This window comes from Talpa europaea (assembly GCF_964194135.1).
Source record: "Talpa europaea genome assembly, chromosome: 8".
Classification (NCBI taxonomy): domain Eukaryota; kingdom Metazoa; phylum Chordata; class Mammalia; order Eulipotyphla; family Talpidae; genus Talpa; species Talpa europaea.
In genome coordinates this window covers 122,344,481-122,413,212 of record NC_140075.1, presented here as the reverse complement: position 1 = coordinate 122,413,212, position 68,732 = coordinate 122,344,481, and the positions used below count along the sequence as shown (strand labels likewise).

General features: G+C 65.6%; 3 gene segments (V, D, J or C); all 3 read left to right on the top strand.

Annotated features, from left to right (window-relative positions):
- Nucleotides 1-4,808, top strand: part of LOC311175481 (Ig mu chain C region membrane-bound form-like) — a 17,057-nt gene extending 12,249 nt beyond the window's left edge. Inside the window, exons 6-11 of the C gene segment in view lie at nt 1,268-1,585; nt 1,670-2,017; nt 2,157-2,474; nt 2,569-2,901; nt 4,494-4,609; nt 4,698-4,808.
- An 8,522-nt stretch (nt 4,809-13,330) lies between these two features.
- LOC311175480 (immunoglobulin heavy constant gamma 2-like) lies at nt 13,331-34,184 on the top strand. The segment is given in 8 exons: nt 13,331-13,445; nt 14,660-14,785; nt 28,859-29,152; nt 29,308-29,340; nt 29,443-29,763; nt 29,847-30,167; nt 32,948-33,078; nt 33,448-34,184.
- Nucleotides 34,185-44,007: 9,823 nt separating this feature from the next.
- Nucleotides 44,008-55,450, top strand: LOC311175479 (immunoglobulin heavy constant alpha 2-like). The segment is given in 8 exons: nt 44,008-44,050; nt 44,330-44,463; nt 44,531-44,619; nt 45,780-45,934; nt 50,367-50,666; nt 50,765-51,097; nt 51,211-51,540; nt 55,254-55,450.
- The last annotated feature ends 13,282 nt before the right edge of the window (nt 55,451-68,732 follow it).

Sequence of the window (68,732 nt, the reverse complement as noted above, 5' to 3'; positions counted from 1 at the left end):
TGGGTGAGCTGAGCTGGGCTGAGTTGGGTGAGCTGAGCTGGGCTGAGCTGGGCTGAGCTGGGCTGAGCAGGGTGGGCTGAGCTGGGCTGAGCTGGGTGAGCTGAGCTGGGTGAGCTGAGCTCGGCTGAGCTAGGTGAGCTGAGCTGGGCTGAGCTGGGCTGAGCTGGGCTGAGTCGGTGAGCTGAGCTGGGTGAGCTGAGCTGGGTGAGCTGAGCTGGGTGAGCTGAGCTGGGCTGAGCTGGGTGAGCTGACCTGGGTGAGCTGAGCTGGGTGAGCTGAGCTGGGCTGAGCTGTGCTGAGCTGGGTGAGCTGAGCTGGGTGAGCTGAGCTGAGCTGGGCTTAGCTGGGTGAGCTGGGCTGAGCTGGGCTGAGGTGAGCTGAGCTGGGCTGAGCTGGGCTGAGCTGGGCTGAGCTGGCTGGGCTGAACTGGGTGGGCTGAGCTGGGCTGAGCTGGGCTGAGCTGGGCTGAGCTGGACTGAGCTGGGCTGAACTGGATCGGCTGAGCTTGGTGAGCTGAGCTGGGTGGGCTGAGCCTGGTCGGGTTGATCTGGGCTGAGCTGGGTGAGCTGGGCTTGGGCTGTGCTGGATGAACGGAGTAAGCTGAACTGGTTGGGTTTCGTTGGGTTGAGCTGGGTGAGCTTCTCTGCGTTCTAGGCCTGAGGGTTTCTTGGTGATCTGAGTTGGTACAGAGCGGAGTGGACTCACTGAGGTCCTGCTGCGGCTGTTGCTGACCTGCTTTGACAGCCCTCCTGGCCAGAGCCACTGTGGTCCCAGGGTACTAAGCTGGCAGCACTGGCCCTTCAGGGCCCACACAGGACTGACCTCTGGACCCGCGGGGCTGCACTGGCTGAGCTGAGGCTGCTGGTTCCTGCCCCTCCCTCCAGCCCCAGACACACAGCAGCTCTCATGGCCGAGAAGGTGGCCAGCACGGCTGCCCAAGGTCTTTTTCCCATGGTCGGCCTGTGGCCATCACTGCTCTCAGAGCCGAGCAGGTAACCAAGAGGCCCAGGTCTTGAGGGCCTGATCTGCCGCCTGAGGACCCTGAGCAGGACCAGGGCACAGGCTGGGGACGGGTGTGTGACGGCAGGAGCCCTGTGTCCCAGCTGCTGGGAGTGGGCCAGAGTGGGCAGCGCCTCCGTGGCCTCGCACACCCAGCAGTGTGTCCCGGCCCCGGCCTCCCCAGCCGCCCGCCGTGTGGCCCCTCACAGCCCCAAGCCCGCAGGGCGTGGACCCCTGCTCACACCCCTTCTTCTCTCCTGGCCCGCAGAGAAGGCTGCTGCCCCGAGTCTCTTCCCCCTGGTGTCCTGTGACGGCCTCGTGTCTGAGAACAGCCGGGTGGCCATGGGCTGCTTGGCCCGCGACTTCATGCCCAGCTCCATCACCTTCTCCTGGAGCTTCAAGAACAGCTCCGCGGTGAGCAGCCAGGGCGTGAGGACCTACCCCACGCTGCAGAGCGGGAACAAGTACGTGGCCTCCTCCCAGCTGCTGCTGTCCTCCCAGGACCTGCTGCAGAGCAAGGACGACCATGTGGTGTGCCGGGCCAAGCACCCCAACGGCGACCGCAGCGTGAAGGTGGCCTACCCCGGTGAGCACCGCCTAGCGCGGGCGGACGGGCGGGGCCAGGGGGGGCGGGGGGGGCGGCTCCCAGCTGACCCGTGTCCTTGCCCAGAGCAAACAACACCGCAGAGCCCCAAAGTGGACGTCTACATCCCGCCCCGCGACGCCTTCTCCAGCAACGGCACCAGCCCACGCATGTCCCAGCTGGTCTGCCAGGCCGCGGGCTTCAGCCCCAAGAAGGTGGCCGTGTCCTGGCTGCGGGAGGGGAAGCAGCTGCAGTCCGGCTTCACCACCGGCCCAGTGGAGGCCGAGCACCAGGGCTCGAGGCCCGCCACCTTCAGCGTCACCAGCAAGCTGACCATCACAGAGAGCGACTGGCTCAACCTGGTCGTGTTCACCTGCCAGGTGGAGCACAACGGGCTGACCTTCCGCAAGAACGTGTCCTCCACGTGCACCACCGGTGAGTGTCCGGCGGCTGCCCCGTCCACACGGGCCGCCCCGGGCAGACAGGGGGACAGTGTCCCCGCCGGCAGGGCTGCGGGGGGGCTCATCAGGGCTCAGCCGAGTCCACCCGGTCACTCGGCTACTCTCTCCTCCAGAACCAGCCAACAACATTAGGGCCTTCCCCATCGGCCCCTCCTTCGCCAGCATCTTCCTCACCAAGTCTGCCAAGCTGACCTGCCTGGTCACAGACCTGCCCACCTATGACAGCCTGAGCATCAGCTGGACCCGCCAGAACGGCGAGATTCTGACGACCCGCATCAGCAACCCCACCAGCCACCCCAACGCCACCTTCACGGCCGAGGGAGAGGCCAGCGTGTGCGTGGAGGACTGGGAGTCGGGGGAGGAGTTCACGTGCACCGTGACCCACACGGACCTGCCCTCCCCGCTCAAGAAGGTCATCTTCAAGACCAAGGGTAGGCGCCCCCCCGCAGCCCCCCCCCCGCCCCCTGCGGCCGCGCCCCTCGCTTCGCGCCCCGGGCCCGCCCTGACCCCACCCTGTGCCCGCAGAGGTGGCCAAGCACCCGCCCGCCGTGTACGTGCTGCCGCCGGCCCGGGAGCAGCTGGCCCTGCGGGACTCGGCCTCCGTCACCTGCCTGGTGACCGGCTTCTCGCCCGCCGATGTGTTTGTGAGGTGGCAGCACCGTGGGCAGCCCGTGTCTCCCGACAAGTTCGTGACCAGCGCCCCGACGCCCGAGCCCCAGGCCCCCGGCTTCTACTTCGCCCACAGCGTGCTGACCGTGAGCGAGGAGGACTGGAGCGCGGGCGAGGTCTTCACCTGCGTGGTGGCCCACGAGGCGCTGCCGCTCTCGGTCACCGAGAAGGCTGTGGACAAGTCCACCGGTAAACCCACCCTGTACAACGTGTCCCTGGTCCTGTCCGACACGGCCGGCACCTGCTACTGAGCCCGCCCGGCCCCTCGCTGTCGCCGCCAAGCGGGGCCCGTTGTCCCTTTCCGCTAAAATGAGAAATAAAAAGATCCACCCCAAAGACGCTGGTCCTGACTGAGCCGCGCTGCCCCCGCCCGCCCGCCTGCCCCGCTCTGCCCCCGCTGCCACCCGCCGCCCCCGCTGCCCGCGCTCCCGGCGCAGCGCTGGACACAGCCCGCTCCACGCTGCCCCAGCTGCTGGCACGCGGGACATGGACACGCAGGCGGGCACACGCACACCCAGGACAGACGAGACGCACAGGCGCACACGCACACACACGCACAGGCACACGCACTGGTGTCACACACAGACACACACACAGCTGCATGAACTTGCATGCGCAGAGGCACACTCATGTGCATACATTCAGATACACAAGCACTCACATCCACATGCGCACACGCTTATAAACACGAGTGCACCCGTGTGTGCACATTTGCACTCACACATAGCCATGGGCACAAATGCACACACGCACAGATACACACACGGAACCAGATACACATGTGTGGGCAACGCACAGCACCAACCCGGCCCGTGTGGTCCTGGGCCCACGTGCACACTCACACAGGCACATGTGTGTGCACATGCTTACACATGCACATGTGCACACACAGGCATGCACGTACACAGGCACACTGGCACCTGCACACATGTGCACACATGCTCAAACATGGGCATGCACAGGCACGCACACATGTGGCTCCAGCCCTGGCACGTGGTCACTCCTGTCCCACACGCTGCGCCCGCCAGCAGGCTCCCTCCTGCGCTGTGCTGGCCTCAGGCTCCCTGCCCAGGCCTCCGCTTGTCCACCTGTCTCTGCTTGAAGGTGCGGCCGTGCGACACGGCCTGGCGGAGCCCACACAGGGCCTGGCTGGCTTCTGCTCCTCAGAGAAGCCCGGCCAGCAGGCCCAGCCGCCGCGCCGGGGCAGGTGGGCGAGTCAGCCTCCCAGAGGCCCCTCCCAGGAGCCCCACCTGCAGGGTTTTGCCCTGCGGGCCACCCCATATAGAGGTGCAAGACTCCACCCGGCGGGATCCCCCAGACCCGCCCTGCAGGCCCCACTGAGTGTCCCCAGTCTGTCCACCCTGCACCCCTGCTGGGCCCTGGCCCACCAGCCCCTCACCCTGGGGCCATAAGTCTGGGGGACCCCGCTGGAGACAGCATGTCCACCAAGGAAGCTGGGAGGGGCTTTCAGGCCCAGACACCCCAGTCTCCATGCCGGCCTGGGGCCCAGGGGCTCCGGCCGACCCACCCTCTCTGCAAGGCTCTCACAGGGGCCCCACCCCAGCCACCCCGCCTGTCGCGCCTCTGCCTCCCTGCCCCACACAGGGTGGCCCCGCCTGTTCCCTGGCCAGCCCGGCCTCCCGTACGGCGGCAGGGCTCAGCCCGCCCAGACCCCCGCACCCGGCCCAGCCCTCCACGGCGCAGCAGAGGGACACGGGCTCAGGCCAGGGCACTGGGGCCTACGGGGACCCGCTGAGCCGACCCTGTGCTCTGTCCCACAGAGGGGGAGGTGAGCGCCGAGGAGGAGGGCTTCGAGAACCTGTCGGCCATGGCGTCCACCTTCGTGGTCCTCTTCCTGCTGAGCCTGTTCTACAGCACCACCGTCACGCTGTTCAAGGTGGCCGGCGGCCGGGCGGGCGGGTGGCCGGGCGGGTGGGTGGGTGGGCAGGGCCTGCCCCCAACTCACGCATCTCTGCCGCCCGCAGGTGAAGTGACCAGGTGAAGAGTGTCGGCCCAGGGACAGAACCACAGGGGCCCCAGGCTGCCCGCCCGCCATCCACACCAGCGCCCCGCCCCGGAATAAACGTGTGTGCGCGAGCCAACTCGTGTGGTCTATCCCGCCGGCGTGCGCAGGCCACAGGGCCCCCGCATGTAGGGACGGGGTGCCAGGGTCTGGAGGCCGTCACAGCATGCGCGGTGGGTGGGCTGTGAGGACACAGCCTGACGGGCCGCACACACGGCGGCTCGGTCCTCCTGTCTGTCTGTCACCTGGAGAGGACAGGCTGCCGGGAGGGGAGTGGAGAGCAGGGTCTGGCCAGGCGCGGGGGGGCATGGCCGCGGACAGGTGCAGAGCAGGCGGGCGAGCACTGGACAGCCACAGACCCGGCTCCAGGGCCTCTGCCATGAGGGGCCACCCCAAGAGGGGCCTCTCAGAGTCTGGGCGATGGGCTCAGGGACGGGTCAGGGGTGCGCAGCAGTGGACACAGGTCCCAGTGGAGACCGTGGCCAGAATGTGGGTGCTGCGCCGGCTACAGCCTCGTGGGTCCCAGAAACCCATCCCCGTTCAGCTGCCCAGGTCAGGGGACCCAGGGAGGCGGCCAGGCCGGGGGGAGCCAGACGGCAGAGCAGTCGGGCAGGTGAGGGGCACCCAGACCCCCAAGCCTGCCGCTCTACGTGGGCGCCACCTTGTGCTGCCCAAGGCGGCAGAGCCCATCCGGGGAAGGATGAGCAGTTGGCAGGGGACAGAGAGAAGCAGCACCCGGCCCCACCCCCATGGGCAAGCGCGGTTGGACAGTTGGCCCAGAGCAGGACGGCCGAGGCCCGGCGCTGCCCACGGCCAGGGGCCACAGGACACGCAGGGTTGGGAGGACAGGAGCAAAATCATAATTGAGGCAGAGGCCACCACTGTCACTGCCCCACCCTCTTGCCCCGCCTGTCCCTTCCAAGTGTCCATCCGTGTGTCCCCTCCAAGCCCCGGGTCCCCCACGCGCCTCTGCTCCTGCCTCCCGCGGCCTCGCTGCTTCCCTCTGTCCGAGGCCTCTTCTGTCCCCGCCTCTCACTCAGCTCCGCCCCTGCCGGTGGGCACCAGGACCCCAGGGGCTACTGCAGAGACCCCCCAGGCCTGGGCCCCGCGACGCCTCCCCGAGCCTGCGCCACCCGCGGGAAACAGGACAAGGGCCACCCCACGCTCCGGCCGCAATGACCCGACCTCAGCCCCCAGCGCGTCCGAGGTCAGGGGTCAGCCCCTCGCCCGGCCCTCTCAACACCGGGCCTGGCAGAGTGCCAGCCGGCGGGTGCCCAGGCTGCAGGTGGGGCCTCCTAGCTGGACCAGGACCCGCGGTGTGGCCGAGGAGACCCCGGGGTCACAGGGGTGCCCGGCTGAGTGTGGGGAGCCCTGCTCCTCCCTGGGTGGTGGGGGTCTGCAGGGCTGGGGTGGGGGGTTGGGGTGGGGGAGGGGGTGCTAGGGGAGGGCGCCATGGGCCTGGAGGAGCAGGGGCAGCAGAGGTCAGCCAGCCTGTGGCCTGAGGGGACACCCAGGGGTGGCAGGAGGGAGGCCTGGCCTGGGCCAACGCCCACCTGGGATGGCAGCCACGAGTCCTGCCCTGGGCAGGGCCCTGCCCTCTGCCCTCCCCAAGGGAATTGTTTTCAACACGAGGGCCAAGGGGCCAGCACCCGGGCACATGGGCCCCTCCTGCTGGCAGTCACGGTCCTCCCAGCCTCATACCCCAAGCTGCAGGGACAGGTCTGGAGCCCGGTCCCCAGAGACAGACACAGCGGGACTGAGGGGCCTGCGGGGCCAGGCAGGACGCTGGTCTCCCTCCGAGGCTGCAGCGCCTCTGGCCAGTCCCTGCGCTGGGGCCACCTCCCAGTGCCAGCATGCAGCGTCCAGCCTCTGGCCCTCATGTCCTCCCCCACTCAGGAGGGGGTGCTGAGCACGCAAGGCCAGTGGGAACCAACGGGCAGCTGGGTGCAGAGGCTTGAGGCACAGGAGTTCCCAGTGGGCCCCCAGAGAGGCAGTTGCCTCTCCCTACTGACCCACCCATCCTCCCTGGTGACCACAGGCCCTGCTGCCGGGCCGGACCCTCCCCGCAGAGGCCACGGCCAGCTGTGCCTCCATCGGGACACAGGCCATGAGGACAGGGCCAGCCCTGGGGGCTGAGGCCCAGGGAGCTGCCCTGTCTGGGGGACAGAGGCATGGGCAGCTGAGGGGCCACCTGTTTGGCCTTAGCAAGGGGGATGCCAGGACCAGAGCTGGGGGCCCTGCAGGTGCCTGGGCACCCCCCCCCACCAAAAGGACAGGATGGCCGTCCGCCTGGACTCTCACAGCCCAAAGCCGCCATGCAGCCAGAGTCCAGGCCAGCCCAGCACCCAGCTGACTGGCCAGGCTCCCCTTTTACGCCCTCCGGATGGGCGTGAGGGAAACATGCCCCCGATTCCAGGCTTCCATTTGTCACAAGTGCAGCCAAGAACTGGGAGACGTGCAGAGAGCAGAGCCCGACCCCCAGCAGCAGCGGGAAGAGCCGGGTGAGGCCAGCCCGGCCAGGCGCCCCTCACACTCCTCCTGCTGGAAGGGAGCCTCCTGGCCTCGGGCGCGGGTGTCCAGCTGGAGCGGGGGACTGACCCGGGGTGTCAGGGTCCAGTGTAGGGTAAATGGTTCTCAGGTTTTCTGCCCTCCCGCCACAGGGCTGCCCCGCCCGGCGGGCACCTGCAGGAGTCACGCTGCGGGGCGCTGTGCTGCGCGCCTTGGGGGCCGCGCTCAGGGTGGACACAGTCGCCAAGAGAAGCAGAGGCGGAGAGAGACGGGAGAGATGGGGAGAGACGGGGAGAGGGAAGCCAGAGAAGCCCAGAGTGAAGACTTGCCGGGGCTGGGGGGCCTGCCGGCCTCCCCGCCCCCCCCCACGCCCGGCCGCCGCGCGCCTGCTCGCTGCACCGCGTGTAAAAGCGCGACGAAAGCCCGAGAAAGGCACAGAGGGCCCCGGGACCTCCTTCACCCGCCTGCACAGGGTCTTAGAGAACCTGCCCCGGGCCATCCCGCCACTACACCCGGTCCCCCGCCCCCTCACGCAGCACCTGCTCAGCTTGCCCGCTACACTGATGGCGCTGGGCACCTGCACCCCCCCACCCCACAGCCCACCTCCCCCATCCCACAGCCCCATGACCCTGCACCCACCATCTTGCAACTCACAATCCCTGCATCCCATGACCCCTGCACCCAGGGTCCAGGACAGGCTTCCCCAAGTCTCCGAGGCCAGAGCCACCTTTTTGGTTTTTTACATATTCTTTTTAATTTATTTATGTATGCTACAAGAACTGGGGCACAGGCCAGAGTTCTGGGGGGTGAGAGGACTCCCCAGAGACAGAGTGAGGAGTGGAGCAGGCGGATCCACTGAAACCCACTGCTGAGGGAGCAGCGGGGAGCCAGGAGAGATCTGCTGCGCCTGTGGGCAGCTCCCTGGCCGGGGATCGAACTTGCACAGCAGAGGCTGTGGATAGCTTCATTTTAACCCCTTGTGCCACCAGGGAGGCCCCGTATTTGTTTTAATGGTGCCCCAAGGTCTAGACTCCAAGCTCGCTGCCCACTTTCAGTCGACAACACTGCTGCACGCGCTCAGGGGCACGACCACCGCAGGGCCCCCTTCTTTAAATTTCCAAATCTCCAAGTCCTTAAGGTCAAAACCCCTTCAGGACACAGAGGAGGTGTCACCAGGAGGCCAGGCTGAGGGGCGGGCTTGGCACCCCCTGCAGCCTCACCCGGCCCCCCATGGCCTCACCCCGCCCTCTGACCCATGGGAGGTCCTGCCCACCCCAGGGGCCATCCCGCGCCCCCACCACCACACCCCCAGCCCAGCACTCCTGCCTGGGGCGCAGGAGGAGCCCCGAGTGGACGACTGTGAGGGTCGCAGGGCAGGGCCAGCAACTAGGGTCAGCACAGAGCAGCAAAGGCCTCGAGCATGAAGGGAGGCTCCAGAGAGCAGGGCAGCAGATTCCAGGGGGACTGACCAGACACCCCCAGACTGGGGCAGCGGACTTCCCGGACAAAGGAAGGGGCTGGGATAAGGGCTGTACACCTGCGCATGGCTCCTGGGGATGCCGAGGTGGAGGGGTGACCGCGCGGCGCCCCCCAGGTCTGAGGGGCCTGAGGAGCCAGGAGGGGCCTCTTTGTTCTTTCTCCTTCAGAACCATCTCCCATGTCTGTTCCTCTAACTAAATTTGCCTCCTCGCGCCTGCCAGGTGCTGCACGGTGGCCCCAGCCCGGGGCTCAGCTGCCCGCAGCCCGCAGACTCTGGCCGGGACTAGCCCTGACAAGCTGGGGTCCGGCCCCACCACCACTGCCCCCAGCCGGACATGGCCATGGCCTTGGCCCCTCCAACCTCCAGCCAGAGCCCCCTGCTTGGTTCTTGGGTGTGCCCTCTGGGCCCGGCTCTGGGGACAGTCGCAGGCCCTGCCCGGCTGAGGTGCTGCCCGCACCCGCCCGCGCCCCGGGTCAGGGCCTGTGGGCACCTGCCGCCTGCTGCCCCCTGCTCCTCAGGCTCCTCCCGCGACTGAGGGCTGGCCACTGAGCAGCCTCCCCGGCCGGGTACAAAGACCAGCTGTCGGGTCAGGTCCACACCCACGGGTGCTGGGCCACCTGACCCCAGGGCCCTGGCACCCAGCAAGGCTCTGGCAGGACAGGTGCACAGGGCGGGAGGGCGCTGATGGAGGGACAGGTCCTCAGAGGGGACTCCACTGCCCGTGAGAGGGGCAGGCGCAGGGCCGCAGGGTCACGCACACCAGCCCTCCCCGGCCAGCGCCCGCAGTGAGGACCGCGGGGGCCTCAGCCCTGCTCACACGAGGGTGCCCCGCCCCCCCCAATCCCAGGGGGAGCCCAGGCAGGGCTGCCCCCATAGCCCCTGGCCTGCCGCGGCCAGAAGCAGCTTTGCCGGCTCTGGTCCAGGTCTGCCCGGCCTTTGGGGCAGCCTCAGCGGAGCGTGCAGGCCCAGGCCAGGCATGTGGGGGCAGCAGGCACTGGCCGCCGAGGGGCCTGAGCAGGGCCCTCCTGGGCGGGAGCCTCGTCCCCGCGCACGGGCCCCGACACACGACCCACAGGAGAGCCTGGTGCTGCCCACATGGCCGCCTCAGGCTCGGATGGGACACCCCTCGGGGGACGGGGGGACAGAGGGGTGGGGGGACAGGGGGAACAGGGGGATGGGAGGACAGGGGTGATGGGGGAACAGGGGGACAGGGGTGCAAAGGGTACAGGGCACGGGAGCACAGGGGGCACGGGGGGCACAGGGGGCATGGGGGGCATAGGGGCAACAGGGGTCACAGGGGGCACGGGGGCACAGGGGTACAGGGCACGGGGGCACAGGGGCACAGGGGTACAGGGCACAGGGGCACGGGGGCACAGGGGGCATAGGGGGTACAGGGCATGGGGGTCCCTGCTGACAACACTGGGCGTCCACACATCAGGGACACAGAATCCGCGTTCCTGGTCATTTCCCTCGTGTCCACCTCAGGGCATGACAGCTGGCAGCGGCCCCACCGGGCCGGAGGCTGACTGTGCCCTGTAGGGCCCTGTGGCCCACCCACGGCCCCGGCCCCCCCGCATCTGTGGAGGCAGCAAACCTGGGACCGGCACCCCCAGGGGCCACCGGTCAGCCCTCGGGCCCTCGGCCCACTGCCGCGGCCCCGGCTCTGCCCGGCTCTGGATGGCAACCCCGGCACAGGGCCCGCTGCGTCCATGCCTGGAGCAGAGGTGGCCGTGGAGAGGCCAAGGCCACGAGGCTGAGCCCGCTGAGCCGCCCGCCCGGCAGCCGCCTGCCCTGTTCACCCATCAGCCCTGCCGCCCGGCTGACGCCGCTGCCCGGCACCAGCCCCTCCGAGCAGAAACCCACGGGCACCCCGAGCCACTTCCCCTTCCCACCCCCTGGCGCAGCGGACGGGGCCCTGCAGGGAGCCGTGCTGGAGGGGACACCCCGCCCCCCCACAGCCGCCCCCACCCGCTCCCTCCCCCTCGGCGCCTACCGCCCCCACCGCCCCGGCGCCCCTGCAGCCTCGGGCAGAAACATCTGCTTCCAGCCGCGTGGTAAACAGGACGCAGGGCCCTCACCCTAAATCAACGCTTGACAGCGGCCCCGCAGTGGGGGCACCGGCCAGCCCCGACCCCCGCTCCCGCCCCCCTTACACCCCCACCCCCGCCGTGCTGCCCAGCCAGCCTGCGCCTGAGGCCTCCCAAGTCCTGGGCGCAAGCCGGACAGTGCCGCCCAGCCAGGGCTCCTGTCCACTCCTGGCCATCAGGGGCCGAGGCTGGCAGGACACACCCACAAGGGGACCAGGGCCTCAAAGAGCTAGGATGGGGTGTCCCTGCTGGGACACAGGCAACCCCAGACCCCCACGTCCCCCCCAATTCAGGGCACTCTCAGAGCCACCCTTGCCGGGAGCCCAAAGGTGGACAGATCTGCCCAGGAGAGCCAGGAGAGCCAGGGAGACGCGGGGCGGCCGTGGGACGGCAGCCAGGAGGGGGGCGCAGACAGGAGGTGACGGGACAGAACAGGTGGGGAGGCCAGTAATAGACACAGAGAGACAGCCAGCCAAGGACAGGCAGGTGACAGGACGCCGGCCGCGTTGACCACGCCATCACGCCGGCCACCGCCTTCACTCTCCAAGGCCCCTGCGCACCGGGGCACCCCCTCATCAGGCCGAGCCGGGGCGGGGGCGCACGGCACACCCCACCTGCAGGGAAATTGCCAGGCCGCTTCCGGGAGGTGGGGACACTCACGGCCAGCAGACACACACCGTCGCCGTCTCCAGGGGTCAGGAGACCGACACGGGGTCGCTGCGCACAGGGTCAGAGAGCCAGAGCAAGGCCAGAGGGTGGGGCCCACGCCAGCCCTCGAAGGCTGACCAGGGGCACGGGGCAGGGAGGGGCAAGAGGGGATGGCAGGTGGTCAGGGAGTGGGGTGCCCTCTGAGGGCAGCGGCAGCACCAGCAAGGAGACCCCACGCCATGGAGGACGGAAAACAGCAGAGCTTTGTCCATGAGGGAGGGAGACCAACAGAGGCCCACAGGGAAGGGCCCCGCACACGCCCGGCACATGTCCAGGACACGCTCAGGACACGCTCAGGGCACATGCCCAGGACAGCTAAGTGAGCTGTGGACCCTGCTCGGGTGGAACAGGGGTTGGGGGGGCTGGGGGGTGCTGGGGGGAGCACTGAGTCGTGCTGGGTCCAGATTTGAAAGCCGGGAACAGAACAAAATGGCTGCAGAGAAGAAGGAGCAGCTCAGCACATAACCCCAAAATGCATGGTCACTTTTGGGGAGGCCAGGGCTGGCCGGGCAGGGAGTTCGGGTCCCGACGGGGGTAGCGCCGCGGAGAAACAGGGTCTGGGTGGTCATGGGCCCAGGCCCAAGGGGACACGGACCCTGGGCGTCCAGCCACGGTGCCCCCAGGCGCGTGCTGGTTCCACAGTCACCGCTGAGAGGCCGGCGGTGGCGCTGTGAGCCCGGGAGGGCGTGGGGCCGGAGCTGGGGAGCCATGTCCGGTCCAAGGCCCCGGCGGGCAGGCTCAGGATGGACCGTGGCAGCGGCAGGACCTGGACCCGGGGGCGTTCTGGCCAAAGCCGAGAAGGCCAGTGGGAGAGCAGCTGAGGGCCCCGCGGCTGGGGCGGGGTTGGGGGAGCCAGGGTCTCCTCCCCCAGGCTCCGAGCCACAGGGCGGGGCCCCCCCAGCAGGGCCCTCCCGCCACGAAGGTGACTGTCCTCTGCGCGGAGGCCAAGCGCAGGGCCATCCACGGTCCCGCCACCCAGGGCCACCTGCTCAGGCCTAGCCTCTCAACCACATCTGCAAAGCCCCTCTGCAGAGATGTCCACCCTCACCGGCTCCGGGCAGCCATGAAGGGGACAAGGGGACCCCCCTCAGCCACAGTGGACGTCTGCCCGGCAGGGGACCCACGCTCAGAGCCCCGCAGGGTGGGCGGGCCTCCTGCTGCCAGAAGCACGACCAGTGCCTCAGAACCCAGCGAGAGGGGGGCCTGGGTGGGTGGGAGTGGCGGCAGAGAGGGGTCTGGACACAGGGGGACGTGGAGGCCGACCCTCCGGGAGGAATGCAAGAGCCAAGGAGCGCTGTAGGCGGCAAGCTGGGGCGGGCCACGGGTGCCGGGACGGGCTCCCTTGAACCCACACTGGGCACAGACCCGGCCCCGCTACAGCCGGGGTGTGTGAGCGAGCGGGGGGTGGGGGGGGCGGCGCGGGGGCGCAGGGTGGGGGGCGCAGGCGCGCACCCAGGGACCCCAGCCTGCCCGCACCAGTCTCCCGCAGCAGCCGCGCCCACAGCGGCCGTGCCCACCAGCAGGACCCGGGCGCCTTGGAGCAGAGGCAGGTCCACTGCGGGCACAAGGACAGGCGTGCGGGGCCAGCTGGACGGGGCTCAGCAGCCCAACGAGGCTCACAGTAAGCCTCGGGGCGTGGCCACCAGCAGGGCCTGAGCGTGGAGCGGACGACAGCCGCCAGCCCCAGCCGGGCAGACACGCAAACCCCGAGCCAGCGGGGCGTGGAGGGCGCTGTCTCGAGGCACCCGCGGGAAGACGCCCTCGCAGGGGGCGCAGCCCGGCTTGGGCACCTTCCCCCAAGGCCGGGCGGGCATGGTCTGGTACGAGGATCGGCCGCAGCGAGCAAAGCCGGCGCTGCAGCCGACCCTGCAGTCTGGCCACAGAAACCAGACCAGCCCGAGTCCCACAGCCGCCGCGGCCTCCGCAGGCCCAGGGCAGAGGGGAGGGCCTGGGTTGCAGGCGGGGCCTCGGGCCAGGGCCCTCGCAGCCTAGGGGTGCGTCCACGGCGGTGTGCGCACCGTCCTGGCCCGAGGGGTGGTCTGTGGGGCGTCCCCTCAGGACGGGGTGTCGGCGCTGGCCTGGCAACTTCTCCGCAGGTTTGTATCCAAGAAGCTCGTTCCTGGAGGCGAAGAGAGGCTTGCAGAAATATGAGATGTGGGGCCTCCCCGGTGGCGCAGCGTTAGAGCGCTGGGTTGCGAAGCTGCCTGCGGCCTCTGCGGCGCCGGTTCAATCCCTGGCTGCTCCTCGGCCACCGGAGGAGGGTCCCACATGGTGCGCAGACCTCTCCTGCCGCCCGCTGCTCCCCTCAGCAGTGTACTTCGGTCCTTCTGCCTGCTCTGCTCCCCGCTCTGGCTCTGGTGAATTCTCTCACCCTCCCGCGCCTCTGACTGTACCCAGTGCATGTATAAACAAAACAAAAACAAACAAGCAAACAAATAAAGAAAAACATGCCTCTATTAAAAAAAAAAAAATCTTTAAAAAAAAAAAAAAAGAAATATGAGATGTGGTATGGGCGGCACACTTCACCCGCCCCAGCGGGACCTCAGGCAGGAGGAAATGGAGCCCAGGTGGAGCTGGCCAGGAGGCGGGGCTCAGCGTGGAAGAGCCGCAGGGTCAGGAAGCCGCGGACACCAAGGCATGAGCAGGCTACAGGCGCCCTGTGTGGGGCTGATGGCATCATCTGCAAAGATGACAGAATCAGTGAGTGTTCCCGGGGAGGAAGAGCAGCTGGGCCAAAGCTCCGTCCACAGGAAACTGGGGAGCTGAAGACCTGCGGACGGCATGGACTGGCACCCAGAATGCAGGGTTTGTACTCGACGTGAAGGGCTGGGGAGGCCCCAGGTGCTCTGCAGGCCCCAGGCACTCGTGCAGCGGCCAAGCCCACAAGATGGGCAAGAGCGGCTTTTCCAGAACTCTTGAACATAGTCAGAAGCGACAAGCAGCCAGGGGAGGGGACAGGGGAGCTGCTGGGCTTTGGCGGCGAGGACTGGTGTCTTGTGTGACCACACGCAGAACTTCACTTCCAGAAGCAGCCAGTGTCCATGGTGTGGCCCTCAGGTGCCACAGGCCTGGGCTGGGAGCGTGGCTGTGGGCCGGCCTGGTCCAGTCCCTGAAGGGTCGGCTGCCCCACGGCCCTCTCAGGATGCAGGGACCCCCAGGTGGTGGTTGTCAAAAGCATCCTGCAGGCTAGAAGGAGGACCACCAGACAAGAAATCAGTGCCAAAGGAGAACTAAACCCCAGCACCGCAGATGCGCGCCAGACGCACGGTAGGGTGAGATCCAGGGGACCATGCAGGGAGGGCAGCGCCTTACTTGTTCTCTGCCTAGTCTGGTAATTTTTGATGATTAGCCTAAAAGCAAGTATTATTGTATTTATGGCTTATAAATTTCAAATGTTGTTTTCCACATAACTTGAGACTAATGCATTCAGAAGAATTATCCGTCTGTGCCTTAGCATAAGATCTATAAATCTGTAATTTTGTGACATCAGCAACAAAAAGGGATGGAGATGCAGACATAGGAGCAGAGTAAGGACTGAGGAGCTGGGGTACATTTAAATTCCCATGTTATGATTTTAGGCCTTGATTACAATGCCCCTGGCAACCACAAAGAAAATAGCTACAAAACAATCACAAAAGAAATGAGAAAGGAAAAAAAACCAACTAATCACAAAATCTAATCACTAATCACTAATCACCACAAAAAATCAACTAAACACAAAACTAAACAGTAACGCAACAAATGTAAAAGTTATAGGGTATATAGAAAACAAACAGCACAAAGGCTGATGAAGGTCTCTTATCAGTACTTTAAAGATAAGTGGGTTAAACTGTGCAGTAAAAAGGCAGAGAATGATAGTGAGTGAAGCTACAAGGCCTGACTATATGCCTTTTTTTTAAGAGACTCACTTGAGATCCAAATAGAAAAGACATTCCATGCAAATCGTAACTAATAGAGAGCAGGGGTGTTTACACTTATATCATAGAAAATGGATTTTTAAAATTTTTTAATTTATTTATGCATACAAGAACTAGGGTGTAGGCCAGAGGTGCAGGGGTGGGTGTGAGAGGATTCACCAGAGAAAGGATTCACCAGATCTGCAGAACACGCGGATCCACTGAGATCCACTACTGAGGGGAGCAGCGGGGAGATGGGAGATGTCTGCTGCACCCTATGGGTCACTCCCTGGCTGGGGGTCAAACTTAGGCCACAGTGGCTGGTGATAAGTTGATAGCACTGAGACTTTACCCCCTGCACCACCACGGAGGCCCTAAAATGGATTTTAAATAAAACGAGTTTCTGAGACCCAGAAGGACATTGTACACTAATAAAAGATCCAGTATAGCATGAGGACATAGCAGCTACAAACACCTGCACGCCTAGTGGCAGAACAGAAAAATATATGATGAAAAAACTGGCAGAACTGAAGGGGGAAATGGACTGTCCTATAGTAATAGCTGAAGACATCACTCCCCTGCTCACAACAATGGAAAGAAAATCAGACAGGAGATAATCAAGGAAACACAGGACTTGAGCAACCGTGACCCAATTGCACACGCGCACAGCACTCTGCCCAACAAGGGCACACACATTCTTCTCAACTGCACACGGGACACGTTCCAGGATGGCCGTAGGGTAGGCGACAAGTTGATGGATGTTAAAAGATAGGTGTCATATACAGAACCTTCCCCAACCACGACGGGATGCAGTTACAAATCAATAACAGGGTAAATCTGGAAAATTCACAGATTTGTGAAACGTAACACATTCAACCAACCAATGGGTTGTAGCAGAATTTAGAAAAGACTTAGAGATGCATGAACACAAACACATCACACCCAATCAGCAAACACAGTCTAAAGAGGGAAATGTGATAGCCATAAATGCTATCGAAGCAAAAGATGTCAAATCAACAACCTAACTGTACAACAGAAGGAACTAGCAAAGAAGTAGAACCTAGGCCCAAAGCTAGGAGAAGAAAGGAGATAATAAGATTAGAGCAGAGCGAGGTGAAATAGAGGGGGGGAATAAAGTCCACGAAATTAAAAATTGGCTCTTCAAAAAAGATGAACAAAATTGACAAGGTTTTGGCCAGTGGTCTAAGAAAGGAAAGTGGGGCCATTATTACTGGTTTTACAGAAATAGGAAGGCTGGGGCCTCCCTGGTGGCGCTGCACTGTGAAGCTGCCCGCAGCCTCTGCAGCATGGGTTCAATCCCCGCCAGCTGGCGAGAATCCCACATGGCGCAGCAGACCTCTCCTGGCTAGCCCGCTGCTCCCCTCAGCAGTGTATTTCATCAGTCTGCCTGTTCTGCTCCCCGCTCTGGCTCTGGTGCACACTGTCACCCCCCGCATCTCTGGCCTGTACCCCAGCTCTTGTATAAATAAATAAATCTTTAAAAAAAAAAAGAAAAAGAAATAGGAAGGATTATGAGTGGCTATAACCAATATGTGTGCCAGCAAATCAGATAAACTAGATGAAATAGAAAAATTCCTAGAAACACAAAGTCTACCAGGCCTAATTGTGAAGAAGTACAAAATCTAAGCAGAGCCACAACAAGCAATTGGGTCAGTGGTCACAATCTGCCCAACAGAAGCCCAGGACGTAATGGTCTCAGTGAATTTGAATTCTGTCGGATGTTTTCAGAGGACTAATCCCAATCCTTGAACTTTTCCCAAAGGTTGAAGAAGAAGGGGCACGTCTGACTTATGTGAGCCAGGTCATCCCAAGCTGAAGTCAGGAGAGACCACTGGCCGGTGGCCCGTGTGAACAGTCATGCAAAGGCCTCCACAGAACCCTGGCTGAGCAAATCCAGGGCACATTAAGGGGCTCACACACCGTGACCAAGTAGGGTTCATTGCTGGAGTGCAAGGACGGTTCGACACACAGACAGTGATCAGTAGGACACATCACCCTCATGGATGGTGCACAAAAAACATTTGACAGAATTCAACACCTTTTGGATTTTAAAAAACTTAAATAAGTAGGCAAAGAAGAAAACCCAACACCACAAAAGCCATGTCTGAGAAATCCACAGCAAACGTCGCACTCAGCTGTAAAAGCAGCTTTTCTTCTAACAGCAGGAGGGAGGCAAAGGCGCCTGCGTTCATCACTGCTCTTGAAAAGTGGCCTGGAAGCCCCAGCCAGGGGCCGCCAGAACGAGAAGTAAAAGGCATCCAGATCGGGCAGGAAGAAGTAAATTCATCTCTGTCGGCAGATGATACGATCTCATACGTAGAAAACCCTAGAGATTCCACACAGAAAAAAAAAAACTGCTAGAAATCGTGAATTCAGCTAGGTAGAGGGCGCAGCGCCAGCTGCTGTTCTAGGCACTAGCAAAGGGCAGTCTGAACAAGAAGCCACGAGAACATTCCCGTTTGTACCAGCATCAAAAAGAATAAATACTTAGGAATTGATGAAAAAGGAGAAAGACTTGCACAATGAAAACCACCCAAAATGCTGAAAGGAATGAAAGAAAATGGACGTCCACGCTGTGCTGGGGCTGGAGGACTTGACGTGGTGAAAGCGTCACGCCACCCACAGAGATGGAAAAATGAGATTTTTTTTTTTTTTCAGAAACAGAAAAATAGATCCAGAAATTCATTTGGAATCTCAAGGCCCCCAAACAGCCAAAACAATCAGGTGAAAGATGTCCAAAGCTGGAGGGCTCGCGCTTCGAACCCCAGAACTTACCATGTCAAAGTCACCAAAACATCGTGGCACCAGCACCAAGGCCACCACAGACCAGTGGACCAGGCCAGTGGACAGGCCAGTGGAGCAGAATCAGGGTCTGCAAGTGCCCTGTGCGCCCGGCTCCCGGTCATGGGCACGGGCGATGATCTCCACAGACGGTGCCGGCGAGCTGAAGGGCCACACGCGTGTCTAAACTATGCGCAATAACGCAAACACCTACACGTGAGACAAAACTCTCAGAAGAAAATACAGGATGAACATCACTGTGGCCGGGCAGTGACTTCTGGCTCCGACTCCAACAGCGCAGGCGACAGAAGAAAAGTGGACAGTCCGAGCGCGAAGCCTCGCCCTCTGCTGGGACGGCGCCCGCAGGGCCACCTGCTCCTCCGTGGGGCGACGACGTCCCACGCAAAGCCGACTCCTAAGGCGCAACAGCAGACACAGACGCCCAGGTGGGGCGGGCGGGGACCGCTCACTGCCCCGCTCACAGCCGTCCGGCCGCGCCCTCGACGGGGTGGGCGAGCAGGGCAGGCACTGGGACAGCGCAAGGGCCCCTGAAGGGAGCAATGCTGATGCGCTGGAGGCCCTGGAGGCCTCACCGCTGCAGCCCTGGGAGGCGGGCCGGGCCTCACAGCCAGAGACAGAGAGCAGGTGCTTTGCGGGCCGGGGCGGCCGCTCCACAAGTTCCAGTTGCACAGAACGAAAAGCTGTAGGAAGGGGCGCGGAGACCATCACGTCTGGAAAGCAGCTCCGCACCGAGCCGCGCGTCAGAGGCTCCAGGCGGCGAGCTATCCCTTGCGTCTCTGCTTCCACGGCAAAGACAAGGCCGCTCGGCAGGACCAAGCTGGCAGCGCAGACGGCAGGTACCCTGGCTCGGCCCGCCAGGGCGCAAGGACGCAGGGGTGAGGTCCCCGCAGCAAGGCACACACGCTCCCAAGAGAGCAGGGAGGGGCCGGCGCACGGGGTCACTGTCGGGTGCCTCGTGTTCGGAGCCACAGCGAGGGGCAGGGGCAGAGTCGGGTCATGTGGACACAAAATTCACATCAAAACACCCCCCCAGGAGCCTGTCCTCCCTGTAGGGTCCCGGCTTGCTGTGCCCAGGAATCCCAGTCAGGCCCAGGCCCCGGCTCCTGGCACCTCCCCTCAGAGCCGCACGGGCCGCAGCCGGGCACCTGGGGCGACAGCCAGCGGGCAGGCCGCTCACGCCCGGGCGTCCAGATCCGGGGCGCTGCTCCCCGAGTCTGCAGGTGCAGGGCTGCAGCACCCACCCCCTGCCACCCCCCCACCCCTCCTTCCTGCCCCTTCCCCCTCCCCGCCCCTCCCCTCCCCAGCTCTTCCCTGAGTCCTTAGGACGAGGGCGGCGGGGTGAGAACGGACCCTCGGAGTCCGCGTCCAGAAGCCGAGCGGGATCCACAGGCAGGCGCAGCCCAGCTCCAAGGGCAGCGCGTTCCTCTTTAGAATCAGACAGAAAATGAAAGGTGAGGACGGCCGCGGGCAGCGGGGATGCACACGAGCGGGCCGCGTCGCCAGCTGGCCCAGCCCCGGCGGGAAACAGGGAGAACGTCAAGGAAAGTCTCGGTGCTGCTGCTGCCCCCCCACACCTGCGGCCGCTCCTGCACGCGCCGTGGTCAGCGCGGAGAGACCCTGCCCCGGACTCCTGCCCCGAGAGGCTCCTTCCCCGCTGCCCTGTCGGCGCGGAGCGGCACAGGACGGTCACCGCAAAGAACAGTGAAGGCAAAGACACGGAAGAGCTGGGGCTCACGGCGGCCTCGGCTCCCACACTTCCCGCCGCACCCCCACGCTCCCCCCTCCCCCTCCCCCCCACCTCTCCGCTCCCCATGCCCCCCAGGACACCTGGTGCGGCAGACTAGCTGCAGGGTGGACACATCAAGCGCCCGCCTGGCCTTCCCTCTGCTCCTCCGGGGCGCCTCCCCCTCCCCCGGTGTGGGCCTCGCTTTCCCTCCTGTGTCATTCTCCCTCCCTGGGGAGCGCCCTAAGGCCCTCCTTGCGGGGGGCAGGTCGCTGGCAACAAACGGCCCGGCCTGCTTAGTTTCCCCGGGGAAGTTTGCTGCCCTCACGTTTAAGGGATAGTTGTGCTGGGTACGGAATCCGGGCCACGGCCTGGCGACCAGGCACTCTCCTCTCCCTGCGCCCCGGGCTCCGGGCGCGCTGCGGCCTCCACCTCACCCCGCGCGGGCTCTCTCTGCTGCACTCAGCCTTTCCTTTCGTCTGACCCCCCGGGGGTCGTGACCTCCCAGGGGTCGCCATGGGGCCCGCCTCTCCCTGGCTCCCGGGTCTGTGGTCCGGTGCCTGCCACTAATTCTGGAGGATTTCCAGCCTTGTTCCTGAAAATATTTCTCCTGCTCCTTTCTTTCTTGCCCTGCTGCTCTTCCTTTCTTCTCTTTCCTTTCTTTCTTTCTTTTTTTTACTTTTTTTTTGGCTTAGTCAAGAAATTTATTCTATTATTTTCTTTACCGAAGAATGTCCATTTGAGATCCCGGTTTGGTCTGTCATCTCTCACCGTCCACTGCCGAGCTCTGCGGACATCACCTTCTGGGACACCTGCCCATCATCCTGGGGGAGAGGCCTTGGGCGCTCCCACCTCTCCCTGAGGCCTTCTCGTGGCCTGGACCCCGCGCGCTGCAGTGCTCCTCGCCCGCCTCCTGGCGCCTGGAGCTGGTCCTCCCATGTGCACAGCTGTGCTCCTTGCGCGCCGCCCGCTTCTCCCTCCAGGCACCGCAGCCCACACCAGCCTGGATGTGCTGCTCCCTGGGGCCCCTTGCTCTGGGGGTCATGGCGCTGTGAGGAACACACAAGCCTCATCCACGGCTCCCTTTGGGCCCACAAATCATGCCAGTGGTAGTTCTGGCAAGTCCCGCACCGGATGGCAGGTGAAGGCTCCAGGTTGACCATCGGTGCTCCCACATGGTGCCCACCGCCAGCCAGCTCCACGTGGCTCCCTGCCCCACCCCCGCTGGACCTGCTGAGACCCTGCGGGCAGCAGCCACAGCATCGCCTGTCAGGCCCAGCCTCACACTGCCCTCGGCGCGGGAGCAGAAGTGCACAAGCCCCGCGTCGGCAAGCAGGCTGGCCCTGGCCCACACAGCCTGGCGGGGCTGGGCGCCTGCTCGTCTACTCTGGTCACCAAGCATCTCCAGCGGGCCGCCACGTCCCCTCTAAGCTGTGCTGGGCGCCTCCGGGACAGGCCTTCCCCGAGCCGGCTCAACACGCCCGCCCGCGGGACGGGGCACCGGCAGCCGGGCAGGCGGCTGCCCCCTGCACCTCGGATGCCCCTTCCTCCCGCGCCTCCTGCCCTTTCCGTTGGGTCTGACGCGCCCTCCGGTCCCTGGGCCCTCCCCTTGGACGACGGGCCTGGGCTCCCCGCACCCCCGGACTCCTCCCCTCAAGGTCCCTCTCTGCTCCCTGGCGCGGCTTTATTCCCGGAACGCCCTCGGCAGGTCACTCCAGCAGCCGGCTGCCCCAAGCCCGTGCGGGCGAGTCCGGCCGTGGCCTGGCCCCTGGGCAGTCAGCGCGGTGCGTCCGGGTGGGGCCTGGCCTACGTGTGGATGGCGACGCCCGCCAGAGGCACGGACAGCGGAGAGAGCGCGTCGGCGTGGCCGGGCGGGTGGGCGAGGGCGAGCCTCGCGAGCAAACTGCTCCGGGGGAGAGGCTCTCCTCACAAGGGCCGAGGCCAGACCCTCCAAGCGCACACTCGTCTCCCGTCCGGGAGTCCCGGCCAGCCCCAGGACAAGGGGGGACGGAGCCGTGAGTATGGACAGGGCAGCCGGTGGCCGCTGCTGACAGATGGCGCAGCGGCCGCCGGGGACCGTCCAGGGGGCTGAGCCCACTGCAGGGGCTCACGGGGAGGCAGCAGGCCCGCGGGGGCCGAGCCCAGCCCGCGGGGACACCGAGGCCCACCGTCCCTGACGGCCTGTGCCCGTGGCTCGGTCATGGGACGGAGCCCGTGACGGCAGGCGCGGGTGGCCGCGTTTGAACCCGGCGAGGAGGGAAGGGACTCGGAGGAGCGGGCGGGCGTGCCCGGGTCCGGGTGCCGGGACGCCGGCCGCGGGGGCTGCAGAGCGCTCCTGCCAAAGCGGGTTCCGGACCAGCCCGGGGGCCCGCGGCCAGTTCCAGTCATCGGTGGCCTGGACGTGTTGCCCGAGTGGGGTGGCACCGAACCCGGACCGGTGGCGGCAGGACAGGCTGGAGCGGCGGCGCTGGCCACGCTGGGCCCCCGGGCAGCGGGGGGAGAAGCTCGCACACGCGATTCAGCGGCTTTGCGGCAGAACCCCGAAGGGCTGGAGGAAACCAAAATCCCGGGCGCGGGCCGAGGCGCTCCCGCCTCTCCGGCCCGCCAGAGAGGACGCGGTCCCGGCTGACCAGGCGGCCGCCCGCCCGGGGACCTGGACAGGACACGCCTCCTGGCGGCCAGTGGGGTCTCAGCCCACACGCCCTGTGACCCCCGAGCCCCCCCCCCGAGCCCCAGAGCTCGTCTGTGCCCAACGGGAGGCCGTGGGCGGAGCTGGCGAACCGGGGAGGCGGCCAGCGGCCTGCGCACCCCCACGCCCGGCCGGGCCGGTGCCATTGGGGCCGAGCGGGCACCACCCAGATGGGGGCTGGGGCAGGCAGCACGTGACCCCTCCCCGGGCACCCCCTGGTGTGCCCCATGCGCGCACCTGAGGCCCTGGACTCCCCCCACGCCCCGAGCCAGAAACCACCATGAGAAAGGGGAACTTGAGCCGGTGCCCCCGGTTTCAATCCCCGTCTTAGTCCTGCAGGGCCCAAGGGGTTCACACCTCGGCCCCGGGCACCAGGCAGGTGCCGCCCACGGCGAGGGCTGTGGGGGGCAGGGGACAGAGGCTCCGCGGAGCCGGGGCCAGGGCAGGGCCGCCATGGGCCACGCAGAGGGACAGCCTGGCCACCCGAGGAGGACAGGACGGGGCTGCAACGGGCGAGGTGCCCCCACGCCCGCCCCAGCCCAGGCCCCCGAGCCAGGGCGGCAGGTGAGTGGGAGTCGAGGGGGGCCCAGTGCTGGGCCCAGACGGCACAGGTTGGGGCCAGAGGCTGGGGTCAAGGCACTGACCCCCAGACTGGGGGGACTCAAACGGGGCTCCGAGCGAGGGGAGGGGCCTGGAGCAGGAGCTACTCTGGGAGGGCCGGTGGGCGGGAGGCCCGAGGGGTCAGGGGCCAGGGGCCCACACACCCCCATGCGCACTGACCAGTGCACAGAGAGGCTTGCGGGGGGCGGGGGGCCCGGCTGGGCCTGGACAAGGGGCAGCGGGGACAGGAGGGCAGGGTCACCTCCAGAGCCCAGGGGAGCTGGCAGAGATTATATAAGGGTACAAGGGCAGCTGGGAACAGAGGATAGACATGGGGCTCCCCAGATTCAGGGGAACAGACTGAGCTGTTTAGGGGTAGAGTGGGGTAACAGGAGGGCAGGCCAGGGGTTCCCAGGAGCTTGGAGAGCAGGCAGCTAGTTCAGGGGTACAGTGGAGTAACAAGAGCTCAGGGCAGCTCAGGAGCTCTCCTGCAGCTCAGGGGAGCAGGCAGGCACAGCTAGTTCAGGGGTACAGTGGGGTAACAGGAGGGCAGACAGGCAGAGCTAGTTCAGGGGTACAGTGGGGTAAGAGGAAGGCAGGGGCTCACCCGGAGCTTGGGGAGCAGGCAGAGCTAGTTCAGGGGTACAGTGGGGCAACAGGAGGGCTGAGCAAGCCAGGGGCTTCCGAGGAGCTTGGGGGGCATGCAGAGCTAGTTCAGGGGTACAGTGGGGTAACAGGAGAGTAGGGAAGGCCAGGGGCTCGCCAGAGCTCAGGGGAGCAAGCAGAGCTAGTTCAGGGGTACAGTGGGGTAACAGGAGAGCTGAGTAAGCCAGGGGCTTCCCAGGAGCTCAGGCAAGCAGGCAGAGCTAGTTCAGGGGTACGGTGGGGTAACAGGAGGGCTGAGCAAGCCAGGGGCTTCTCAGGAGCTTGGGGAGCATGCAGAGCTAGTTCAGGGGTACAGTGGGGTAACAGGAGGGTTGAGCAGGCCAGGGACTTCCAAGGAGTTCAGGGGAGCAGGCAGCGCTAGTTGAGGGGTACAGTAGGGTAACAGAAGGGCAGAGAAGGCCAGGGGCTCCCCAGAGCTCAGGGGAGCAAGCAGAGCTAGCTCAGGGGTACAGTGGGGTAACAGGAGGGCTGAGCAGGCCAGGGACTTTCATGGAGCTCAGGGAAGCAGGCAGAGCTAGTTCAGGGGTACAGTGGGGTAACAGGAGAGCTGAGCAAGCCAGGGGCTCCCCAGAGCACAGGGGTGCAAGCAGAGCTAGTTCAGGGGTACAGTGGGGTAACAGGAGGGCTGAGCAGGCCAGGGGCTTCTCAGGAGCTCAGGGGAGCATGCAGAGCTAGTTCAGTGGTATAGTGGGGTAACAGGAGGGCTGAGCAAGCCAGGGGCTTCCCAGGAGCTCAGGCAAGCAGGCTGAGCTAGTTCAGGGGTACAGTGGGGTAACAGGAGAGCAGGGAAGGCCAGGGGCTCCCCAGAGCTCAGGGGAGCAAGCAGAGCTAGTTCAGGGGTACAGTGGGGTAACAGGAGGGCTGAGCAAGCCAGGGGCTTCCCAGGAGCTCAGGCAAGCAGGCAGAGCTAGTTCAGGGGTACAGTGGGGTAACAGGAGGGCTGAGCAAGCCAGGGGCTTCCCAGGAGCTCAGGCAAGCAGGCAGAGCTAGTTCTGGGGTACAGTGGGGTAACAGCTAGGCAGGAAAACCAGGAGCTCCCCCAGAGCTCAGGGGAGCAAGCAGAGCTAGCTCAGGGGTACAGTGGGGTAACAGGAGGGCTGAGCAGGCCAGGGGCTTCTCAGGAGCTCAGGGGAGCACGCAGAGCTAGTTCAGGTATACAGTGGGGTAACAGGAGGGCTGAGCAAGCCAGGGGCTTCTCAGGAGCAGGGGAGCATGCAGAGCTAGTTCAGGGGTACAGTGGGGTAACAGGAGGGCTGAGCAGGCCAGGGGTTCTCAGGAGCTCAGGGGAGCATGCAGAGCTAGTTCAGGGGTACAGTGGGGTAACAGGAGGGCTGAGCAAGCCAGGGGCTTTCAAGGAGCTCAGGGGAGCAGGCAGAGCTAGTTCAGGGGTACAGTGGGGTAACAGGAGGGCTGAGCAAGCCAGGGGCTTCCCAGGAGTTCAGGCAAGCAGGCAGAGCTAGTTCAGGGGCACAGTGGGGTAACAGGAGGGCTGAGCAAGCCAGGGGCTTCTCAGGAGCAGGGGAGCATGCAGAGCTCGTTCAGGGGTACAGTGGGGTAACAGGAGGGCTGAGCAGGCCAGGGGTTCTCAGGAGCTCAGGGGAGCATGCAGAGCTAGTTCAGGGGTACAGTGGGGTAACAGGAGGGCTGAGCAAGCCAGGGACTTTCAAGGAGCTCAGGGGAGCAGGCAGAGCTAGTTCAGGGGTACAGTGGGGTAACAGGAGGGCTGAGCAAGCCAGGGGCTTCCCAGGAGCTCAGGCAAGCAGGCAGAGCTAGTTCTGGGGTACAGTGGGGTAACAGCTAGGCAGGAAAACCAGGAGCTCCCCCAGAGCTCAGGGGAGCAAGCAGAGCTAGCTCAGGGGTACAGTGGGGTAACAGGAGGGCTGAGCAGGCCAGGGGCTTCTCAGGAGCTCAGGGGAGCATGCAGAGCTAGTTCAGGGGTACAGTGGTGTAACAGGAGGGCTGAGCAAGCCAGGGGCTTCCCAGGAGCTCAGGCAAGCAGGCAGAGCTAGTTCAGGGGTACAGTGGGGTAACAGGAGGGCTGAGCAGGCCAGGGGCTTCTCAGGAGCTCAGGGGAGCAGGCAGAGCTAGTTCAGGGGTACAGTGGGGTAACAGGAGGGCTGAGCAAGCCAGGGACTCCCCAGAGCTCAGGGGAGCAAGCAGAGCTAGTTCAGTGGTATAGTGGGGTAACAGGAGGGCAGAGAAAACCAGGGGCTCCCCAGAGCTCAGACGAGCAGGCAGAGCTAGTTCAGGTATACAGTGGGGTAAAAGGAGGGCAGGGAAAACCAGGGGCTCCCCCAGAGCTCACAGGAGCTGGCAGAGCTAGTTCAGAGGTATAGTGGGGTAACAGAGGGCAGGGAAGGCCAGGGGCTCCCCAGAGCTCAGGGGAGCAAGTAGAGCTAGCTCAGGGGTACAGTGGTGTAACAGGAGGGCTGAGCAGGCCAGGGACTTTCAAGGAGCTCAGGGGAGCAGGCAGAGCTAGTTCAGGGGTACAGTGGGGTAACAGGAGGGCTGAGCAAGCCAGGGGCTTCCCAGGAGCTCAGATGAGCAGGCAGAGCTAATTCAGGGGTACAGTGGGGTAACAGGAGGGCAGGGAAGGCGAGGGGCTCCCCAGAGCTCAGGGGAGCAGACAGCTAGTTTCAGGGTATATTGGGGTAACAGGAGGGCTGAGCAGGCCAGGGGCTTCCCAGGAGCCCGGGGCAGCATCAGAGCTAGTTCAGGGGTACAGTGGGGTAAAAGGAGGCCAGGGAAGGCCAGGAGCTCCCCAAAGCTGAGGGGAGCAAGCAGAGCTAGGTCATGGGTACAGGAGGGTAACAGGAGGGCAGGGAAGGCCAGGGGCTCCCCCAGAGCTCCAGGAGCCGGCAGAGCTAGTTCAGGGGTACAGTGGGGTAACAGGAGGGCGGGGAAGGCCAGGGGCTCCCCAGAGCTCAGGGGAGCCGACAGAGCTAGTTTTGGGGTATATCAGGGTAACAGGAGGGCTGAGCAAGCCAGGGGCTCCCCCAGAGCTCAGGGGAGCAAGAATAGCTAGTTCAGGGGTACAGTGGGGTAACGGGAGGGCAAGGAAGACCAGGAGCCTCCCCAGAAATAGGGGAGCAAGCATAGCTAGTTCAGGGGTACAGTGGGGTAACAAGATGGCTGAGCAGGCCAGGAACTTCCCAGGAGCCCGGCAGAGCATCAGAGCTAGTTCAGGGGTACAGTGGGGTAACAGGAGGGCAGGGAAAGCCAGGGGCTCCCCCAGAGCTCACAGGAGCCAGCAGAGCTAGTTCAAGGGTACAGTGGGGTAACAGGAGGGCTGAGCAAGCCAGGGGCTCCCCCAGAGCTCAAGGGAGCAAGCAGAGCTAGTTCAGGGGTACAGTGGGGTAACCGGAGGGCTGAGCAAGCCAGGGGCTCCCAAGGAACTCAGGGGAGCAGGCAGAGCTAGTTTAGGGGTATTTTGGGGAAACAGGAGGGCAGGGAAGGCCAGGGGCTCCCTCAGAGCTCAGAGTTCAGTGGGGAGCCAGGGGAGCATGCAGAGTCATTCAAGTGTACAGTGGGGTAACAGGAGGAGGCCAAACAGGCCAGGGGCTCCCTGGGAATTCAGGGGACCAGGCAGAGCTAGATCAGGGATGCAGTAGGGTAACAGGGGGCTTAGCAGGCCAGGGGCTCCTCAAGAGCTCAGGGAAGCAGGCAGAACTAGTTCAGGAGGGCTGAACATGCAGGGGCCCCCCAGGAGCTCGGGGGAGCAGGCAGAGTTAGTTCAGGGGTACAGTGAGGTAAAAGGAGGGCTGAGCAGGCCTGGGGTTCCCCAAGAGCTCAGGGAAGCAGGCAGAGCTACTTCAGGGCTACAGTGAGGTAACAGGAGGTCAGGGACGGCCAGGGGCTCCCCAGAGCTCAGGGGAGCAGGCAGAGTTAGTTCAGGGGTACGGTGGGGTAACAGGAGGACTGAGCATAGCAGGGGCTCCCCAGGAGCTTGAGGAGCAGGCAGAGCTAGTTCAGGGGTACTGTGGGGTGACAGGAGGGCAGGGAAGGCCAGGGCTCCCACAGAGCTCAGAGTTTAGTGGGGAGTAGGGGAGCTGGCAGAGTCATTCAAGGGTACAGTGGGGTAACAGGAGGAATGAACAGGCCAGTGGCTTCTAGGAATTCGGGGGGCCAGTTAGTTCAGGAGTAACAGGAGGGCAGAGCAGGCTAGGGGCTCCCCAGAGCTCTGGGGAGCTGGCAGAGCTAGTTCAGGGGTGCAGTGGGGTAACAGGAGGGCTGATCACGCCCGGGGGTCCCCAGGAGCTTGGGGGAGCAGGCAGAGCTAGCCGCTCTGGGGTAACGGGAGGGCAGGACATGCTGGAGACTCCCCAGCAACTCGGATGCAGACAGGGCAGCAGGGCAGGGGTGCCCCTCAGAGGGGTGCGGGCAGGCGGCTGAGGATCCTGGGTGGTGCTGGACCCGGCGCACAGCCCCTCTGGGTGGGTGACCCCCGCCCCGCCGCGGGCGTCGGGGCTCAGCGGGGAGGCGGGTGGAGGAGCGGGGGCCAGAGCCGAGCCGCCGGGGCCCGCGCGGCCCAGAGGAAGGTGGTGGAAGCCGGAGACGCAGCCCCCCAGGGGCCCTCCCGGGGCGCTGGGCTGAAGGGGCGGGGCCGTTCCCAGGGACGCAGGCCCCGGCTCCGGGGTGGGCAGCAGCGCCCTGCCGGGCGCCCGGGGTCTGCGCGGGGGCCCAGCGCTGGCCGCCCCGGGAGAGCGGGGCCCGGACAGGGGCGGGAGGGCGAGGGCGGCGGCCGTGCCCCGCCGGGAAGCCCCGCTCAGGGGGCTCGGGGCAGGGCCGGGCCGGGCCAGGGCGGGGCCCGGGACTCGGGCAGGACGGCCATGCCCCGGGGGTCCCGCCGGCCCGGACCTCGGGGGGCCGGGAGGGGCCGGGGCGGGCAGCCGGGCACGAGGGCGCCTCCGGCGGGGCCCGGCCTCACGCGCCTTCTCCCGCAGCCAAAACCACGGCGCCCAAGGTCTTCCCGCTGGCCCCCGCCTGCGGGCTCAGGAGCGGCTCCACGGTGGCCCTGGGCTGCCTGGTGTCCAACTACTTCCCTGAGCCGGCCACCGTGTCCTGGAAGGGGGGCGCCCTGTCCGGAACTGCCCGCACCTACCCGGCCGTGCTGCGCGCCTCGGGCCTCTACAGCCTCAGCAGCATGGTGGCCGTGCCCGCCAGCAGCTGGCCCAGCCAGAAGTACACCTGCAGCGTCTCCCACCCGGCCAGCAGCACCACGGTGGACAAGCTCATCGGTGAGAGGACGGGCTCGGAGAGGCGGCCGGAGGCCTCCCCAGCCCAGGGCGGGTCGGGTCCGCGGGGCGGGTCTGCGGGGCGGGGGCGGCCCCGACCCGAGCCCCCCCAGGGTGGCGTCTCCCGGCCCCAGTAACCCCGTCCCTTTCACTCGCAGAGTCATCCGGGAACGGGAACGGGAAGTGCCCGCGTGAGTCGAGGGGCCTCGCCCCGTGGGGATCACCCAGGCGGGCGGGGGGCGGGGGGGGGGGCACGCCGGGCTCCGGGGGCTGACGCCGCTGTGTCCCTACAGCTCCGGACGTGGGGCCTTCCGTCTTCATCTTCCCCCCGACACCCGAGGACACGCTCAAGATCTCCCACACGCCCAAGGTCACGTGCATGGTGGTGGACGTGAGCCTTGACAACCCCAAGGTCACGTTCAACTGGTTCGTGGACGGCGCGGAGAAGACGGAGTTCGAGATGGAGTCCGAGGAGGAGCACAACAGCACCCTGCGCGTGGTCAGCCGGCTGCCCGTCGCGCACAAGGACTGGCTGGGCGGGAAGGAGTTCAAGTGCAAGGTCAACAACAAGGACCTGCCGAGCCCCGTCGAGAAGACCATCACCAAGACCCAAGGTGGGCACGGCGGGCGCGGTGGGCGGGTGGGCGCGGGCGCGGGTGCCGGCCGGGCCGGAGAGTGACCGCGCCGCCCCCCCCAGGCCCCCCCCAGCCGCCGCAGGTGTACGCGCTGCCCCCGTCCAAGGAGGAGCTGGGCCAGAGCAAGGTGACGCTGACCTGCCTGCTGAGGGGCTTCTTCCCGGGCGACACGTACGTGGAGTGGCAGCAGAAGGGGCAGCCGGTGCCCAAGGACCGCTTCCACACCACGCCCCCCCAGGACGACGGCGAGGGCCACTTCTTCCAGTACAGCATGTTGCGGGTGAACAGAGACTCGTGGAATGCGGGCGACACCTTCTCCTGCACCGTCATGCACGAGGCCCTGCACAACCACTACACGGAGAAGACCATCTCCAAGTCTGCCGGTAAATGACCGCGCGCCCGCCCGCAATAAAGCTATGCCCGCACCGCCTGTCCTCCGGCTTCTTCACGGCGGGGGGCGGGGGGGGGGCGCCGCAGCCGAGCCCGCGCACGGAGCACACGCGCACACGCGCACACGCCGCGCCCAGCCGGCCGGGCGGCCTCACACACGCGCACACGCGAGAGCCTCCCCCGTGCGTGCGCAAGCGGGGACCTCCCACCTGTCCACACGGGCACGAGTGCACACACAAGAGCCTCACAAGCGTGCACGCACTCGCACTCCAGCCTCCCTGACTGGGGCCCCGAACACACTCAGCCCCCACACACTGGGCCCTGCTCACACTCAGCCCTCACGCTCTGGGCCCTGCACACTCAGCCCTCACACGCTGGGCTCTGCACACTCATCCCACATACACTGGGCCCTACTCACACTCATCCCACACGCTCTGGACCCTGCTCACACTCGGCCCACACAAACTGAGCCCTGCACCATCATCACGCATACACTGGGCCCAGCACACTCCTCACACACACTCTGAAACCTGCTCACACTCAGCCCTCAACTCTGGGCCCTGCACACTCATCCCACATGCTCTGGACCCTGCTCACACTCAGCCCATACACACTGGGCCCTGCACACTCATCCCACATACATTGGACCCTGCTCACACTCAGCCCCCATACACTGGGACCTGCTCACAATCAGCCCTCACACTCTGGGCCCAGAACACTCAGCCCCCGCACACTGGGCCCTGCTCACACTCAGCCCACCCACACTGGGCCCTGCTCACACTCAGCTGTCACACTCTGGACCCTGCTCGCACTCAGCCCTCACACTCTGGGCCCTGCTCGCACTCAGCCTCCGCACACTGGGCCCTGTTCAAACTCAGCACCCACTCTAGGAGCCCTGCTCACACTCAGCACCCACACTCTGGGACCTGCTCACACTCAGCCCCCGCACACTGGGCCCTGCTCACACTCAGCCCACACACACTGGACCTGCACACACTCATCCCACATACACTGGGCCCTGCTCACACTCAGCCCTCACACTCTGGGCCCTGCTCGCACTCAGCCCCCACACTCTGGGCCCTGCTCGCACTCAGCCTTCACACACTGGGACCTGCTCACACTCAGCCCCCACACTCTGGGCCCTGCTCACACTCAGCCCCTGCACTCTGGGCCTTGTTCAAACTCAGCACCCACACTCAGAGCCCTGCTCACACTCAGCACCCACACTCTGGGACCTGCTCACACTCAGCCCCTGCACACTGGGCCCTGCTCACACTCAGACCCCACACTCGGGGACCTGCTCACACTCAGCCCCCACACTCAGGGCCTTGCTCACACTCAGCACCCTCACTCTGGGACCTGCTCACACTCAGGCCCCGCACACTGGGCCCTGCTCACACTCAGCCCCCACACTCGGGGACCTGCTCACACTCAGCCCTCACACTCTGGGCCTTGTTCACACTCAGCACCCACACACTGGCCCCTGCTCTCACTCAGCACCCACACTCAGGGCCCTGCTCACACTCAGCACCCACACGGGGCACTGCTCACACTCAGCCCACACACACTGGCCCCTGCTCACACTCAGCACCCACACGGGGCCCTGCTCACACTCAGCACCCAACTCTGGGCCCTGCTCACACTCAGCCTTCACACACTGGCCCCTGCTCACACTCAGCATCCACACTCAGGGCCTTGCTCACACTCAGCCTTCACACACTGGCCCCTGCTCACACTCAGCCCACACACACTGGGCCCTGTTCACACTCATCAACCACACCCTGGCCCCTGCTCACACTCAGCCCTCACACTCTGGGCCCTGCTCACACTCAGTCCTCACACTCGGGGCCCTGCTTACACTCAGCCCTCACACTCTGGGTCCTGCTCACACTCAGCCCTCACACTCTGGGCCCTGCACACTGAGCTCCCACACTCTGGGCCCTGCTCGCACTCAGCCATCACACTCTGGGCCCTGCACAGTGAGCACCCACACTCTGGGCCCTGTTCACACTCAGCCCCCATACACTGGCCCCTGCTCACACTCAGCACCCACACTTGGAGCTCTGCTCACACTTAGCCCTCACACTCTGGCCCCTGCTCACACTCAGTGGCCACACTCTGGGCCCTGCTCACACTCAGCAGCCACACTCTGGGCCCTGCTCACACTCAGCCCTCACACTCTGGGCCCTGCATACCTGTCCAGGCGTCACTCACATGCAAGCCTCACACACAGGGCATACTCACTGGGATCTCATGACCCACACAGCCTCACATACACACTCAGCAATGTCACATGCAGATATCAGCCTTTCACTCCTACAGTTGCATACTCAGGGTCGCACACTTGCTGTTCCAACAAGGGCTCCTTGCACGGGCCCCCACCCAGGCCCCGAGCACAGGATTGGGAGTCGGGCACACTTCCCTGGGCACCAGCCTAGCCCTCACCCCAGACACACTGGCCACACACTGACCACTGACTGGCAGATCTCAGCCTCCCTCCCCCTCACTACAGAGCCCCCCTGCGCCCTGCCCAGGGGCTCCCCAGGCCCTCCTTGACCTCCCCTGGGCTCTGCTGACCCTCCTGCCCCTGGTCTGGCCTCGGGGTGGGGCTGCTTCCTGGAGGCCCCAGTACAGGTGGGAGGAGGACAGGGAGTGAGTGCCCTCAGGCCAGCCAGACCTGGGGAGAAGACAGAGAGCTGGGGGCCACCCCAGCCCAGGAGGGCTCACCCCCAGCCAGCCCAGAGGGCACAGCTGAGCACCCCTCCCTGCCCAGAGCTGCTGCTGACCGACAGCTGTGAGGACGCCCAGGACGAAGAGCTGGACGGGCTGTGGACCACCCTGTCCATCTTCATCACCCTGTTCCTGCTCAGTGTGAGCTACAGTGCAGCTGTCACCCTCTTCAAGGTGGGCCCCACGCCCCCTAGTCACCCCCAAGTACCCTCCAGTTGCCCCCAGTTGCCCCCAGGCACCCCTCCAGAACCCCAAGGCACCCGGCCACCACACAGCTGCAGTGTGCCCTAGTCCCACTGTGCCCCACAGCCCCCCACCCCTTTAGTGTCCCCTCTGTCCCCCATTCTCCCTTTAGTGTCCCCTCTGTGCCTACTGTCCCCTCTGTCCTCCACTGCCCCCGCAGAGTCCCCCATCCCCACTGTCCCCTCCTGTCCCCAGTGTCCTTCTGTCCACTGTCCCCCACTGCCCCTCCATGTCCCTGTCTCTGCTGTCCCCGCCCCCATCGCCGGGGTGCTTGCTGGACTGGTGTCTGACCCCCCACAGGTGAAGTGGATCTTCTCATCGGTGGTGGAGCTCAAGCAGACCATCGTCCCCGACTACAGGAACATGATCGGGCAGGGGGCCTAGGCCGCTCCGCTCTGACCACGGCCGCCAGGCGTCACCCCCCCACGAGCTGCATCCTGCTGTCTGCACCCCCGAGAGCCGAGAGGACGGCGACTGTGGCCCCGCGCTGAGCTGAGAGACGCCCTCTGGCCTCGGTCCGGCCACCGGCCATGGCCAGGCTGCTGGACGCCAGGCACACATGTCCCTCGGTGGCACTGCCCGGTCAGTCCGTCGGCCCCACAAGGTCCCCTGCAGAGCCCAGCGCCTCCAGGGGCCTTGTCCCATCCTCAGGGCAATGTCTGCTGCCAAACAGGGAGAGCCCTGGCCGCCATCCGCTGGGAGGGCCTCTCCCAGAGGCTGCCAGGAGCAGGCTGGGGCTGGGGCCGCCGGGAGCCGAGGGGGTGCAACCCGAGGAGGGGGCAAGGCCAGCCAGCAGGCCTCTGGAGGGGCCCTGGTGCACAGGCCACAGGCACGGCCGGCCCTCCCCGGCCAGCCCGGCCACCCCCAGGGACTCAGCTGAGCGGGGGCTCCGTGAGAGACCAGGACCCCCAGGCGGGCCCAGCCCGTGGCCTCCCAGGAACACCGGCCATCTCTGCAGCCAGAGCAGCCAGTACCCCCGAGGGGGGGCCCCGACCGGGATGGGCAGGGAGCCCACAAACGCCAGCCGCTTGGGCAGCTTTCCTCCCTTCCAGGCCGCGTCCTGCGGTTCTCTCTGCCGTCGTTTCTAAACGTCAATAAAACAGTTGGGCCCTCCTGGGCCACCCCGAGTCCACGTATCCTGAATTCCAGTCGGGCCAGGCCACAGTGCGGCCCCTTGCTAGTGCCCCTCCTGGGGGAGCCCCCAGCCCGTGGGCCAGCTGGGAGCCAAGCAGGGGCGGTGGGAGGTTCAGGGGGACCAGGGGGATCTTGGGGGGCCATGGAGGACTTGGGGGGCCGGGGGCCACAGGGGGCTCAGGGCTATGTGGGGCCACATCACAGCCACAGACTGTCCCTAGTCCTGGAGGTGGGCACACCAGGCAGCACCACCCAGGCCCAGGTCCCGCCGAGGCCTCGCTCCCGGCATATAGACATGTCCCCCGCGTTGTCCCCAGCTCACCTGTGTCCTCCCCACAGAGACGGGCCCTGTTGGGCAAGGACGTCCACTGGCCTATTTTCGCGAGCTCTCAAGTGGCTCCTCCAAGCCCAGTCTCATTCTGAGGTCCTGGGTCAGGACCTCAAGATGTGAATTGGGGGGACACAGTTCAGACCCAGATGGGGAACTGGGTACAGGCATGGGTGCGTGGGGTGCAGGCCAGGGCCGAGGTGGGGAGGCAAAGACAGAGAAGCTGCCCATCGGCAGGGCACAGTGACAGGGCAGGACAGTGGGCAGTGCGCAGGAGGCAGCTGTGCTCCCACAGTGGAGACGCGGCTCGGGGAGGGGCGGGCAGCCCGGGAGGGTTGGAGGGTCAGAGCTTGGAGAATCAGAGGCTGCCACCCCTGATGCGAATCCCTCTCGAGGGCCAAGTTTCCAGGACGGTCCAGGAGGGGACGCCCTGGGGAGTGATGCCCGTGGGAGGGATGGCCTGGGTAGAGGCCCAGCCGCGGCAACTGCCCGCACATCACCCTAGAGGGGGTCCATGAGGCCCCCGGGTAGCTGCCCACGTGACTGTGGTGCCGGTGGCTGGCAGCATGGTCAGCTCCCTGTGGGGCGGTCACTGAGGGGCAGGTGAGGTAGGCACGGCCCTAGGACGGCAGGCATCACCCTGCGGGGTGGGGTGCACAGGCAATCACCTCCCTGCCCCACACTTTCGGTGTCCGCCTCTGAACTTCCAACTGAAAAGCTGGAAGGGCCCCGCAGCCTCCCACCCAGCCCGCCTCTCACGTCACCCCAGGGCCAGCTGTCAGCCCCGGCCAGCCCACCGTGCCCACCGTGCCCACCGGCCACCAGCTCCAAACTCTGGTCCCTTGGCTCTGCCAAGCACCAGGCCCTGGCCCAGGATGGACACCCACACCCAGCACCTCAGCCCCCAGCAGCTGGGCACCCAGCATCCTGACTACTCAGCACCCCAGTATCCATGCACCCCAACACCTCAGCACCTGGCATCCATGCACCCCAGCATCCATGCCCCAGCATCCTGGGGTGGGGCTGGGCAGGGCAGGGAGGGGCAGGGCAGGGTGGGAAGAGGTGGGGAGGGGAGTGGTGGGGTGGGGCAGGTAGGGGCATGGAGGGGAGGGGTGGATGGGGAAGGGTGGGGTGGGGAGGGACAGGGAAGGGCAGGGTGTGGTGGGATGAGCTGGGGTGGGTGGGGAGGGGCGGGGCGGGGTGAGGTGGGGAGGGGTTGGATGAGGCGGGGCCAGGTGGGGTGGGGCGGGGAGGGATGAGGGGGGGCTGGGCAGGGCAAGGTGGGGCGGGGTGGGGCGGGGCGGGAGGGAGGAGGCGGGGTGGGGTGGGGAAGGGCGGGGTGGGGAGGGAAGAGGCGGGGTGGGGCGGGGCAGGAGGGATGAGGTGGGGCGGGGCAGGAGGGGTGGGGCGGGGTGTGGAGGGGCGGGAGGGATGAGGTGGGGCAGGGCAGGGTGGGGCGGGGCGGGGCGGGAGGGAGGAGGCAGGGCAGGGTGGGGAGGGGCGGGAGGGAGGAGGCGGGGTGGGGCGGGGAGGGGCGGGGCGGGGCGGGATGAGGCGGGGCGGAGCTGGGCGGGGCAGGAGGGATGAGGTGGGGTGGGGAGGGAAGAGGCGGGGAGGGGCAGGGCGGGGCGGGGGCGGGGCGGGGGCGGGGTGGGGCTGGGAGGGATGAGGCGGGGCGGGGCCGGCGGGGTCCCGCCCCCGGCCGCTGCCGTCCGGCCGCAGACCAGGCTGGGCGCCGTGTCCACCGGGCGCCGGGTCCACCGGGCGCCGGGTCCACCGGGCGCCGGGCCTGGCCGGGGCCGGGGCCGCTGTCGGGGCTGGGCCCGGCCGGCCGCTGCCTGCGGGGCTGGGGCCTCGAGGGCGCGGGGGCAGCGGGCGCGCGTGGGGCCGGGCTGGGGCCGCGGAGCCGGAGTGGCCACGCGCGTCCCGCCTCAGCCCGCGGGCCCCCCCGGGGGCGTCCAGCCGCGGGGCGCGGGTCGGGGGCGCCTCCCTCCACTGCCCGGGCCCTGACGAGGCCGGGGCGCCCCGGGCTGCCGCGAGCGTGTCCCCGCGTGGGGGGGGGCGCCCCCCTGACCGCGCCCGGCTGCGCGGGGGGGGGGGGGGGGGGCCGGGGGGGGGCGGGGGGGGGCCCGGGGCACAGAGGACGCTGCGGTCCGGGCGCCCCAAGACGCAGCCCCCTCCCCCCCCACGGCCGCCGGGGTCAGCACAGCCCTGGGGTCCCGGCCGGCGTGGGGACGGCGACACCCCCGTGGTCGGACGACCGCCCCTCGCAGCAGAGGCAGCCCCGGGCCGCGGTCCCGGGCTTGGGCTCCGGACGGACATGCCTGCGCCCGCGACCTGGCCGGGCCGCCGGCCCTCAGCGCCGGTGGGGGGGGGGGGGCAGCGGGAAGGCCGCGGGAGGCCCCGGGGCTGGGCACCCTGACTGGCGTGGGCAGCACCTGGGGGCACCAAGGCCTCCGGAGGGAGCAGGCGGGCCGCCGGGCAGGGGCTGCAGACCCAGGGCAGCAGCCCCCACTGTCCCCCCACGGCAGCCCAGCCCGGCCTGGGCAGGGCGTCCCACAGGGTCCGAGGCCCGCGGGTCAGGGAGAACAGCGGGGGCACCCCCACGCGGGAGGCCGTGGACGGCTCTGCCTCAGGCCTGCGCCCCAGATCCAGGCACCCCCGGGAGCGCCGTCCCCTCCGCCTCCCGGGCAGGGCAGCGGGACAGACTGGGCCGTCGGGGCCGTGGGTCTCGGGGACGGTGGGCCTCCGGGTCCCGGCTGCCCCGGCCTCTGCTGTGGCTCCCCGGGGCAGCCCCTCCTTCCAGCCAGCGCCCGCGGGCCTCAGGGACCCCAGGCCCGATGGCCCAGCCCCGGCCCCCCGCGTGGGGCTGGCTCCGGCCGGGCTGACCCGTCTCCAAGACCCCGCTGGCCCAGGGCCCCCGCGCGCGCGGCCTCGGGGCTGGGACCAGGCCCGGGAGTGGGCGAGCAGGGCCCGCGGGTGCCCGGGAGGGCCAGGCCCGCGCCTTGGACTCGCCGCGGAGACCACCAGGCCCCCTGCAGCTCCAGGCCTCGGGCGCCGCCCGCCTCTGGACACCGGCCGCCGGGGGAGGAGGCCGGGCAGCAGGCCTCGAGCAGGGAGCAGGCCGCCTCCAGCACGTGGCCGCAGCGCCGGGCGCCTGGGGGGCCGGGCCGGGCGGGGCAGAGGAGAGGCCTCGGGACCCGCTGCGCCGGCGACTTCCCGAGAAGAGAGAGTCTCGGGGACTTCCAGGCCTGCGAGGCCGGGGCTTCCCGCCCCGCTTTTAGCCGCGGCCCCCGCCCCCAGGCCCCCCGGCCGACGTAAAAATAACGCCAAGGCTGGCGGGCGATTGGCCACGTGGGAGCCCACCGGGCAGTCGGACGCAGCGCGCCGGACGGAGGCCCCGGCCCCCCAGGTACCCCGGCGGCGGGTGGGCCCCGCGGCGCCTGGCCACGGCCGGGCAGGGGCTGGGCTGCCCGCTGGAGTGGGCCAAACCAGGTCCCTCTGTGCCAGCTGCCCCCGCCCTCGTGGGCACACCGCCCGGCCTGGACAAGGCGAGGGGCTGTGGCTCAGACGGACGGGGGGGCCGGAGCCGGGAGGCGAGCTGCCGGGGACAGCGGGCCGTGCGGGGCTGGCCGGGAGGACGCGGGCAGCTGGCTCTGCGCTGGACGCGGGCAGGCGGGCTGGGCGCACACCGGCCTAACTGGGTGTGAGCAAGGGGGGAGGCGGGCTGGGCACACCGGCGGGTGCTGCCTGGCTGTCCGGGCCTGAGCGGCCGCCAGGGTGGACACAAGGTGAGTGGGGCCAGTGGGCTTGGGTCCTCCATGAGCCGAGCGTAGCTGGGGGCGGCTCCGCACCTGGCAGCCGGGGCTGGGCTTCAGGGGGTTCCTGCTGCCCAAGCAGCCAAACTAGGCTGGACTGGGCTGGGCTGGACCAGACTGGGTAGAACTGGGCTAGGCTAGGTCCGGCTGGGCTGAGCTGGACTGGGCTGGGCTGGGCTGAGCTGGCCTGGGCTGGCCTGGGCTGGGCTGGGCTGGGTCCAGCTGGGCTGGGCTGGGCTGGGTCCAGCTGGGCTGGGCTGGGTCCAGCTGGGCTGGGTTGGGTCCAGCTGGGCTGGGCTGAGCTGGCCTGGGCTGAGCTGGGCTGGGCTGGGCTGGGCTGGGTCCAGCTGGGCTGAGCTGGGCTGAGCTGGGCTGGGCTGGGCTGGGCTGGGCTGGGTCCAGCTGGGCTGGGCTGGGCTGGGCTGGGCTGGGCTGGGCTGGGCTGGGTCCAGCTGGGCTGAGCTGGGCTGAGCTGGGCTGGGCTGGGCTGGGCTGGGTCCAGCTGAGTTGGGCTGGGCTGAGTGGGCTGAACTGGGTCCAGCTGAGCTAGGCTGGGCTAGACTGGGTAGGACTGGGCTGGACTGGGTCCAGATCAGCTGGGCTGGGCTGGGCTGCCCTAGGTCCAGCTGGGCTGGGCTGGGCTAAGCTGGACTGGGCTGGGTAGCACTGGGTTGGGCTGGGTCCAGCTGAGCTGGGCTGGGCTGGGCTGTGTCTACCTAGGCTGGACGCTGAACTGGGCTGAATTGGGCTGGACTGGGCTGGGTCCAGCTGGGCTGGGCTGGGCTGGGCTGGGTCCAGCTGGGCTGGGCTGGGCTGGGCTGCACTAGGTCCAGCTGGGCTGGGCTGAGCTGAACTGGGTCCAGCTGAGCTGGGCTGGGCTGGGCTGTGTCTACCTAGGCTGGACGCTGAACTGGGCTGAATTGGGCTGGACTGGGCTGGGTCCAGCTGGGCTGGGCTGGGCTGGGCTGGGTCCAGCTGGGCTGGGCTGGGCTGGGCTGGGTCCAGCTGGGCTGGGCTGGGCTGGGTAGAACTGGGCTAGGCTGGGTCCAGCTGGGCTGGGCTGGGCTGAGCTGAACTGGGTCCAGCTGGGCTGGGCTGGGCTAAGCTGGACTGGGCTGGGTAGCACTGGGTTGGGCTGGGTCCAGCTGAGCTGGGCTGGGCTGGGCTGTGTCTACCTAGGCTGGACGCTGAACTGGGCTGAATTGGGCTGGACTGGGCTGGGTCCAGCTGGGCTGGGCTGGGCTGGGCTGGGCTGGGCTGGGTCCAGCTGGGCTGGGCTGGGCTGGGCTGGGTCCAGCTGGGCTGGGCTGGGCTAAGCTGGACTGGGCTGGGTAGCACTGGGTTGGGCTGGGTCCAGCTGAGCTGGGCTGGGCTGGGCTGTGTCTACCTAGGCTGGACGCTGAACTGGGCTGAATTGGGCTGGACTGGGCTGGGTCCAGCTGGGCTGGGCTGGGCTGGGCTGGGCTGGGCTGGGCTGGGTCCAGCTGGGCTGGGCTGGGCTGGGCTGGGTCCGGCTGGGCTGGGTCCAGCTGGGCTGGGTCCAGCTGGGCTGGGCTGGGCTGGGCTGCACTAGGTCCAGCTGGGCTGGGCTGAGCTGAACTGGGTCCAGCTGGGCTGGGCTGGGCTAAGCTGGACTGGGCTGGGTAGCACTGGGTTGGGCTGGGTCCAGCTGAGCTGGGCTGTGTCTACCTGGACTGGGCTGGACTGGGCTGGGTAGAACTGGACTGGGCTGGGTCCAGCTGAGCTGGGCTGGGCTAAACTGGGCTAAATTGGTCCAGCTGGGCTAGTCTGGGCTCAGTTGTGTCGGGCTGGGCTGGGCTGGGTCTAATTGGGCTGGCCTGGGTCCGGCTGGGCTGGGCTGGGCTGGCTGGACTGGCTGGGTCTAACTGGGCTGAACTGGGCTGGGCTGGACACTGAACTGGGCTGAATTGGGCTGGGCTGGGCTGGCGGACAAGCATTCTCACTGGGTTGAGCTGGGCTGAGCTGAGTCCAACTGGGCTGAGCTGAGCTGGACTGGGCTGAGCTGGGCTAAGCTAGCTGAACAGGGCTGAGCTGGGTCCATCTGGGCTGAACAGGGCTGGGCTGGGCTGGGCTGGGCTGGGCTGGTTTCTGCTCTTGGACTCTGGAACTCCCCAAGGGTCACTGTCTGGAGCTAAGTGGCCTGGGTTGGATGGAGCGGCTGGTCAGTGCTTGTCTGGACTGGACTGTGGAACTCTGGGCCTGGCACTCCTGACGGGCCATCTGGTGTAGAGCTGGGCGGATGGGCAGCTGGGGAGAGTGGACAGAGCTGAGCTTGGAAGAGGCCAGGGCGGGCGGCCAGGGACGCCTGCAAGACTTGCCTGTCAGGAGGGCGAGAAGAGGACCCCGCTGGGTCGTCCAGGCCTGCAGGCGGACCCCTGGGCCATGGGGGAGGGGGGCCTCCAGGGGGACACATGGTGAAGGGGGCTGAGTGCTGGGCCACCCCTGAGAAGCCCTTGGGGGCTAGGGAGGCTCCCCGGCCACAGGGAACGGGGCCCAGTGGGGGGCAGACGGACAGCTGAAAGCCCAGGACTCGCGGCGCGGCGCGCTCAGGACACCAGCCCCAGTAGGTCTGTGGGTGACCAAAGAGACAGCGTGGCCATTCCTGGGGGCCCGTGGCTGGTGCTGGCAGTGGTACAGGGCAGCTGAGGGCCCCTCTGGGGATCGGGGCACTAGGGGAGGTGCAGGAACTGCAGGAGGGGTCCAGCACCCCTGTGCACCACCATGAGCCCCCCACAGCCCTCCAGACCCCAGGGCAAGGGGCGGACCCTCGGCCTGGGCTGAGCTGGCAGCCTGGCCCCAAGGCCAGCACTGACCCCGCCGCCCCTCAGCTTCCCCGCAGGGTCCATCGGTCTTCCCCCTGGGGCCCTGCTGCCGGGACAGCGCCCCCGACTCCGTGGTGCTGGCCTGCCTGGTCACCGACTACTTTCCGGATCTGGTGAACATCACCTGGGACACCGGGTCGCTGGTCAGGAACGCCTCCACGACCTTTCCTGCCATCCAGCAGAAGGCCTCCGGCCTCTACACCACCGCCAGCCAGGTGACCGTGTCCGGCGAGTGGGCCACGCAGCCGGTCACCTGCACCGTGTCCTACAAAGACACCACACGCGTGGAGACCTTCTCAGGTGAGCCCGCGGGAGGGCGGGGGGGAGGGCGGGGGGCGGGCTGGGGCTCACCCGGCCCTCCTGCGCCCCAGCCTGCTCCAGGAACTTCACCAGCCCCAGCGTGAGGCTCTTCCACTCCTCCTGCGACCCCAGCGGCGACACCAGCACCCCCATCCAGCTCCGGTGCTTCGTCTCCGGCTACCCCGGCACACACATCAGGGTCACCTGGCTGGTGGACGGGCATGAGCACGAAGACTTGAACACCTACACGGCCCCCGCGCAGCAGGAGGGCGAGCTGGCGTCCACCTACAGCGAGCTCAACACCACGCAGGGCCTCTGGGCGGCCCAGAGCACCTACACCTGCCAGGTCTCCTACCAAGGCTACACCTTTAAGGACGAAGCCCGCAAGTGCACAGGTGCGCCCAGCGCTCCCCAGCGTCCCCACCAGCGCTGCCCCCACCAGCGCCCCCACACCCCCGGGGCCCACACAGGGCAGGCCAGGGCCCAGCCTCACGCCCCCTCTGCTTGCTCACAGAGTCCGAGCCCCGCGGCGTGAGCGCCTACGTGATCCCACCCAGCCCCCTGGACCTGTATGTCCACAAGTCACCCAAGATCACCTGCCTGGTGGTGGACCTGGCCGGGGTCGACGGCATGACCCTGACCTGGTCCCGGGAGAGCAAAACCCCCGTGCGCCAAGACCCGCCGGTCACCAAGAAACACTTCAACGGGACGTTCAGCGTCACGTCCACCCTGGAGGTGGACATCAATGACTGGACAGAGGAAGAGACCTACCGCTGCACAGTGGGCCACCCAGACCTGCCCAGGGAGATCGTGCGCTCCATCACCAGGCCCCCAGGTGGGCGCAGGGCGGGCACACGGGCGCCGGGTGCGGGGCGGGCAGGGAGGTGGGAGGCGGGGCGGGGCCAGACCCCCGGCTGTGACCAGCACGCTGACCCCCCCTCCTCCCAGGCAAGCGCTCCAAACCGGAGGTCTACGTGCTCCAGCCGCCAGACGAGACCCAGGGCACCGGGGACAAGGTGACCCTCACCTGCCTGGTCCAGAACTTCTTCCCCGCGGACATCTCCGTGCAGTGGCTGCAGAACGACAGCCCCGTCCCGAGGGAGGAGCAGGCCACCACGGGGCCCCGCAGGACCGGCGGCCCCGTCCCCGCCTTCTTCGTGTTCAGCCGCCTGGAGGCCAGCCGGGCCGCCTGGGAGAAGGAGGACAGATTCACCTGCCGCGTGGTGCACGAGGCCCTGCCCACGACCAGGATCCTGGAGAAATCGCTGTCCAAGCCCCCCGGTAAATGACGCCACCAGGACCGCGTCCTGCTGCGCAACGCCCCAATAAACAGTCTGCCGCATGATGCTCCAGGCCCTTCTTGGGGGGGCTGCGCAGGGGCCCAGGAGAGGGGCAGGGTGGGCCAAGACTCGCCCCCGCCCCACCCCTGTGAGGCCTGCTGCCCTGAGAGCAGAGGGAGGTCGGGGCAGGGACCCCGGAGACCCTACGGAGGCCCCAGAGGCCTGGCCTCCGCCCCCTGCGCCCTGCTGACCCCTGGTCACAGTCAAGCCCCAAAGGCAGGTCAGACACCCCCACGCAGACCTGGTGCCCCACCCCTGGTCCCGCAGCACCCCCGGTGCCTGGGGCCAGGCGGAGCCCCCATCAGAGCCCCCTCTGCCTTCTGCCTCCCACCCCGCATCCACCCAGGATCCATCCCGCTGCCTGCTGTGCCCACGCCCACCCACTCACACCGGCCAGCCCCACACACGCCCGGCCCCACGGCCACCCAGCACCCCCACACACCCGGCCCCACAGCCACCCAGCACCCCTGGCACCACAGGTGGCCGCAGCCCTCCTAGTGCTCCCCTGAGCCCCGGCCGCACCTTGGCCAGCAGCCCAGACACACCGGCCACCCCAGCCGGAGCCCAGACGGAGCCCAGCCGGAGCCCAGCCGCCCACCGGACCCCACTCCAGCCCAGCCCCAACCCCAGCAGTGCAGCAGGGACAGACACACAGACACATGGATACACATGCTGACACGTGCACACGTGGAAACACATGGACACGCGGGCATACCGAGACACATGGACAGACACACACACAGAGACACATGGACACACGTGGACACACAAGGACATACGGGCACACACAGACACACATGGACACATGGACACACATGGGCACACACAGACACACATGGACATGCGGACACATATGGACACACATGGACACATGGACACATGTGGCCACATGGGCACCCACAGATACGTATGGACACTTGGGCACACATGGACACACATGGACACACGGGCACACAGAGACATACATGGACGCGTAGACACACATGGGCACACACAGACACACATGGACACGTGGACACACAGACATGCGGGGAAGGCAGGGTGACCGCCAGGCCACATGCAGCCCCACACCAGCCCCATGGCCGAGGGCCACGCTGATGGCCCCTGCTGGAGCCAGGGGCCCCTGGGGAGGCGGCCCAGGTGGGCCAGGACCTGGCGGGGATCCACAGAGCCAAGCAGGCCCAGGGCTGGGCTGCCCCTCAGCCACCAGCGATGGCCAGCTGAGGAGCCACGACCCTCCCACTGGCCGTGGCGGTGCCACCAGGCCAGTGGCCAGCGCCGGGGCCTGTGGGGCTGAGCGGGGGCGTGGCAGGAGTCCGCCTGGGGCCGGTGGGCCAGGAGGGAGCAGGCAGGCAGGGCCCCGGTCTGCGGGCAGAGCCTGAGGCTGGCCGAGCGGAGCTGACCCCGTCTCCGCCGCAGAGCTGGACCTCGCCGAGCTGTGCGTGCAGGAGCCTGAGGGCCAGGAGCTGGACGGCGCCTGGGCCGGCCTCCGGGTATTCGCGGTGCTCTTCCTGCTCAGCGTGGCCTACGGCGCGGCCGTCACCGTGCTCAAGGTGGGCCCCGGCCCGGGCGGCGGGGCGGGCGGGCGCAGGCGGCCGAGTCTCACACGCGCTCCCGCAGGTAAGCTGGGTCTTGGCGGCCGAGCAGCAGGACGGGCCTCCAGGCCCCCACGACTACACCAACGTGCGGCCCGCGGCCACCCGCACCCCGCAACACCCCCGCTGCCTGCTCTGTCCCTGCGCCTGAGGTGGTCCGGCCGGCCTGGAAGACGCCACTGCAGCCCCCACCCCACCGCACCACCGGAACAGGCGAGGGTGCCGCCCACCTGGCTTCCTGGCCCCTGGGGAGGACCCGTCTCGCTGAGCCCCGGGGCGAGCGCCCCAGGCCCCTCGCTGTGGGCTCAGAACCTCCACTCGGGTCACCTTCCAGCCCAGAATCCCTGCCCCGCTTCCCAGGCTGACCGCCCTGCCCCTGCCTCCTCCCCTGCCCAGGCTGACCGGCAGGCCCCTGGGCAGCTGGAGGGGTTCCCACAGCAGAACACACCCCAGGGGTCTGCCCCAGGTGCCCAGCCCTCCCCGGCTATCCTCTGGGGGGGTCGTGGGGGTGGGAGGCAGAGGCTCTGGACTGGTGGGGGGCAACTTGGTGGACCCAGGTAGCTGGCCTCAGGCATCCCTATGACCCTGGGGCCCGGGAGCCCCGCTCAGCCCGCGTCAGGTCCCCAGCCCAGATGGACACCCCTGCCCACGTGTAGTAGCAGCAACACCTCCGGCTGCTCCTGTGGTCAGGTCCACGGACAGGCTGCAGAGTCCCGAGGGCAGCGTCAGTCTTTGGACTCGGTCACCACACCCAGCAGCCAGCCCATGCATGGGCAGCGAGGCCAGCACCTCAGAAGGAAGCTCGGGGCCAGCAACAGAGGCCACCATGGGGATGGACACTGGGCTGTGGCCGCCCTCAGGAGGAACGACGGACTCTGCTGGACAGACCCACCCCCAAGGGCCTCTGTGAAGCTGGCACAAGCGAGGGAGACACCCCAAGGCTGTGGGCACCCGAGGGACAAGGAGCGCTCAGAGCCAATAAAAAGGGGCTGGTGACGGCAGCGAGAGGGTCTCAGTCATGAGGAAACCCGGGCTAAGGGGGGGGACCAGCGCCTGAGGTCGCCGCTGAGGCCGGCTGGGGCCGGAGCCCGCCCAGAACCAATACCCAGAACTGCCGGCCGCCGCCGGGGACTGCAGCCCATCTGGAGACAGGTGCCAGGCGGCACGGGGAGGGCGTGCCAGGGCAGGCTGCGTGGACTCACGCTCGGACTCACACTCGGGCACTCAGACTCACAGTAGGACTTGCACTCAGACCCACACTCACTCACACCCAGACACACAGTCCCGGGGAAGCGGCCCCAAGCCTCCCACAAGGTCTTCCGTGACCAGCGGGACCTCCCAGGCTGCCTGGACACCCTCGCCGGCCTGCTGGGCTCACAGCCCAACCCCGCACCGTCTCGCACAGGGGTAGTCCCCGGCGGAGGGAGACGTGAGGCCCCACCTAGAGGGTGGCAGAGGCCACAGTCACAGGCGGCCCTGGGACAGCTGCCTAGGGGGTGCTGCGGGCACCGCCCGTCTAGCCCCAAGGGCTGACACCACCTGGGGGTGTCCGCCCAGTGGGCACTGCCCAGATGCCCTCCTCTGGCCACCTCCTCCCCGCCCCAGGCCGGCCCAGCTGAGCGCCTGGGGAGGACTGGCCGGCCATGCACCCAGCACAGGGTCTCCGCGCCTGCGTGTGCGGCTCTGCCAATGGCCTCCGGACCTGCTGGCACCAGAGCTTCTGTGCCAAAGAAGTGAATGCGTGGGTGGGCACAGTGCAGACCCAGGAGGGGTCTGGCCCTGGTGCCCGGCAGCGTCTCAGCATGTCTGCAGAGCCCAGGCAGGCCCAGTGACGCCACAGAGGCTGCCGGCTGCCCAGCCAGCAGGCCCCAGGCCTAGGCGGCCGACCCCATGGAGCCACCCTAGCCCATTAGACGGCACAGGTAAGCCCGCTCGGGACCCTGCCCCCACTCCTGACCCAGGGTCCTGTGGCTGCAATGCCCACGAGGCTGCCCCGCTGCCCGTCAGCACAGCCCATGCCACATGCAGCCTCGTGGCCTCCCGGGCAGACTCCCGGCCTCCTGGCCCCGGCCACACACACCTGGCCCCACCACAGCCAGACCACAGACCAGACATGACGTGGCGAGGCGGCCACGCCGGCGGGGCAGGAAGTGGGCAAGCGACCCCGAGGGGGCCAGACAGCCGCGGCTCTCCCGGGAGCCCCAGCAGGCCCAGCCTCGCCTGCGACCGGCCCAGAGCCTCGCCAGCCCCCGGCCCAGCTCACTCCTCTCTGGACAGGCGAGCAGGCCACCTGCGGCGTGGGACACTGGCCCGGGAGGCCTGGCCTCTCAGCCCAGCAGACTTGTCAGCAGCCAGACGGGTGGATCTTGGGGGTTCCCACCCCAGCCTCTCCTCGGCCAGGCCAGTCTGCACCCCAGGAAGAACAGGGCGGGAGCAGACATGGGGAGGGATGCCAGGCGGACACAGGACCCCAAGGCACAGGAGGCTCCTGACCTCAGCACGGTGCACTGGGAGACAGGGTGACTGGGTGGGCCATGGGGTACACTGGGAGACGGGGCAGGATGAACTGAGCTGAGTTGACTGGGCTGAGCAGGACTGCGGAATGGGCCGGGTTGCATCAAACTGAACTGAACTGGTCTGGGCTGAGGCTGAATTGAGCTGGTTTGAACTAAACTCACCTGGCTCAGCTGGGCTGAATTGGGCTGAGCTGGGCTGAGGTGGGCTGGATTGACCTGGGCTGAGCTGGGTGAGCCGAGCTGGGTGAGCTGAGCTGGGCTGAGCTAGGTTGGGTGGAGCTAGGTGAGCTGAACTAGGTTGGGATGGGTTGACCTCAGCTGAGCTGGGTTGGGTTGAGCTGAGCTGGGCTGGGCTGATCTGGGCTGAGCTGAGCTGGGCTGAGCTGGGTTGAGCTGAGCTGGGTTGGGTTGACCTGGGCTGAGATGGGCTGGGCTGGGCTGAGCTGGCTGAGCTGGGCTGAGCTGGGCTGAGCTGGGCTGAGCTGGGCTGAGCTGGATTGGGTTGAGCTGAGCTAGGTTAAGCTGGGTGAGCTGAACTGGGCTGAGCTGGGTTGTGTTGAGCTGGGTGAGCTGGGCTGAGCTGGGCTGAGGTGAGCTGGGCTGGGCTGGGCTTGGCTGAGCTGGGCTGAGCTGGGTTGGGTTGAGCTGGGTTGGGTTGAGCTGGGTTGGGTTGAGCTGGGGTGAGCTGAGCTGGGTGGGTTGACCTGGGCTGAGTTGGACTGAGCCGGATTGGGTTGAACTGAGCTAGGTTGAGCTGGGTAAGCTGAACTGGGCTGAGCTGGGTTGGGTTGAGCTGGGTGAGCTGAGCTGGGTTGGGTTGAGCTGGGAGAGCTGAGCTGGGTGGGTTGACCTGGGCTGAGCTGGGCTAAGCTGGGCTGAGCTGAGCTGGCTGAGCTGGGCTGAGCTGGGTTAGGTTGACCTCAGATGGGCTGGGCTGAGCTGGGTTGGGTTGAGCTGGGTGAGCTGAGCTGGGTTGAGCTGAGCTGGGTTGGGTTGACCTGGGCTGGGCTGGGCTGGGCTGGGTAAGCTGAACTGGGCTGAGCTTGGTTGGGTTGAGCTGGGTGTGCTGAGCTGGGTTGAGTTGAGCTGGGTCAGCTGAGCTGGGTGGGTTGACCTGGGCTGAGCTGGGCTAAGCTGGGCTGAGCTGAGCTGGCTGAGCTGGGCTGAGCTGGGTTGGGTTGACCTGAGCTGGGCTAGGCTGAGCTGGGCTGAGCTGGGTTGGGTTGAACTGGGTGAGCTGAGCTGGGTTGGGTTGACCTGGGTTGGGTTGACCTGGGCTGGGCTGAGCTGGGCTGAGCTGGGTTGGGTTGAGCTGAGCTAGGTTGAGCTGGGTAAGCTGAACTGGGCTGAGCTGGGTTGGGTTGAGCTGGGTGGGCTGAGCTGGGTTGGGTTGAGCTGGGTGAGCTGGGCAAGCTGGGTTGGGCTAAGCTGGGTGAGCTGAGCTGGGCTGAGCTTGGTTGGGTTGAGCTGGATGAGCTGAGCTGGGTTGGGTTGGGTTGAGCTGGGTGAGCTAAACTGGGCTGAACTGGGTTGGGTTGGGTTGAGCTGGGTGAGCTAAACTGGGCTGAGCTGGGTTGGGTTGAGCTGGGTTGAGTTGGGCTGAGTTGAGCTGAGCTGGGTTGAGCTGAGCTGGGTTGGGTTGACCTGGGCTGAGCTGGGCTGGGCTGAGCTGGCTGAGCTGGGCTGAGCTGGGTTGGGTTGAGCTGAGCTAGGTTGAGCTGGGTAAGCTGAACTGGGCTGAGCTGGGTTGGGTTGAGCTGGGTAAGCTGGGCGAGCTGGGTTGGGCTAAGCTGGGTGAGCTGAGCTGGGCTGAGCTGGGTGAGCTGGGCTGAGCTGGGCTGAGCTGGGCTGGGCTGAGCTGGGTTGGGTTGAGCTGGGTTGAGCTGAGGTGGGTTGAGCTGAGCTGGGTGGGTTGACCTGGGCTGAGTTGGACTGAGCCAGGTTGGGTTGAGCTGAGCTAGGTTGAGCTGGGTAAGCTGAACTGGGCTGAGCTTGGTTGGGTTGAGCTGGGTGAGCTGAGCTGGGTTGGGTTGAGCTGGATCAGCTGAGCTGGGTGGGTTGACCTGGGCTGAGCTGGGCTGAGCTGGGCTGAGCTGGGTTGGGTTGACCTGAGCTGGATTGGGCTGAGCTGGGCTGAGCTGGGTTGGGTTGAGCTGGGTGAGCTGGGTTGAGCTGAGCTGGGTTGGGTTGACCTGGGCTGGACTGGGCTGAGCTGGCTGAGCTGGGTTGGGTTGAGCTGAGCTAGGTTGAGCTGGGTAAGCTGAACTGGGCTGAGCTTGGTTGGGTTGAGCTGGTGAGCTGAGCTGGGTTGGGTTGGGTTGAGCTGGGTGAGCTAAACTGGGCTGAGCTGGGTTGGGCCGAGCTGGGTGAGCTGAGCTGGGCTGAGCTGAGTAAGCTGGGCTGGGTGATCTGGGCTGGGCTGGGCTGAGCTGGGTTGGGCTGAGCTGGGTTGGGTTGAGCTGGGTGAGCTGGGTTGGGTTGAGCTGGGTCGGGTTGAGCTGGGTGAGCTGAGCTGTACTGAGCTGAGCTGGGTTGGGTTGAACTGAACTCGGCTGGGCCGAGCTGGGCTTGCTGGGCTGAGCGATTTGAATTGGGCTGATGTGGACTGGGCTGAGCTGGGTTTAGTTGAGGTGAAAGGGGCTGAGCTGAGTGGGCTGCCCGCGGCTGGGCTGGGCTGGGTACTGATAAATGATGGCAGAGCTCCTAGTGCCCCTGCACATCTTGGGATACATGAAGCTCTGCAGCCTGCGGGTGCATAACTCTTATGCTGTCAGTGTTGGTGGATAATGGGGTGGTGCGGGCAGAACACTCCCAGAGCCGCAGTGTTCAGGAAAGAACCCAGATGATAGGCTGGATTGGCTCTGGGGCCTGAGAGGCCGAGGCTTCTGGGGCTGCCTGTCGGGACGGGCTGAGCGTGGTTGGGTTGAGCTGGGTGAGCTGAGCTGGGTTGGGTTGGGTTGGGTTGGGTGGGTGTGGCTGGCGACTGGGACCCTGGCGGGCCAGGGACCTGCGAGCACTGTGCCCCCTCAAGGCCCCCCAGGCAGCCCTACCCCCGTTTGGGGCCCTGAGGCCCAAGCACTTGGCAGAACCAGCTGGTCAGAGGGAGCGTCATGGCTGCCCGGGGCTCTGTGCCCAGGCAGGGGCGGTGCCCAGGGGCCTCTCGGAAGCAGTGTGCAGCCCGCACCCGCCCTGACCCTGGGCACAGCGTGCAGCATGGTGGCCTGGGCCGGTCACTCGCCCTGTCTGCTGGTGTCCTCCAGTGTGGCGCAGCGGCCCCAAGGGCAGCGGCTCGGCCCCGGCCCCACCCTCCGCAGGCCACTGTCTGACAGGGCCCCTGTGTTGCAGCGACCAAGACCAACCCCACCGTCTTCCCGCTGACACTGCCCGACTCGGAGAAGGCCGAGTCCGTGGTCATCGGCTGCCTGGTCCGCGGCTTCATCCCTTTGCCCGCCAAAGTGACCTGGGACCACAGCGGAAATGATGTGACCATCAGGGACTTCGTGCCCACGCAGCCCGGCACCGGGGGTCTGTACACCATGAGCAGCCAACTGGTGGCGCCCACCAAACAGTGCCCGAAGTCCGGCACCATGCACTGCCAAGTGCAGCACTACGGCTTCAGCAAGACCCTGGACGTGACCTGCCGAGGTCAGAGCCGGGCCCGGCCCCGGCTGCAGAGGGGGCAGGTGGGAGGGGAGGGACGGAACAGGGGTACTGACCACCCCCTTCTCTCTCTGCTCCAACAGAGCCGTGCCCAAAGTGCCCCATACAGACCTGCCAGCCCCGCCTGGCGCTGCAGGAGCCCGCCCTCGAGGACCTGCTGATGAAGTCCGAGGCCAACCTCACCTGCACACTGAGCGGCCTGAGGGACCCCAAGAACGCCACGTTCACCTGGAACTCCCTGGGCGGGACAAATGTCGTCCAGGGGACGCCCGAGCTTGACTCCTGCGGCTGCTACAGAGTGTCCAGCTACCTGCTTGGCTGCGCCGACCCCTGGAACAAGAAGGAGACCTTCACCTGCACCGCCTCCCACCCTGAGCTGCAGCAGCCACTCAGCAAGTCCATCTCCAAGTCCGCAGGTGCGCCAGGCCCAGCCCTGCCCGCAGGGGCCCTCACTGGCCTCCTCCAGCCCTGGGGTGGGGGCGGGGCCCTTTGCCACCTGCCAGGCCCTGACCCCCCTCTCCACCCGCAGGCCCCATCCACGTACCCCAGGTGCACCTGCTGCCGCCGCCGTCGGAAGAGCTGAGCCTCCAGGAGCAGGTGACGCTCACCTGCATCGTCCGCGGCTTCAGCCCCAAGCAGGTGCTGGTGCGCTGGCAGCACGCGGGCCGGGAGCTGCCCCCGGAGGATTCCCTGACCTTTGGCGCCCAGCTTGAGCCCGGCCAGAAGGACACCTACGCCGTGACCAGCCTGCTGCGCGTGGACCCCGAGGCCTGGAGGCAGGGGGACAACTTCTCCTGCTTGGTGGGCCACCAGTCGCTGGAGGAGGGCTTCACCATGAAGACCATCGACCGCATGGCGGGTAAACCCACCCACGTCAACGTGTCCGTGGTCGTGGCGGAGGCGGACGGGGTCTGCTACTGAGCCGCGCAATAAACTCCAGCCGCAGCAGCCTGCGCTTGTCGTGCCGCCGCCGCGCGTCCTCCGGGCCGGGCGCCCGAGCTTCCTGCCCAGCTTGGCGCGGGCCCTGCGCTGCGGGAGCCTGTGTGCGCGCGAGTCTGAGTGTGCGCGGGAGTGTGCGCGCGAGTCTGAGTGTGCGCGGGAGTGTGCGCGCGAGTCTGAGTGTGCGCGGGAGTGTGCGCGCGAGTCTGAGTGTGCGCGGGAGTGTGCGCGGCTGCGGGTGGCCGGCGAGGCGCGGCGCCAGCACCTGTGCTAGGAAAGTGCCCCGGGGCGGGGCGGGGGGCAGGGAGAGGCGCAGACGGGGTGCAGGCCAGGCTTCCCCCACGCCCCGCGGGCACACACGCCCCCAGGTGCTCACGCACACGCCCCCCCATGCCCACACACACACTCCCAGGTGCTCACACACACACAGCTGCTCACACACACGCAGGTGCTCATACACACGTATTCACACACGCCCTCCCAGGTGCTCTCACACTCACAGGTGCTCACACACACACACACACACAGGTGCCCTCCCAGCTGCTCACACACACACACAGGTGCTCACACACACAGGTGCCCTCCCAGCTGCTCACACACACACAAATGCTCACACACACAGGTGCTCACACACACGTGTTCACACACGCCCTCCCAGGTGCTCACACACACACAGGTGCCCTCCCAGCTGCTCTCACACACACACACACAACTGTTCACACATGTACTCCCAGGTGCTCTCACACACACACAGGTGCCCTCCCAGCTGCTCACATACACACACAGGTGCTCACACACACCTGTTCACACACGCCCTCCCAGGTGCTCACACACACACACAGGTGCTCACACACACAAGTGCTCACACACACCCTCCCATGTGCTCTCACACACAGGTGCTCACACACACACACAGGTGCCCTCCAAGCTGCTCTCTCACACACACACACACAGGTGCTCACACAACACACACAGATGCTCACACACACCCAGGTGCTCTCACACACACACAGGTGCTCACACACACACACAGGTGCCCTCCCAGCTGCTCTTTCACACACACACAGGTGCTCACACACACACACCCAGGTGCTCGCACGCACACACACAGAGATGCTCACACACACAAACAGGTGCTCACACACAGGTGCTCACACACACCCTCCCAGGTGCTCACACACAGGCACACATACAGGTGCTCACACACACACAGATGCTCACACATGCCCTCCCAGGTGCTCACACACATAGGTGTTCACACACACACCCTCCCAGATGCTCACACACACAGGTGCTCACACACACACACAGATGCTCACACACGCCCTCCCAGGTGCTCACACACACACAGGTGTGTTCATAAACACACCCAGTTGCTCACACACACACACACAGATGCTCACACACACCTTCCCAGGTGCTCACATGCACACATACACAGGTGCTCACACACACCTTCCCAGGTGCTCACACACACAGGCACACATACAGGTGCTCACATACACAGGTGCTCACACACACACAGGTGCTCACACACGCCCTCCCAGGTACTCACACACACAGGTATACATACAGGTGCTCACACACACACAACCTCCCAGGTGCTCACACACACACACAGATGCTCACACACGCCCTCCCAGGTGCTCACACAAACACACCTGGGTGTGTGTGAGCATCTGTGTGTGTTGTGTGAGCACCTGTGTGTGTGTGTGTGTGAGAGAGCAGCTTGGAGGGCACCTGTGTGTGTGTGTGAGCACCTGTGTGTGAGAGCACATGGTGTTCACACACACACCTTCCCAGTTGCTCACACACATACACAGATGTTCACACACACCCTCCCAGGTGGTCACACACACACACACAGGTGTTCACACACATGCCCTCCCAGGTGCTTGCGCACACAGGCACACATACAGGTGCTCACACACACAGGTGCTCACAAACACACACTCTCCCAGGTGCTCACACGCACACACAGGCGCCCTCCCAGGTGCTTGCACACACAGGCACACCGCTGAGCCCTGCAGGTCCGCGATGTTGCCAGCCCAGACTCAGCTCCAGAAACACAAGTGGAGCCCCTGCCTGCCCCCAGCCTGTTTCCCCTTGAGTGTCCCCGTGTGCCCAGCGGGGTCAGCGCAGGGCTGGGTTCCAGGCCCCTCAGGGACTCCTGCTCCCTGCCGGCCACCAGACTCACATCTGAGCTCCACCCTGGACAGGGCGCAGGGCAGGGGAGGCGGCAGAGACAGCTCCCCCAGGGCAGCTCTGCAGCTCCTGCTTGGGATCCCGGCCGTCAGGCAGGGGACCACCAGGACCGCTGTGGACCCTGGCACAGGACACCACCAAGGGGCAGAGGCCCAGGGTCTCCTCCCAGACACCTGCCTCCCCAGGACACTGACCTGGCCTTCCTCTGTGCCCACAGCCAGGTGCAGGGGAGAGCCCACCCCTGGCCATTGCTCCCCTATTGAGAGTCGAGTCACCAAAGGGAACTAAGAAGTGGATTAATGAGAAAGGGCTGCACAGGGAAGGAGCCACAGCCACCAGGGGCCCGGACCTCCCCAAAAAAGGAGCACCCTAAAGAGATGGAGAGGGAGAGCCAGCCTGGGTGGGAGTGGGGGACAAACCAACAGATGGACAATGGCAGATTGGCAGATAGATTATAGGACCTACAATGGATGGAAGGACAGACAGACATGTAGATGGACAGATGGGAGATGGGTGAATGGAAGGATGGACAGACAAAAAGATGGATGGATGGAGGATGGATGGATGGATGGAGGATGATGATGGATGGATGGAGGATGGATGGATGGATGGATGACAGATGGATGGATGATGGATGGAGGCTGGATGGTGAGTGGATGGATGGATGGATGGATGGAGGATGGATGATGGATGGATGGAGGATGGATGATGGATGGATGGGTGGGTGGATGAATGGATGGAGAATGGATGGATGGATGGATGATGGATGGATGGATGATGGATGGAAGATGGATGGAGGCTGGATGGTGGATGGGTTGGGGTGTGGATAAAGGGTGAGTGGGTTAATGATTGTGCGTGCCTTTATATGACAAGCAGATCCGAATCCCGTTAAACATGAATCCCGCAGCCCTGGCCCTGGGGCGTCAGGACTGCCCGTGCTGGTTGCCGTTCCCTCGCTCCCTCGGCCCTCCTTGGCTTCCCTTGGGCTTCTTGCAGCTTCTCAGTTTCATCCCCTGGGGGGGCAACAGAGACCCTGGTTACCCGCCTCTGGCCCCCGAGACACTGCACTACTAACTCAGGTCTGGTCCCAGCCGGGAACACGTGGTGACAGGCAGGTCTGGTCCTCTGGCCCCACTCGGGGTCCAGGACAAGGCCAGTCTGCTGGGGTCCGCCTCCTACCCCCCAGGAGCCCCCGGGCCCTGGTGAGGGCTTGCTGTGTAGACTAGGCCTTGGGTCCAGGCTCTCCTTCGAGCGGCCGTGTCACCCACCAGGCCAGGCCCCTCCCCAAGATCTCAGACACCGGGGACCTGCAGCGTCTCCAGAGCTCAAGGTCCCAGCCTCTGTCCCGGGGCCTGAGGCACTGCCCGAGAGGGGCCCAGTGCGGGCGGCGGGCAGGCAGCCCCACACAGGATGCGGTGTGTCTTCCAGACAACTCAAAGTCACCCCTCTGCGTGATGCTGGACCTGCTGCAGGACAGCCTGGAGGAGGACGCGCCAGGGGCCAGCCTGTGGCCCACCACCGTCACGCTGCTCACCCTCTTCCTGCTGAGCCTCCTCTACAGCACAGCACTGACCGTGACGAGCGTCCGGGCGCCCCCCCACAGCAGGGAAGGTCCCCAGTACTGAGCGGGAGCCCGCTGGGCACAGGTGGGTGGCCGGGAGGCACAGCGGGTTCACACTGCAGGGCCTCGGCTCCCAGATCAGATGACCCCACTTCATGGTGGGTCCCCAGAGATGACCCCTCAGGCACCGGGATGCAGGCAGACCTGGGGTCAGAGCCCAGGGCACCCTGGCCAGTCGGTGCTGGGGTCCGCCTCCCACCCCCAGGAGCCCCCAGGCCCTGAGCCCTCTTGTGCTTGCAGGGAGGAGCCTCCTGGAGCCCCGAAGATGCCCCCCAGCCTGCTCAGCGGCCCCTCCTCCCACATGGACCTTCCCAGTGCAATAAACTGTTCTCGGAGACAAAGACTGTCTGACTCTGGGCACAGGGTTGTGGGGGAGGGAGGAGGAGGCCTGAGGAGGGCAGGGCAGAGAGGGCAGGGGAGCGTCGAGGAGAGAGGGCGGGGAGGAAGCGTCCAGGAGCAGGTGCTTTCCACTTGTCGGGCGGGGTCCGCGCCATCACGGGGTCCCCTTGCATGACCCTGACCTGGGGCTTCTTTAGGCCAATGGCTGGTGTGGCTAAAGATAAGAGCAAGATCTGCCTGGACAACACCCAGCGCTGGGTGGGTCTTGGACACTGAGCCTCGTCCTGGTTCTGACCCCTGGACCCTGGCCTCCATAACAGAGGCCCAGTCCTCATCACTGGGCCTGCTCACTGAGCCTGGGCCTGGTCACTGGGCCTGGGCCTGGCCACTGGGTCTGGGCCTGATCACTGAGCCTGGGCCTGGTCACCAGGTCTTGTCCTGGTCACTGGGCCCGGTCACTGAGTCTGAGTGCAGTCACTGAGCCTGGTCCCGGTCACTAAGCCTGGGCCTGGTCACTAAGCCTGGGCCTGGTCACTGAGCCTGGGTCTGGTCACTGGGTCTAGGCCTGGTCACTGAACCTGGGCCCAGTCACTGAGCCTGGCCAATTCACTGAGCCTGGACCTTGTCACTGGGTCTGCTCCTGGTCACTGAGTCTGACCCTGGTCACTGGGTCTAGGTCTGGCCACTGAGCCTGGTCCCGGTCACTGGGCCTAGCACTGGTCACTGAGCCTGGGCCTTGTCATTGGGTCTGTTCCTGGTCACAGGGTCTGGGCCTGGTCACTGAGCCTGTGCCTGGTAAATGGGCCTGGGCCTTGTCACTGAGTCTGGTCCCGGTCACTTGGCCTGGGCCTGGTCACTGAGGCTGGGTCTTATCACTGGTCCTGGTCACTGGTTCTGGTCTTGGTCACTGGTTCTGGTCCTGGTCACTGAGCCTGGGCCTGGTCACTGAGCCTGGGCCTGGTCACTGGGCCTGGGGCTGGTCACTGGGCCTGGGGCTGGTCACTGGCCTGGGTCCAGGTCCTGGTGCCATTGGCCCCAAGCCTGTCTAGGTCAGGACCTGCTCTCGGCCCTCAGCCATGCCCAGACGTGGCCTGGCTGCCCTCTGGACATGCCATGCGTGAGGAAAGCAGCAGGGGGCGGGGTTGGGGGGTGTCGTGCAGGCCCTGGGGCCGGCTCAGGGTCCCAGGGGGGCCGGGTGCAGGTGTGCGGCCGGCAGGGCCGGGGCTGTTGTTTTTCTCCTTTTTCCCCACCCCCGCCCCCGCGCCCAGGCCCGGCTCAGCCACCGAAACAGCCGCGCTGGGGCCCGAGTCATCACCGGCCGGGCCAGGTGGCCCCAGGGCCCGCGAGTCCGAGAACCCGGCCTGACAGCCACGCCAGGCCAGGCTGGGGCCGGGGCCACCCTCGTGGGCAGCAGGCCCCTCAGCTGCAGAAGGCCACCCAGCCTCCAGTCAGCGTGGTCTGCCCCAGCAGCCAGGCCCCGGTCAGCGGGTACACCACACGGGCAGCGGGGCCGGCCACAGCCCCCACACGAGACTCGCCGCACGCAGCCCCGGCGCCATGACCCCACAGCCAGGCCCAGGACACTGGGTGGCGGGGCCTGGTCACGCGGCCTCCCCTCTGTCCCCTGAGGCCCCAGCACACGGCGGGCAGCACCTGAGACTCCATGGCCAGTGAGAGACACAGCCAGGGAGGACAGACAGGGACAGAGGGGGACAGGGTGGAGGGTGGACAGGGAGAGAGAGACAGAGACATAGAGAAGGGGCCTCCCCGGGGGCCCAGGGGTCAGCCTCAGCCTGTCACCGCCTGGCCTGGGTCCGTCCCCCGCCAGCCAGGGAGTGGCCCGCAGGTGCAGCAGACCCTCCCGGCTCCCCACTCTCCTCGGCAGTGGGTGCCAGTGGATCCGCCTGCTCTGCTCCCCGCTCTGTTCTGGAAGGTCCTCTCACCCCCCACCTCTGGCCTGCACCCCCGCTCTTCTACACAAAAATAAAAGAATAAATAAATAAATAAATAAATAAATTTTTAATTAAAAAAAAGGAAACAGAGAAGATAGAGACGGGGTAACAGAGACAGAGATGGGGAGACAGAGACAGAGATGGGGAGACAGAGACAGAGATGGGGTGAGACAGAGATGGAGAGACAGAGATGGGGTGAGACAGAGATGGGGAGACAGAGACAGAGATGGGGTGACAGAGACAGAGATGGGGAGACAGAGACAGAGATGGGGAGACAGAGATGGGGAGACAGAGACAGAGATGGGGTGACAGAGAGAGAGATGGGGAGACAGAGACTGAGATGGGGAGACAGAGATGGGGAGACAGAGACAGAGATGGGGAGACAGAGTGAGAGATGGGGTGACAGAGACAGAGATGGGGAGACAGAGACAGAGATGGGGTGACAGAGATAGATGGGGTGACAGACAGAGATGGGGTGAGACAGAGAGAGATGGGGTGAGACAGAGATGGGGTGAGACAGAGATGGGGAGACAGAGACAGAGATGGGGAGACAGAGATGGGGTGACAGAGACAGAGATGGGGAGACAGAGACAGAGATGGGGTGACGGACAGAGATGGGGTGAGACAGAGACAGAGATGGGGAGACAGAGAGAGATGGGGTGAGACAGAGATGGGGAGACAGAGACAGAGATGGGGTGAGACAGAGAGAGATGGGGTGAGACAGAGATGGGGTGAGACAGAGATGGGGAGACAGAGACAGAGATGGGGTGACAGAGATAGATGGGGTGACAGACAGAGATGGGGTGAGACAGAGATGGGGAGACAGAGACAGAGATGGGGTGACAGAGATAGATGGGGTGACAGACAGAGATGGGGTGAGACAGAGAGAGATGGGGTGAGACAGAGATGGGGAGACAGAGACAGAGATGGGGAGACAGAGACAGAGATGGGGTGACAGACAGAGATGGGGTGAGACAGAGACAGAGATGGGGAGACAGAGAGAGATGGGGTGAGACAGAGATGGGGTGAGACAGAGATGGGGAGACAGAGAGAGATGGGGTGAGACAGAGATGGGGAGACAGAGACAGAGATGAGGAGACAGAGTGAGAGATGGGGGGACAGAGACAGAGATGGGGAGACAGAGACAGAGATGGGGTGACAGGGATAGATGGGGTGACAAAGACAGAGGATGGGGAGACAGAGACAGAGATGGGGTGACAGAATGAGAGATGGGGGGACAGAGAGAGATGGGGAGACAGAGATGGGAGACAGAGACAGAGAGGGGGAGACAGAGACAGAGATGGGGGGACAGAGAGAGATGGGGAGACAGAGACAGAGATGGGGTGACAGAGACAGAGATGGGGTGAGACAGAGACAGAGATGGGGAGACAGAGAGAGATGGGGTGAGACAGAGATGGGGTGAGACAGAGATGGGGAGACGGAGACAGAGATGGGGAGACAGAGTGAGAGATGGGGTGACAGAGACAGAGATAGGGAGACAAAGACAGAGGATGGGGAGACAGAGAGAGATGGGGTGAGACAGAGATGGGGTGAGACAGAGATGGGGAGACAGAGACAGAGATAGGGAGACAGAGACAGAGATGGGGAGACAGAGACAGATATGAGGTGACAGAGACAGAGATGGGGAGACAGAGACAGAGATGGGGAGACAGAGATGGGGAGACAGAGACAGAGATGGGGTGACAGAGAGAGAGATGGGGGGACAGAGAGAGATGGGGAGACAGAGATGGGAGACAGAGACAGAGATGGGGGGACAGAGAGAGATGGGGAGACAGAGACAGAAATGGGGAGACAGAGACAGAGATGGGGTGACAGAGACAGAGATGGGGAGACAGAGACAGAGATGGGGAGACAGAGATGGGGAGACAGAGACAGAGATGGGATGACAGAGACAGAGATGGAGAGACAGAGACAGAGATGGGGTGAGACAGAGATGGGGAGACAGAGACAGAGATGGGGAAACAGAGACAGAGATGGGGAGACAGAGTGAGAGATGGGGTGACAGAGACAGAGATGGGGAGACAAAGACAAAGGATAGGGAGAAGAGAGAGATGGGGTGAGACAGAGATGGGGAGACAGAGACAGAGATGGGGAGACAGAGATGGGGAGACAGAGACAGAGATGGGGTGACAGAGAGAGAGATGGGGGGACAGAGAGAGATGGGGAGACAGAGATGAGAGACAGAGACAGAGATGGGGTGATAGAGACAGAGAGGGGGAGACAGAGACAGATGGGGTGACTGAGACAGTGATGGGGAGACAGAGACAGAGATGGGGTGACAGAGACAGAGATGGGAGACATAGACAGAGATGGGGAGACAGAGATGGGGAGACAGAGACAGAGAGGGGGAGACAGAGAGAGATGGGGGGACAGAGATGGGGAGACAGAGATGAGAGACAGAGACAGAGATGGGGTGATAGAGACAGAGAGGGGGAGACAGAGACAGATGGGGTGACTGAGACAGTGATGGGGAGACAGAGACAGAGATGGGGTGACAGAGACAGAGATGGGAGACATAGACAGAGATGGGGAGACAGAGATGGGGAGACAGAGACAGAGAGGGGGAGACAGAGAGAGATGGGGGGACAGAGATGGGGAGACAGAGAGGGAGAGACAGAGATGGGGGGACAGAGAGAGATGGGGTGAGACAGAGATGGGGAGACAGAGACAGAGATGGGGTGATAGAGACAGAGAGGGGGAGACAGAGACAGATGGAGTGACTGAGACAGCGATGGGGAGACAGAGGAGGGAGCAGCAGGACTGCGTGGACCGAGAGGAAAGGTGAGGCGATGCGGGGTGACCAGACGGGACGGCTGGGAGGCCCTGGGCCGCGGGGCAGGATCCACAGGGACCCCCCGCGGACACCGGCACCACGCTCACCCTCGGGAGGCGCAGACTCACCCCCACACTCCCCAAGGCCCCCCCAGGCCCCTCACCCCGGCCTCCTGGGCCCCGCCTGCTGGGGGACACGCGCCTGGCGCGGGGGGCCAGGGAAGCCCAGCAGCTGGGACCCCGCCCCGCGCCCCCTCCGCCTGGACGCCAGCGCGGTGGCGAGCGGGGGCACTGCCTCGTGGACAGAGCCCCGGGCCAGCCAGGGCAGGGGACACGGGGCTGGCCAGGCGGGCACTTGGGGGCCCACGGGCAGGGGACAGGCCGTCCCGGGGCCGGCACCAGGGGCCGCCTCAGGACAGTGAGAACGCCGGGGGCCATGGACTGTCCCCCTCACTGGTCCATCGTGGGGTCCAGACAGCGGGGGCCTCAGCAGCCTGCGGGGGCCGGAGGGCCTGGACTCCGCGAGGCTCCTGAGGGCTCTGCGAGGTTTGTGGGGACATTGGAGGGGTCGCGAGGCCAGCGGCCAGGTGTCGGGGGACCCGAGGAGGGGGGATGGCTACAGCTCTGCGGGGCCACCTCTTTGAAGTGACCGTGTGTGTCTCCCTGGCAGGGAGGCTCCCCCATCGGATAGGGGACACACTCCCCGCTGGCTGCGGTCAGCCGCGGGCAGCGGAGGGGGCGGCGGGCCAGGCAGGAGCCTCAAGGAGCCCGGAGACCCCGGCTGCCCCGGCCAGAAACCCGGGGTCAGCGTGAGCGTGGGGCCCTGCAGGAGGACGCAGGGGTGGGCCCTGCCTGGCCGCCCAGCGCCCGGCACCCTCCCAGCCCTCGTGCCACGAGCAGCCCCGGTGCCGTGGGCCTGGGACACAGCTCGCCGTGCCCCGGGTCAGCACGTGCGTGGCCGGCCCGAGGGTACGGCCGGGCGGGGTGGGGGTCGCCGGGGTCGGGGCCAGCCCTGCCCCCACCCGCAGCTGTGCGAGTCTCAGTTTCCCGCTTACTCATCTGGGCCTGGAAACATGCAAATGCTGTTTGCTGTTTGCGCCCAGAAACAGGTTCTCAGGCTCGGTGCTCCCGAAATAGCGCACCCCCGCCCCACCCCCACCCCACCTGCAGCCACCCCGGCTCAGCCCCCGAGCCCGACCCCCCCCCCACTGCAGGGCCGCGAGCCAGCCGGCCCCCCCCACCGCCCCGGCCAGCAGCCCCTGTGCAGCCACCGGTGGCCGACGGCCCTCGGGCCCTCACGGCAAGGGACACCAGGCCCCTAGTGCCCAGGCCCCCCAGGGCCCCCCCCGTGTCCTCGGGGCCCCCAGTGCCCAGGCGGTGTGTGGTGGCCGGTGCTGCTGGGCCCAGGCAAGGGGGACGGTCCCTGACGCAGCAGAACCTGCACCGCCCGGCCCAGCCACGGGGCCCAAAGAACAGGAGGCCGGCCGGGCTGGACAGGACACAGCACACGCACCCTGGGTGGACACGGTGTCCAGCCCGCTGTCACCCGCCTCACCCCGGCCGCACCCCTGCCCTGGTCTCTCCCGTCTGCATTAGAGCCTCTGGCTTCATCTCTGCCCAGGCCTCATGTCTCGCTGTCTCCCCTGCCTCGGTCGGGTCCACCCTCCTGCCCGGGGTCTGCTCGAGCCTCTGACTCTGCCTCCACCCCACGCCTCCTTTCTCCCCCTCCAGCCACATCCATCCCTGTCTCGTGTCCCTTCCAGATCATGTCTCTGTGTCCCCGTCTAGGTCTCTCCCTCTCTCTCCACCTCTGTCTCTGTCCTTGATGTGTGAGTCTCTGCCCGTCTGAATGACACATCGCCACAAAACTGCCCGGCTATAGCCCAGTCTTCATCTGGGACAGGGGAGACCCCAGGCTCACTCCAGGGACCCAACGCCAGCCCGTCCTGCCCCACATAGCCCTGTGCCATGAAGATCACTGCCAGCCCCTCCGGGTGTGGTGTGTAGGAGCAAAGCTAGACTCATGGCAGTGAGAGTGTGCATAAGTCTGTCGACAGTGCCTGTTGTTGCCTGTGTACTCCCTGGGGTGAATGTGAGTGTCAGGGCCTATGAGCTCCTTGGGGTGAGTGTGAATGTGTGCCCAGAGCCTGTGAGCTCCCTGGGGTGAGTGTGAGTGTGTGTCAGGGCCTGTGAGCTCCCTGGGGTGAGTGTGAGTGTGTGTCAGGGCCTGTGAGCTCCCTGGGGTGAGTGTGAGTGTGTGTCCGGGCCTGTGAGCTCCCTGGTGTGAGTGTGGGTGTGTGTCAAGGCATGTGAGCTCCATGGGGTGAGTGTGAGTGTGTGTCCAGACTCTGTAAGCTCCCTGGGGTGAGTGTGAGTGTTTGTCCAGAGCCTGTAAGCTCCCTGGGGTGAGATTGAGTGTGTATCCAGGGCCGGTGTGCTCCCTGGGATGACTATGAGTGTGTACCAGGCTCTCTGAGCTCACTGGGGTGAGTGTGAGTGTGTGTCCAGAGACTTTGAGCTCCGTGGAGTGAGTGTGAGTGTGTATCCAGGGCCTGCGTGCTCCCTGGGGTGACTATGAGTGTGTGTCAGGGCCTGTGAGCTCCCTGGGGTGAGTGTGAGTGAGTTTCCAGGCCTGTGTGTTCCCTGGGGTGAGTGTGAGTGTGTGTCAGGGCCTGTGAGCTCCCTGGGGTGGGTGTGGGTGTGTGTCCAGGCCTGTGTGTTCCCTGGGGTGAGTGTGGGTGTGTGTCAGGGCCTGTGAGCTCCCTGGGGTGAGTGTGAGTTTGTGTGTGTTCAGAGCCTGTAAGCTCCCTGGGGTGAGATTGAGTGTGTATCCAGGGCCTGTGTGCTCCCTGGGGTGACTATGAATGTGTACCAGGCTCTCTGAGCTCCCTGGGGTAAGTGTGAGTGTGTGTCCAGAGACTGTGAGCTCCCTGGGGTAAGTGTGAGTGTGTGTCCAGAGACTGTGAGCTCCCTGGGGTAAGTGTGAGTGTGTGTCCAGAGACTGTGAGCTCCCTGGGGTGAGTGTGAGTGTGTGTCCAGAGACTGTGAGCTCCCTGGGGTGAGTGTGAGTGTGTGTCCAGGGCCAATGAGTGCCCTGGGGTCAGTTTGAGTGTGTGTCCAGGGCCTGTGTATTACCTGGGGAGAGTGTGAGTGTGTGTCCAGGGCCTGTGAGTGCCCTGGAGACAGTGTGAGTGTGTGTCCAGGGCCTGTGTGTTCCCTGGGGAGAGTGTGAGTGTGAACCCAGGGTCTGTGTGCTCCCTGGGGTGAGAGTGAGTGTGTGTCAGGGACTTTGAGCTTCCCAGGTTGAGTTTGAGTACGGGTCCAGAGACTGTGAGCTCCCTGATGTGAGTGTGGGTGTGTGTCAGGGCCTGTGAACTCCCTGGGGTGAGTGTAAGTGCATGCCAGGCCCTGTGAGCTGCCTGGACTGATGTGAGTGTGTATCCAGGCCATGTGAGCTCCCTGGGGTTAGTGTGAGTGTGTGTCAGGGTCTGTGAGCTCCCTGGGGTAAGTGTGAGTGTGGGTCAGGGCCTGTGAGCTCCCTAGGGTGAGCATGACTGTGTTCAGAGCCTGTGTGTTCCCTGGGGTGAGTGTGAGTGTATGTCCAGGGCCTGTGTGTTCCCTGGGGAGAGTATGAGTGTGAGCCCAGGATCTGTGTGCTCCCTGGGGTGAGAGTGAGTGTGTGTTAGGGACTGTGAGCTTCCTGGGGTGAGTGTGAGTTTGTGTCCAGAGTCTGTGAGCTCCCTCGGGTGAGTGTGAGTGTGTGTCAGGGCCTGTGTGTTCCCTGTCCAGAGCCTATAAGCTCCCTGGGGTGAGTGTGAGTATGTGTCCAGAGCCTGTAAGCTCCCTGGGGTGAGTGTGAGTGTATATCCAGGGCCTGTGTGTTCCCTGGGGAGAGTGTGAGCATGAGCCCAGGATCTGTGTGCTCACTGGGGCGAGAGTGAGTGTGTGTCAGGGCCTGTGAGCTTCCTGGGGTAGTGTGAGCATGTGTCCAGAGTCTGTGAGCTCCCTCAGGTGAGTGTGAGTGTGTGTCAGGGCCTGTGTGTTCCCTAGGGTGAGTGTGAGTGTGTGTGTGTTCAGAGCCTGTAAGCTCCCTGGGGTGAGATTGAGTGTGTATCCAGGGTCTATGTGCTCCCTGGGGTGACTATGAGTGTGTACCAGGCTCTCTGAGCTCCCTGGGGTAAGTGTGAGTGTGTGTCCAGAGACTGTGAGCTCCCTGGGGTAAGTGTGAGTGTGTGTCCAGAGACTGTGAGCTCCCTGGGGTGAGTGTGAGTGTGTATCCAGGGCCTGTGTGCTCCCTGGGGTGACTATGAATGTGTGTCAGGGCCTGTGTGCTCCCTGTGGTGAGTGTGAGTGTGTGTCAGGGCCTGTGAGCTCCCTGGGGTCCGTGTGAGTGTATGTCCAGGGCCTGTGTGTTCCCTAGGGAGAGTGTGAGTGTGAACCCAGGATCTGTGTGCTCCCTGGGATGAGAGTGAGTGTGTGTCCAGGGCCTGTGAGCTTCCCGGGTTGAGGGTGAGTATGGGTCCAGAGACTGTGAGCTCCCTGCTGTGAGTGTGGGTGTGTGTCAGGGCCGGTGAACTCCCTGGGGTGAGTGTGGGTGTGTGTCCAGAGCCTGTAAGCTCCCTGTGGTGAGTGTGAGTGTATATCCAGGGATTGTGTTTTGCCTGGGGTGACTGTCAGTGTGTACCAGGCTCTCTGAGCTCCCTGGGGTGAGTGTGAGTGTGTGTCCAGAGCCTGAAAGCTCCCTGGGTGAGTGTGAATGTGTGTCCAGGGCCTGTGTGTTCCCTCGGGTGACTATGAGTGTGTACCAGGCTCTCTGAGCAACCTGGGGTGAGTGTGAGTGTGTGTCCAGAGACTGTGAGCTCCCTGGAGTGAGACTGAGTATGTATCCAGGGCCTGTGTGCTCCCTGGGGTGACTATGAGTGTGTACCAGGCTCTCTGATCTCCCTGGGGTGAGTGTGAGTGTGTGTCCAGAGACTGTGAGCTCCCTGGGGTCAGTGTAAGTGTATATCCAGGGCCTGTGTGCTCCCTGGGGTGACTATGAGTGTGTGTCAGGGCCTATGCACTCCCTGTGGTGAGTGTGAGTGTGGGTCCAGGGCCTGTGAGCGCCCTGGGTTCAGTGTGAGTGTGTGTCCAGGGCCTGTGTGTTCCCTGGGGAGAGTGTGAGTGTGAACCCAGGGTCTGTGTGCTCCCTGGGGTGAGAGTGAGTGTGTGTCCAGGGCCTGTGAGCTTCCCAGGTTGAGTTTGAGTATGGGTCCAGAGACTGGGAGCTCCATGGTGTGAGTGTGGGTGTGTGTCAGGGCCTGTGAACTCCCTGGGGTGAGTGTAAGTGCATGCCAGGCCCTGTGAGCTGCCTGGACTGATGTGAGTGTGTATCCAGGCCATGTGAGCTCCCTGGGATGAGTGTGAGTATGGCCAGGGCCTGTATGCTCCCTGGGGTATGAGTGTGTGTCAGGGCCTATGAGCTCACTGGGGTGAGTGTGGGTGTGCGTCAGGGCCTGTGAGCTCCCTGGGGTGAGCATGAGTGTGTTCAGAGCCTGTGTGTTCCCTGGGGTGAGTATGAGTATATTCCCAGGGCCTGTGTGTTCCCTGGGGAGAGTGTGAGTGTGAGCCCAGGGCCTGTGAGCTCCCTGGGGTGAGTGTGAGTGTGTCAGGGCCTGTGAGCTCCTTGGGGTGATTGTGAGTGTGTTTCCAGAGACTGTGAGCTCCCTGGGGTGAGTTTGAGTATGTGCTAGAGTGTGTGAGCTCCCTGGGCTTAGTGTGAGTGTGTTTCAGGGTTTCTGAGCTCCCTGGGGTGAGTGTGAGTGTGTTTCAGGGCCTGTGTATTCCTTGGGGAGAGTGTGAGTGTGAACCCAGAGTCTGTGTGCGCCCTGGGGTGAGAGTGAGTGTATGTCAAGGCCTGTGAGCTTCCCAGGTTGAGGGTGAGTATGGGTCCAAGACTGTGCGCTCCCTGGTGTGAGTGTGGGTGTGTGTCAGGGCCTGTGTGTTCCCTGGGGAGAGTGTGAGTGTGAACCCAGGGTCTGTGTGCGCCCTGGGGTGAGAGTGAGTGTGTGTCCAGGGCCTGTGAGCTCCCTGGGGTGAGTGTGAGTGTCAGGGCCTGTGAGCTCCTTTGGGTGAGTGTGAATGTGTGTCCATACCCTGTGAGCTCCCTGGAGTGAGTGTGAGTGAGTGTCAGGGCCTGTGTGTTCCCTGGGGTGCGAGCGAGTGTGTGTCCAGGGCCTGTGAACTCCCTGGGATGAGTGTGTGTGTCTAGAGTCTCTGAGCTCCCTGGGGTGAGAGTGAGTGTGTGTCCAGGGCCTGTGAGCTCCCTGGGGTGAGAGTGAGTGTGTGTGTGCAGAGTCTGTGAGCTCCCTGGGGTGAGTGTGAGTGTGTGTCAGGGCCTGTGTGTTCCCTGTCCAGAGCCTATACGCTCCCTGGGGTGAGTGTGAGTGTATATCCAGGGCCTGTGTGTTCCCTGGAGTAAGAATGAGTGTGTATCCAGGGTCTGTGTGCTCCCTGGGGTGATTAGAGTGTGTACCAGGGCCTCTGAGCTCCTTGGGGTTAGTGTGAGTGTGTGTCCAGGGCCTGTGAGCTCCCTGGGGTGAGTGTGAGTGTGAGCTTAGGACCTTTGTGCTCCCCTCTTTGTGAGTGTGAGCACAGGGCCTGTGAGCTCCCTGAGGTGAGTGTGAGTGTGTGTCAGGGCCTGTGAGCTCCCTGGGGTGAGTGTGACTGTGTGTCAGGGCCTGTGAGTTCCCTGGGGTGCGTGTGAGTGTGTATCCACAGCCTGTGTGTTTCCTGGGGTGAGTGTGAGTGTGTGTCAAGGCCTGTGAGCTCCCTGGGGTGACTGTGAATGTGTGTCCAGGGCCTGCGTGTTCCCTGGTTTGAGTGCGTGTCCTGTCTCAGCCCTGGGTGCTCAGTACACGCCTGCCCTCCCTGCGTGCACACCTCCCTCACACACCAGTTCAGGGAGCTGCACCCCTGCTGTGCTCACACACACTCCCCGGCATATGGCCGAGCGTCCGGCCCAGGACTCCCATCCAGAACTCGTGTGATGTGTGCTGAGCGTGAGCCGTGGCCCCTCGCTCGGGTGTGGGCACGCGTGTGCACTGCCCTCCTCTGTGCTGTTGCTCGCCCGATGCGTGTGTCCCTGTGCATGCCTGGGTGTGAAGCTCGTGTGTGTCTGGGCGTGAGTGTGCCTGCTTGTGCGACTTCGCGGTGCGGGGGGCTCCGGCGCGGCCCTGGCCGGACTCGGGGCCAGCCCCCCCAACACGAGGCCCCCCACCCCCACCGCGGGCACAGCTGCGCCCCGAGATGCACAAACACTTGCAAATGAGTCTAAAACCGGAGCAGCAGGTGCTCGGAAAGTCCCGGCGACCAACAGCCGGAGCCGCTTTGCATGGGCGCGGGTCCAGGCCCCCCCCTCACCCCCCGCGCCCCTCCCCCCCCAACCCCTCCACCCCCCGCCCGGCGCCGCCGCCTGTGCTGGCCCCAGCGGCGCCCCTGCCCGCGGCGCCTGCCCCGGCCCCACCCGCCCTGCAGGCGCCCGCGGACCCCAGAGCAGATCGGGCGCCCGCCCCGCGCCCGCCGGCGCCCCGAGGGCCGGGACCGGCCGAGGAGGCCACGCGCGCAGCCCCCCACGGAGCCCACGGAGCCCACCGCGACCCGCCGGCCAGCGCGCAGGGGGCCCCAGCCGGGGCGGGGTCGGGCCCGTCTGCCCTGTGCCTCCAGCCCTCGGGGCGACCTGAAGCGGAGGGGGGCCGTGAGCTCCCCGGCAGGGCGGCAAGGCCTCTTTGCGGTGTCCCCCCAACCCGGCCACGCACATTCCCACCCCACACGCACCCACACGCACACACACACAGACACACGGACACACTGACAGAAAAAGACACACTGGCACACGCGGACACAGGCACACGCGGACATAGGCACACGCGGACACACACGCACACACAGACACAGGCACACGCAGACACAGGCACATGCACACACAGACACAGGCACACGCAGACACAGGCACACGCGGACACACAGGCACACGCGGACACAGGCACACGCGGACACACAGGCACACGCGGACACAGGCACACGCGGACACACAGGCACACACGGACACAGGCACGCGTGGACACAGGCACACGCGGACACAGGCACACGCGGACACACAGGCACGCGCGGACACAGGCACGCGCGGACACAGGCACACGCGGACACAGGCACGCGCGGACA